The sequence below is a fragment of the Zea mays genome, chromosome 4 (assembly GCF_902167145.1).
Source record: "Zea mays cultivar B73 chromosome 4, Zm-B73-REFERENCE-NAM-5.0, whole genome shotgun sequence".
Lineage (NCBI taxonomy): Eukaryota > Viridiplantae > Streptophyta > Magnoliopsida > Poales > Poaceae > Zea > Zea mays.
Window position 1 is genome coordinate 51831780 of NC_050099.1, and position 71786 is coordinate 51903565.

The window sequence follows — 71786 nt, forward strand, 5'->3', positions numbered from 1 at the left end:
CGGACTGTCCGGTGCACCATACGACAGACAGCCTCCACCAACGGTCATGTTTGGTGGTTGGGGCTATAAATACCCCAACCAACCCACCATTCATTGCATCCAAGTTTTCCAGCTTCCAACCACTATACAAGAGCTAGCATTCATTGCAAAGCACACCAAAAGAGATCAAATCCTCTCCCAACTCCACACAAAGCTTTAGTGACTAGAGAGAGTGATTTGTAGTGTTCATTTGAGCTCTTGCGCTTGGATCGCTTCTTTTCTTTGGCATTCTTTCTTGAGATCAAACACTCACTTGTAATTAAGGCAAGAGACACCAATTGTGTGGTGGTCCTTGCGGGAAGTTTGATTCCCAAGTGATTTGAAAAGAGAAGCTCACTCGGTCCGAGGGACCGTTTGAGAGAGGGAAGGGTTGAAAGAGACCCGGCCTTTGTGGCCTCCTCAACAGGGAGTAGGTTTGCGAGAACCGAACCTCGGTAAAACAAATCCACGTGTCACACTCTTCATTTGCTTGCGATTTGTTTTGCACCATCTCTCGCGGACTCGTTTTTATTTCTAACGCTAACCCGGCTTGTAGTTGTGTTTATATTTGTAAATTTCAGTTTCGCCCTATTCACCCCCCCTCTAGGCGACTATCATTTGGTATCAGAGCCCAGTGCTTCATTAGAGCCTAACCGCTCGAAGTGATGTCGGGAGATCACGCCAAGAAGGAGATGGAGACCGGCGAAAAGCCCACTACAAGCCACGGGAGCACTTCATCGGAAGAGTCCCGCACCAAGAGGAAGGAGAAGAAAGACTCCTCCAAAGGGAAGGAGAAGAAGAAGGACTCCTCCAAAGGGAAGGAGAAGAAATCTTCTTCACACAAAGAGAAGAAGGAGAAGTCTTCCTCCCACAAGCCACAACGGAGTGGTGACAAGAAAAAGAGGATGAGGAAAGTGGTCTACTACGAGACCGATTCTTCATCGACATCCACCTCCGGCTCCGACGCGGCGTCCGTCACTTCTAAACGCCAAGAGCGTAAGAAGTATAGTAAGATTCCCCTACGCTACCCTCGCATTTCTAAACATACACCTTTACTTTCCGTCCCATTAGGCAAACCACCAACATTTGATGGTGAAGATTACGCTAGGTGGAGTGATTTAATGCGATTTCATCTAACCTCACTCCACAAAAGTATATGGGATGTTGTTGAGTTTGGTGCACAGGTACCATCCGTAGGGGATGAAGATTATGATGAGGACGAGGTTGCCCAAATCGAGCACTTCAACTCTCAAGCAACAACAATACTCCTCGCTTCTCTAAGTAGAGAGGAGTATAACAAAGTACAAGGGTTGAAGAGCGCCAAGGAGGTTTGGGATGTGCTCAAAACCGCACACGAAGGAGATGAGCTTACAAAGATCACCAAGCGGGAGATGATCGGGGGGGAGCTCGGTCGGTTCCGGCTTCGCAAAGGGGAGGAGCCACAAAATATGTACAACCGGCTCAAGACCTTGGTGAATCAAGTGCGCAACCTCGGGAGCAAGAAATGGGATGACCACGAAATGGTTAAGGTTATTTTAAGATCACTTATTTTTCTTAACCCTACTTAAGTTCAATTAATTCGTGGCAACCCTAGATACACACTAATGACTCCCGAGGAAGTAATCGGGAATTTTGTAAGTTTTGAGTGCATGATCGAAGGCTCGAGGAAGATCAACGAGCTTGATGATCCCTCCACGTCCGAAGCTCAACCCGTCGCATTCAAGGCGACGGAGGAAAAGAAGGAGGAGCCTACATCAAGTAGAACACCCATCGACGCCTCCAAGCTCGACAACGAGGAAATGGCGCTTGTCATCAAAAGCTTTCACCAAATCCTCAAGCAAAGGAGGGGGAAAGACTATAAGTCCCGCTCCAAGAAGGTTTGCTACAAGTGTGGTAAGCCCGGTCACTTTATAGCTAAATGTCCATTATCAAGTGATAGTGACAGGGGCGATGACAAGAAGGGGAGAAGAAAGGAGAAGAAGAGGTACTACAAGAAGAAGGGCGGCGATGCCCATGTTTATCGGGAGTGGGACTCCGACGAAAGCTCTAGCGACTCCTCCGACGACGAGGACGCCGCCAACATCGCCGTCACCAAGGGACTTCTCTTCCCCAACGTCGGCCACAAGTGCCTCATGGCAAAGGACGGCAAAAAGAAGAAGGTTAAATCTAAATCCTCCACTAGATATGAATCCTCTAGTGATGAAAATGTTAGTGATGAGGAAGATAACTTGTGATCTCTTTTTGCCAACCTCAACATGCAACAAAAAGAGAAACTTAATGAATTGATTAGTGCCATTCATGAAAAGGATGATCTCTTGGACACCCAAGAGGACTTCCTTATTAAAGAAAATAAGAAGCATGTTAAGGTTAAAAATGCTTATGCTCTAGAAGTAGAAAAATGTGAAAAATTGTCTAGTGAGCTAAGCACTTTCCATGAGACTATAGACAACCTTAGAAATGAGAATGCTAATTTGTTAGCTAAGGTTGATTCTCATATTTGTAATGTTTAAAGTTCCAATCCTAGAGATAATAATGATGATTTACTTGCTAGGATTAAAGATTTGAACATTTCACTTGCTAGCCTTAGAAATGAAAATGAAAAATTGCTTGCTAAGGCTAAAGATTTTGATGTTTGACATATTACTATTTCTAACCTTAGAAGTGAAAACGACATATTACATGCTAAGGTTGTAGAATTAAAATCTTGCAAACCTCCTACATCTATAGTTAAGCATGTATCTATTTGTACTAGATGTAGAGATATTGATGTTGATGCTATTCATGATCACATGACTTTAATTAAACAACAAAATGATCATATAGCAAAACTAGATGCTAAAATTGCCGAGCATAACTTAGAAAATGAAAAATTTAAATTTGCTAGAAGTATGCTCTATAGTGGGAGACGCCCTGGCATCAAGGATGGCATTGGCTTCCAAAGGGGAGACAATGTTAAACTTAATGCACCTCCTAAAAGATTGTCTAATTTTGTAAAGGGCAAGGCTCCCATGCCTCAGGATAACGAGGGTTACATTTTATACCCTGTCGGTTATCCTGAGGACAAAATTAGGAGAATTCATTCTAGGAAGTCTCACTCTGGCCCTAACCATGCTTTTATGTATAAGGGTGAGACATCTAGCTCTAGGCAACCAACCCGTGCTAAGTTGCCTAAGAAGAAAACTCCTAGTGCATCAAATGAACATAGTCTTTCATTTAAAACTTTTGATGCATCTTATGTGTTGACTAACAAATCCGGCAAAGTAGTTGCCAAATATGTTGGGGGCAAGCACAAGGGGTCAAAGACTTGTGTTTGGGTACCCAAAGTTCTTGTATCTAATGCCAAAGGACCCAAAACCATTTGGGTACCTAAAGTCAAGAACTAAACTTGTTTTGTAGGTTTATGCATTCGGGGGCTCAAGTTGGATCATCGACAGCGGGTGCACAAACCACATGACAGGGGAGAAGAAGATGTTCTCCTCCTACGAGAAAAACCAAGATCCCCAACGAGCGATCACATTCGAGGATGGAAACCAAGGTTTGGTCAAAGGATTGGGTAAAATTGCTATATCCCCTGACCATTCTATTTCCAATGTTTTTCTTGTAGATTCTTTAGATTACAATTTGCTTTCTGTATCTCAATTATGCAAAATGGGCTACAACTGTCTCTTTACTGATGTAGGTGTCACTGTCTTTAGAAGAAGTGATGATTCAATAGCATTTAAGGGAGTGTTAGAGGGTCAGCTATACTTGGTAGATTTTGATAGAGCTGAACTCGACACTTGCTTAATTGCTAAGACTAACATGGGCTGGCTCTGGCATCGCCGACTAGCACATGTTGGAATGAAGAATCTTCACAAGCTTCTAAAGGGAGAACACATTTTAGGACTAACAAATGTTCATTTTGAGAAAGACAGGATTTGTAGCGCATGCCAGGCAGGAAAGCAAGTTGGAGCCCATCATCCACACAAGAACATCATGACGACCGACAGGCCGCTTGAGCTACTCCATATGGATCTATTCGGCCCGATTGCTTACATAAGCATCGGCGGGAGTAAGTATTGTCTTGTAATAGTGGATGATTATTATCGCTTCACTTGGGTATTCTTTTTGCAGGAAAAATCTCAAACCCAAGAGACCTTAAAGGGATTCTTGAGACGGGCTCAAAATGAGGTCGGCTTAAGGATCAAGAAAATAAGAAGCGACAACGGGACGAAGTTCAAGAACTCTCAAATCGAAGGCTTCCTTGAGGAGGAGGGCATCAAGCATGAGTTCTCTTCTCCCTACACGCCACAACAAAATGGTGTAGTGGAGAGGAAGAATCGAACTCTATTGGACATGGCAAGGACCATGCTTGATGAGTACAAGACTTCGGATCGGTTTTGGGCCGAGGCGGTCAACACCGCCTGCTACGCCATCAACCGGCTATATCTACACTGAATCCTCAAGAAGACATCTTATGAGCTCCTAACCGGTAAAAAGCCCAATATTTCATATTTTAGAGTCTTTGGTAGCAAATGCTTTATTCTTGTTAAAAGAGGTAGAAAATCTAAATTTGCTCCTAAGACTGTAGAAGGCTTTTTACTAGGATATGATTCAAACACAACGGCATATAGAGTCTTTAACAAGTCCACTGGACAAGTTGAAGTTTCTTGTGACGTTGTGTTTGATGAGACTAACGGCTCTCAAGTAGAGCAAGTTGATCTTGATGAGATAGGTAATGAAGAGGCTCCATGCATCGCGCTAAGGAACATGTCCATTGGGGATGTGTGTCCTAAGGAATCCGAAGAGCCTCCAAATGCACAAGATCAACCATCCTCCTCCACGCAAGCATCTCCACCAACTCAAAATGAGGATGGGGCTCAAGTTGATGAAGTAGAAGATCAATCAAATGAGCCACCTCAAGATGACGGCAATAATCAAGGGGGAGATGCAAATGATCAAGACAAGGAGGATGAAGAACAAAGGCCGCCACACCCAAGAGTCCACCAAGCAATCCAACGAGATCACCCCGTCGACACCATCCTCGGTGACATTCATAAGGGGGTAACTACTAGATCTCATATTGCACATTTTTGTGAGCATTACTCTTTTGTTTCCTCTATTGAGCCACACAGGGTAGAGGAAGCACTACAAGATTCGGATTGGGTGGTGGCGATGCAAGAGGAGCTCAACAACTTCACTAGGAATGAGGTATGGCATTTAGTTCCACGTCCTAACCAAAATGTTGTAGGAACCAAATGGGTGTTCCGCAACAAGCAAGATGAGCATGGTGTGGTGACAAGGAACAAAGCTCGACTTGTGGCCAAGGGATACTCCCAAGTCGAAGGTTTGGATTTCGGTGAAACCTATGCACCCGTGGCTAGGCTTGAGTCAATTCGTATATTATTAGCCTATGCTACTTACCATGGCTTTAAGCTTTATCAAATGGACGTGAAAAGTGCCTTCCTCAATGGACCAATCAAGGAAGAGGTCTATGTTGAGCAACCTCCCGGCTTTGAAGATAGTGAGTACCCTAACCATGTCTATAAACTCTCTAAGGCGCTTTATGGGCTCAAGCAAGCCCCAAGAGCATGGTATGAATGCCTTAGAGATTTCCTTATCGCTAATGGCTTCAAAGTCGGAAAGGCCGATCCTACGTTATTCACTAAAACTCTTGATAAAGTCTTGTTCGTATGCCAAATTTATGTTGATGATATTATATTTGGGTCTACTAACGAGTCTACATGTGAAGAATTTAGTAGGATCATGACACAAAAGTTCGAGATGTCTATGATGGGGGAGTTGAAGTATTTCTTGGGATTTCAAGTGAAGCAACTCCAAGAGGGCACCTTCATTAGCCAAACGAAGTATACTCAAGACATTCTAAACAAGTTTGGGATGAAGGATGCCAAGCCCATCAAGACACCCATGGGAACTAATGGGCATCTCGACCTCGACACGGGAGGTAAGTCCGTGGATCAAAAGGTATACCGGTTGATGATAGGTTCCTTACTCTATTTATGTGCATCTCGACCGGATATTATGCTTTCCGTATGCATGTGTGCAAGATTTCAAGCCGACCCTAAGGAAGCTCACCTTACGGCCGTAAAACGAATCTTGAGATATTTGGCTTACACTCCTAAGTTTGGGCTTTGGTATCCCAGGGGATCCACCTTTGATTTGATTGGTTATTCGGATGCCGATTGGGCGGGGTGTAAAATCAATAGAAAGAGCACATCGGGGACTTGCCAGTTCTTGGGAAGATCCTTGGTGTCTTGGGCTTCAAAGAAGCAAAATTCGGTCGCTCTTTCCACCGCCGAAGCCGAGTACATTGCCGCAGGCCATTGTTGCGCGCAATTGCTTTGGATGAGGCAAACCCTGCGGGACTACGGTTACAACTTAACCAAAGTTCCTTTGCTATGTGATAATGAGAGAACAATCAAGATGGCGGATAATCCCGTCGAGCATAGCCGCACTAAACACATAGCCATTCGGTATCATTTTCTTAGGGATCACCAACAAAAGGGAGATATCGAGATTTCTTACATTAACACTAAAGATCAATTAGCCGATATCTTTACCAAGTCTCTTGATGAACAAACTTTTAACAAACTTAGGCATGAGCTAAATATTCTTGATTCTAGGAACTTCTTTTGTTGATATGCACACATAGCTCATTTATATACCTTTGATCATGTCTCTTTCATATGCTATGACTAATGTGTTTTCAAGTCCATTTCAAACCAAGTCATAGGTTTATTGAAAGGGAATTGGAGTCTTCGGCGAAGACAAAGGCTTCCACTCCGTAACTCATCTTTCGCCGTCACTCCAAGCCACTCTCCATCCTTGGGGGAGAGAGCAAAAGGACTTCGTCTTTGGTATAATCTTAACTCATTTATTTATGACCAAAGGGGAAGAACGCACTTAAAAGGGCTCTAATGATTCCGTTTTTGGCGATTCATGCCAAAGGGGGAGTAAGTATGAGCCCAAAGCAAAAGGACTGCACCACCACCTAATTTTAAAAATTGGAGATTTTCAATTGGTAAATTTCAAATTAGTATCTTATTGTGTTCAAAAGGGGGAGAAAGTAGTATTTCAAAAATGATATATCAAAACCCTCTTGAACACTAAGAGGAGGATCTCTTTTAGGGGGAGTTTTGTTTAGTCAAAGGAAAAGCATTTGAAACAGGGGGAGAAAATTTCAAAACTTGAAAATGCTTTGCAAAATCTTATTCATTTACCTTTGACTATTTGCAAAAGAACTTTGAAAAGGATTTACAAAAGAGTTTGCAAAAACAAAACATGTGGTGCAAGCGTGGTCCAAAATGCTAAAAATAAAGAAACAATCCATGCATATCTTGTAAGTATTTACATTGGCTCAATTCCAAGCAACCTTTGCACTTACATTATGCAAACTAGTTCAATTATGCACTTCTATATTTGCTTTGGTTTGTGTTGGCATCAATCACCAAAAAGGGGAAATTGAAAGGGAATTAGGCTTACACCTAGTCCCTAATTAATTTTGGTGGTTGAATTGCCCAACACAAACAATTGGACTAACTAGTTTGCTCTAGTGTATAAGTTATATAGGTGTCAAAAGGTTCACAACAAGCCAATTAAAAAGACCAAAGTTGGGTTCAAAATAGAGAGCTAAAGGCATCCCGAAGTGCTCCTTGGTCTGGCGCACCGGACTGTCCGGTGGCGCACCGGACAGTGTCCGGTGCACCAAGGAACCACGCGCAGAACTCCTCAGCCTCGGGAATTTTCAGAAGCCGGCGCGCTATAATTCACCGGACTGTCCGGTGTACACCGGACAGTGTCCGGTGCTCCAAGAAGACGCGGCTCTGGAACTTGGCAGCCTCGGGAAATCATAAACGGCTGCTCCGCTATAATTCACCGGACATGTCCGGTGTACACCGGACTGTCCGGTGCAACTCCGGAGCAACGGCTACTTCGCGCCAACGGCTACCTGCAACACATTTAATGCGCGCCAGAAGCGCGCAGAAGTTAGGCACGCGTGTGCTGGCACACCGGACATTGAACAGTACATGTCCGGTGTGCACCGGACATCCAGGCGGGCCCAGAAGACAGAAGCTCTAACGGTCGAATCCCAACGGCATTGGTGACGTGGCTGGCGCACCGGACATGTCCGGTGTACACCGGACTGTCCGGTGCACCATACGACAGGTAGCCTCCACCAACGGTCATGTTTGGTGGTTGGGGCTATAAATACCCCAACCACCCCACCATTCATTGCATCCAAGTTTTCCAGCTTCCAACCACTATACAAGAGCTAGCATTCATTGCAAAGCACACCAAAAGAGATCAAATCCTCTCCCAACTCCACACAAAGCTTTAGTGACTAGAGAGAGTGATTTGTAGTGTTCATTTGAGCTCTTGCGCTTGGATCGCTTCTTTTCTTTGGCATTCTTTCTTGAGATCAAACACTCACTTGTAATTAAGGCAAGAGACACCAATTGTGTGGTGGTCCTTGTGGGAAGTTTGATTCCCAAGTGATTTGAAAAGAGAAGCTCACTCGGTCCGAGGGACCGTTTGAGAGAGGGAAGGGTTGAAAGAGACCCGGCCTTTGTGGCCTCCTCAACGGGGAGTAGGTTTGCGAGAACCGAACCCCGGTAAAAGAAATCCACGTGTCACACTCTTCATTTGCTTGCGATTTGTTTTGCACCCTCTCTCGCGGACTCGTTTTTATTTCTAACGCTAACCCGGCTTGTAGTTGTGTTTATATTTGTAAATTTCAGTTTCGCCCTATTCACCCCCCCTCTAGGCGACTATCACAATCCAAGCGCAAGAGCTCAAATGAACACAACAAATTTCTCTCTCTAATCACTAGAGCTTTGTGTGGAGTTGGGAGAGGATTTGATCTATTTGGTTGTGTCTAGAATTGAATTCTAGAGCTCTTGTAAGTAGTTGGAAGGTGGAAAACTTGGATGCCAATGAATGTGGGGTGGTTGGGGTATTAATAGCCCCAACCACCACAAAGTGGCCGTTGGAAGGCTGCAGTCGCATGGCGCACCGGACAGTCCGGTGCGCCATCGGACACTGTCCGGTGCGCCAGCCACGTCAGCAGACCGTTGGGGTTCGACCATTGGAGCTCTGTCTTGTGGGCCCGCCTGGCTGTCCGGTGGTGCACCGGACAGGCCCTGTAGGCTGTTCGGTGTGCCACCCGCGCGTGCTCTGCTCCTCTGCGCGCGCAGGCGCGCATTTAATGCGTTGTAGTCGACCGTTGCGTGCGAAGTAGCCGTTGCTCCGCTGTCACACCGGACAGTCTGTTGAATTATAGCAGAGCGGATTCCCGAAGTTGGCGAGTTCAGAGTCACTCTCCCTTGGGGCACCGAACACTGTCCGGTGGTGCACCGGACAGTCCGGTGAATTATAGCGAAGCGCCTCTGAAAATTCCCGAAGGTGTTGAGTTCAGCTTGGAGTTCCCTGGTGCACCGGACACTGTCCGGTGCGCCAGACCAGGGCACACTTCGGTTATCCCTTGCTCTTTTTTTTGAACCCTTTTCTTGGTCTTTTTATTGGCTTTTTGTGAACCTTTGGCACCTGTATAACTTATAGACTAGAGCAAACAAGTTAGTCCAATTATTTGTGTTAGGCAATTCAACCACCAAAATCAATTAGGAAAATAGGTGTAAGCCTAATTCCCTTTCACCTGCTCAGCCCATTGAGCTTGACTTCACCTAATCAACCGGAACGTCTTGATCGGTGTTCGGTATCCGCTGTCACCGTGGTCAGACACATCCTAGCCCGGATTGATCCAATTAAAGCTTGTTCTGGGGTCGCCTCGGGTCGTTAATGCTTACCCAGCAGCTGGTTTGGGCAGCCGCTGAAGTTCTTGGCCGGTCCGAGCAACGGGATGGTCGACGGTGAGTACGTCGTGGTCTAGGGGTCGGGTTAAAGAAGAAACAGAACTGGAGGGGGGTTTTTGTAAGGCGTCAGTGAGACATGGGAATAGCGTCGTGACCCTTTTCCAGTTAATCAAAACGATAGGGGTATTTCTGCAAAGCCGACAGCGCAGGCGCGCGCGGGCCCACTTCTGCCTGTAGATGGGCCGGCTCGGGCCAATTTCAGCCCAACACTGTAGAGTCTTTTTCTTTTTCCTTTTCTGCCAGAGCTAAAGAAATTCTAGAAAATTACAGAAAAATGCTAAAAATACCAGACCAATTTTGCTAGGCTTCTAATTTATTGTAGTGTTTAATAAAAATAGTTTCCTGATTTTTAGTTCCAATAGGGAATTTTGGGACATTTAAAATAGCCAAAATCCATACTTCTGGAATTTTAGAGAGTAATTAATAATCCTGAAATTCACCAAACTTTTTAAATAGACTTTAAGTAATATTTAGAAACCTTGGGTAAAATTTGGTATGCTTTGGACCATGTTTTATACTTAGAACCCAAAACCCTAGCCCCCTTGCCCTATGAACTTCACTATAAACTCCGAAAACCCTAATTTCTCGGAGATCCGTGAAGGGAAGTTATATTCAAGACATTAGATAATAAACTTTTATTATCTTAGCATTTTCATGAGCATTACATGAGCATTCATGATTATATATGGTTATATCTAGAAAACGAAGAGGAAATAGAAGTTGAAGAAGTGAGGACTTCACCACCACCACCTGAAGAACCTCACGCAGGAAACTGCTTTTACTTTGATATCTGCAGAACATAGCCTGATTCACCTATCACACAAGGCAAGCCCCGGTGCATTTTCCACCCCCTTGTTATTTTGAAATCTTTCTCACTTACTTGATGCATTAGGTGATAGGAGTTGTGTGCTAAACCAGTTGCTGCATTTCCTTCCTTGGATTTGATTACTTCCCCTTAATCCCTGATTTACTAAAAGGTTTTTCTTATGCTTAGCTTTGCTCTTGAAAACAAAAATGTTTTGTTTTCACAAAAGATGATGCTGCAAAGTGGGTGGGATGTTTTCAAAAACAAAACTTGATGATGGATCCATCATGGCCATGATGGGTTCAACATCGGAAAAGATGTACCTCTGCCAGGTACTAAACTTTGGGTTTGAAATGATAAAGCTGAGAACGGGCGGGTGACTTGCACGATAAGAGAGTCTCGGTGTAGTGTCTCTGTCTGAGTCGATTAAGGACCTTGTCGATGTAGGCTTGATGATCGAGGACCCTTTAACTGGTCACATGCCTCGTCATGGGTAAGCTTTGCCTCGGGCAGACTAATACCAGAATAAGATAACACGCAATGGTAGTGGAGAGATGGCGAGAGTAGCGTGTACCCTCCGTGGCAAGAGGCTGGACGGTGGTGTATCTGTGCTCTCGGTTGGCGTGAACCTGATTTGGTCTTAAGAACCCTGGTTGCAAGTTGACATATGCAAGGGTTAAGTGCTACATATGTCGTGTGATTGGAGATCCTCAGCTGAGTATAATCGATTCGGATCGCCGTAACTTCACGGATATGAAGACTTGGTCACGGCCCTACACGTAGCATTCCAGTGAATAAGAAGGGTTGTTAAGAAATTGGCTAGTATAGGTCAAGTGATTGAACTAGGGTAGCAAGAACCCTAGATATAGGTAACTTTACTTAACCTGACTAATAAAATGGATTTTTAAGGATCCACTATTAGTAAGCATTTATGCAAACAGAGTCTTTGATTATTGATAAGCCATACCTTGACTCCCAAAGGCCAGCATATCCTTGAGAGTCTTTTATTTTGATGAGTAAGACTTGCGAATGTACATTTCGTACTCAGGGCTTTGTCCTATGTTGTTTTAGGTGAAGAAGCAGCAAACTTTTGTTGCTTCTGTTCCAAGGTGGTACCAAAATAAGAAAATCAAGACTAAAGCTGCGAGAGGAAAGGTCCTCCGTTAAGAAAAACTTTTTACTGTTTATTCGGGAGAGGTTTTGCCTCCCAGGTTATGTAATAATAATGCTCAGCACTCATATATTTTGTTCTGGCCTGTAACTATATAACTCTGTCTTACTTTGAAATAAAGTAAGTTATTGTAATTGCTTCCGCATTTTCGTACCTCCGATGTATTGTAATGTCTGCGTGACGGGTGAAACGCTCTTGGGAAAGGTAAGGAATACTGATACCGAACTTGTCAAGTGATCAGGGGCACCTGCAGGGTTGTCTGAGGTCCGTTGGACAAGGACAAGTGTAGGTGGGGCTAATGACTTGGGAGGTTCTGTCATAAATGCCCTTCATCGCACATGTACTTGGGATGTTGTTCTGTTACCTGCTGGTGTTGTACCTATCACGTGCAAATGGGTCTTCAAAGTTAAAACCAAATCTGATGGGTCTATTGAGCGATATAAAGCTCGTCTTGTGGCCAGAGGTTTTCAACAGACTCAGGGTATTGACTATGATGAGACTTTTGCACCTGTGGCCCATCTGACTGCTGTCCGAGCTTTACTTGCTGTTGCAGCCTCATCTTCTTGGACTATCTCTCATATGGATGTCAAAAATGCTTTTCTTCATGGTGATCTACATGAAGAAGTCTATATGCATCCACCTCCTGGGATAGAGGTTCCCTTAGGGCATGTATGTCGTCTCCGTCGAGCCTTGTATGGTCTCAAACAAGCTCCTCGTGCTTGGTTTGAGAGATTTGTTTCTATCATCAAGGCTTGTGGTTTCTATTCTAGTGATCATGATCCTGCATTGTTCATTCATGTTTCTTCACGATGACGCACGTTGCTATTACTATATGTTGATGACATGTTGATTATAGGCGATGATCCAGACCATATTACTCATGTAAAGGCGTATCTGAGTACAGAATTTCAAATGTCTAACTTGGGGGCACTCAGTTATTTTTTGGGCATTGAGATTTTGCAGACTCAAAATGGTATTTATCTTTCTCAGGCCAAGTACATACAAGACCTTCTTGATCGTTCTGGTCTTAGTGATACTCGCATTGTTGCCACGCCTATGGATCTTCACTTATCTCTTCGTCTGACTGATGGGACACCTTTGGAGGATCCATCTCGATATAGACATCTTGTTGGTAGCTTAGTTTACCTTACTGTCACCAGGCCAGATATTGCTCATGCGATTTAGATCTTGAGTCAGTTTTTGTCTCTGCTCCTACATCAGTTCATTATGGGCACTTACTTCGTGTGCTTAGATATTTACGGGGGACAAAAACACAATGTTTATTTTATGACTCAAATTCCCCACTTCAGCTTCATGCTTACTCTGATGCTACCTGGGTCAGTGATCCTACAGATTGTCGCTTCATCACTGGTTACTGTATTCTTCTTGGATCATCCCCTGTTGCTTGGAAATCCAAGAAGCAAGCTGATGTATCTAGATCTAGTACTGAAGCAGAACTTCGAGCCCTGGCTACTACTACTGCTGAGATTATCTGGATTCGTTGGCTCTTGGCTGATCTAGGCGTTTCTTGTGACTCAGCTACACTTCTTCGCTATGACATCACTGGAGCTATAAAAAGTTGTCATGATCCAGTGAAGCGTGAACTCACAAAACACATTGGTGTTGATGTCTCATTCACTAGATCTCATTGTCATCAGAAGACCATTGATCTTCAATATGTGCCCTCAAAATTACAGCTTGCGGATTTCTTCACAAAAGCACAAACTAGGCACAACATCAGTTTCATCTAATCAAACTCAATGCTTCAAATCCTCCGCTTCCGCCTTGAGTTTGATAGGGGGTGTTAAGGCCCATAAGGCCCATATATTATTGTCTGCCTATATATATGCTACAGTACCCGAGGGGGCTATTATCTCGCCTAATCCAGGTTAGTCACAGATATAGCATGTTGGCTTTTTATAACCAAAGCTTGTAATAATAGGAGCCTGAATAATGCCTTTTATATCAGCCCGTTCATTCAAGTCATTCTTCATGTAAAACTACTCCTTCGCCCATTCATTCGACCACTTGATTTGGTATGCAAGAGCCGAAAACATCGAGCCCCTTCGATAAGCGAAGTTATAGCAACCAAAGTTGTTGTGAAGGCCTCTAGTCGCCTTCGTCTGAAAGTGTAACTCATGAATTTGACTGCAGTCTTCACAAAAAGCTTCGGCATCAAGTTCAACCCCTTGACTCCGAACAAACCAAATGAAAATTTCTAGACGCACTATAGCGTCTGGGGTGAGCTGATGAAGGTATATGTTCAAGCTTTTCAAAATCGCGACTACTGTCTTATGTAGAGGAAATCTAAGGTCAGCCTTCAGAAAGCTTCAAAACACGGCAACTTCATCCTCCTATGGATTCGGCACTAAGTCATCACCTCCTAACCGCACCCAATCAACATTGTCAATATAGCTAAAGCAGTTAAGTACCTCAATATGTCCTCCTTTGATCTTAGATTTTTCGAAGTTCACATGGCTTGATTTCGTAGGACATATGATAGTGCTATACTCCACAATGTCAATATTGTTGCTATCCTCGGACGGATTCATAGAGCCGATGTAACGCCCTGAATTTGGGGGTAGAATTTTTTCTTCTTTTCTCTCACCAAATTCGGGCGTTACTCTTTTTTCTCTTTCCCCGTTTGCTCCTTCTTCCCAGTTTCAAACCAGTATAGCGGCAAGTGTCCGTGTCATGTATAAACCAAAACCTAAGTCTCATGGGTGTTGCATCATGCCGAAGCACATTTCTTTGTCTGATGTTGAATGTTTGTCTCGTTCCGTTCCGGATTTCGGTTCGCGATTTATTTCCGTTTAGTGGTCGCGCTCGTCGTGGGTTTTCGATCCGCGAAGTGGCCCGGCCCATCCCAACCTAGCCCAGCCCAGCCTGGCTCGCCCCGGCCTGCGCGCCCCTGGCGCCCAAACCCCCCCATGCGCCCCCTCCTCTCTCTCTCTCATTTGGATCTCCCGTGCAACAACCTCTCCTCTCCCTCTTCCACCTCTCTCTCCCCGTGGTGCCCTAGGATTTGGAGACGGCGATCACCGGATTTTGGACCCCGAGGTGAGCTCCCCTCCCCTCCCCTTCTCTTCTCTCTCTCTCTCCCTCCTCTCCTTCCTCCCCACGCGCGCCCCTTTCTCCCCCTGCCCGCGCGCGACCCCGACCCCTCCCCGGCGGCGCGGCCTCCGCCCGGCCTCCTCGGCACGACGGCGCGGCCCCCGCCCGGCCTCCTCGACGCGGCGGCGCGGCCCCTGCCCGCCCGGCCCCCGCGCGGCCCCCTGCCCGCCCCTCCCCGCGGCGGCGCCCCGGCCCCCCGCTCGGCCCCCTGCCCGCCCCTCGGCGCGGCGGCGCGGCCCCCTGCCCGCCCCTTCCCGCGGCGGCGCTCGGCTCCCCGTCCCCGGCCTCCCTCCCCGGCGGCGCCCGCCCGGTCTCCCTCCCCGGCGGCGCTCGGCCCCTCCCCCCTCCCTCCCCGGCGGCCTCGCCCGCCCGGCCTCCCTCGGCGCGGCGGCGCTCGGCCCCTGCCCGCGCGGCCCCCTGCCCGCTCGGCCCCTCCCGCCCCCTCCCTGGCGGCGCTCGGCCGCTCGGCCCCTCGGCGCGGCAGCGCGGCCCCGCTCGGCCCCTCGGCGCGGCCCCCCCGCCCGGCCTCCCTCCCCCGGCGGTGCGGCCCCGCTCCGGCCCCCGGCGGCGCTCGGCCCCGTCCCCTGCCCGCGCGTCCCCGCTCGCCCGCGCCCCCCCCCCCCCCCCGGCCGGTTCAACCGCCCCCCTGGCCGGTTCAACCGCCCCGGCCCCGGCCCGGTCGCCCGTTCCCCCGTCCCGGCCTCGCCCGACCGTATCTTCGCTCGCCCGCGCTCGCGGTGATTATTCGTTAATTAGCGTGTTGCGTCGCGCGCTTCGCCGCGCGACGGATTTGTCTAAGTTCAGATTCTATCTTGTGTTGCGTCGTGCGCTTCGTCGCGCGACGATCCATTTTGTTTCAGGTTGTTTAAGGTGTGACGCCGCGTGTGTATTCGCGCGACGTTCCACTTTGGACTCAATTTAGTCGACGTATGCCGTCGTGCGCTTCGTCGCACGACGCTTAACGTCTCCTCTTAACTAAGGCGAAGTGTCCCGTTGCGTGCTCGGTCGCGCGACGAGTCATTAACTTCTTAATTTGTTTTAGAGAGCTTTGTCGCGCGTCTCGCCGCGCGACCATCCTTTTATTTATCTCCACCTGCTTATAACAATTAGACATGAAACATGACTTTACTTCACGCTAAACATAGTGTCTACATTAAATTTCTTTCCATTAAGTGAGTGGTTAATTTATAATCATGCAACGTGATCGTTTCTCGACTATCTTTTCCTCTTTTCTCTTAACCGTACTCGCGAGCCTGCGTAGAACGTCTGTTTACTTATTGCATTCTATTGTATGGTGTACTGTTCTTTGGTATTAAATATGTGGATGTATGTATGTTTGCACTCGTATAGAGAACGATCCAGTTGAAGAGCCCGAGGAACCCGCAGGAGAAGCCCCTGAGCAGCAGTCGGTTGGTGGAGGCAAGTGTCCCTTGACCTATCTATGTCCTATTCATTATTTAATTCACCTCCCGCTTTACACATTTATGCCTAAGGATTGACTAGCTTTTGTTATCCATGTCCTTGTTCACCTATTCGGGTTGGATTATTACTGTTTAGCTTTATGCTATTGCTTAACTCTAATCAATGAACATGATGAGAATATCTATGATACGCTGTTTTTCCCTTCTCTTACGATGATGTGATACTTGTGGTCTTCAAGGGGGCTCGAGCGGTTTCTCGAGTGCCTCTCCGTAAGGACCTGTTCTATGGATGACCGCCCGGGAAAACAGTGCAACCATGAGGGTGGAATGGGGTGCCCTTAGCTGAATAATTAGAGGATCCGGGGTGTAGTTCACTTAGCCGTTGTGCTGTCAATGGGGCTCGGTGTATGCGGCTCGCTCTGCCAAGTTTGGGTTCGCCCCTTGGGGAGGAGTGCGGTGCATTTAGGAAACCTAACGGGTGGCTACAGCCCCGGGGAATCTTCGTAAAGGCTACGTAGTGATGCCCTGCTGGGTCACCTTGGTAGTGATCAATGGAGAGTCATGATCTCCGGGCAGAATGGGAATCACGGCTTGTGGGTAAAGTGCACAACCTCTGCAGAGTGTTTGAAAACTGATATATCAGTCGTGCTCACGGTTATGAGCGGCCAAGGGAGCTCCAGTGATTAGTGGTACTTGATCAGAGATACTTTGGTACAGGTGGTTATGAGATCGATGATTCTGGTTATGACTATGGTGCTGGTAAGTGGTACTCTTTCCGTTTGGAAAGGAGTACGTTTGGGTTAATAACTTGGGTTAATGCTAAAACTTGGCTTTCTACTAGTAAGTAATAATCTGACCAACTAAAAGCAACTGCTTGACTTATCCCCACATACAGCTAGTCCACTACAGCCAAACAGGATACTTGCTGAGTATGTTGATGTGTACTCACCCTTGCTCTACACACCAAACCCCCCCCCCCCCATCCCCAGGTTGTCAGCATTGCAACCACTGCTCAGGCGAAGATGAAGCTGTGGAAGGAGACTTCCAGGAGTTCCAAGACTACGACGAGTTCTAGGTGTGGGTTAGCGGCAACCCCCAGTCGGCTGCCTGTGAAGGCCGCGGTTATCTACGTTTCTTTTCCGCACTTTGATTTATTGTAAGAACTATATGGACGTCTCGGACGTATGATGTAATCGACTATTTCCCTTCTTAATACTATTTTGAGCACTGTGTGATGATGTCCATATTATGTAACTGCTGTGTACGTGAATAACTGATCCTGGCACGTACATGGTTCGCATTCGGTTTGCCTTCCAAAACCGGGTGTGACATAAGTGGTATCAAAGCCGTGCTGACTGTAGGACCGCTAACCTAGAGTAGAATGGTCGTTCTAAGGACTATAGACCTCTGTCTCTGCCTTGACTTTGATATCCCTTCAAAAGTTGGTCATACCGACCAAACCTATGTTCTACTATATAATATACCTTGCTGAAAATCATGTTTTATTCTAATCCTTCATTTACTTATGATTCATTATTTGCTGGTCATATTAATTCTGTTCTCACCCTTTTGCTTGCGATGTCTTTTGTAGATGGCTCAACTTAGACACACTGCACGAAAGTCAGTCATCCCCTTCTTACCCTCCCGCCTTGCTGAGCGTCCGCTTCGCCGTCCCGTGGCCGGACAGTCCAGCCACTTGGAGAGACTGCACCACCGCCTGCATGAGGAGCAGGAACGTCGACGACAGGAGCAGCAGAGCTCTTCTTTCTCGCTCCACCAGGAGATAGAGTCTGTGAAGAGCTGCTCCCCTGTGCTTCCCCTGGAGGCGCCCCCTGCACCACCACTGGGCGCCCCAGCTTCTGGAGTAGCTGCTGGAGGAGACCCAAATGACGGAGATGGCGACGACAGCTCGAGCCACGACACCGACTTTTCTGCTAACCCTGAGCCGGAAGGATGGGTTGCTCGACCCATCACTCGCGACGCTGCTCGCGGGTGTCACTTCCACGATGCGCTCGACACCCTGCTACGTCGGGCATTTAACCGGCATACTTGGTCCGTCGAGTATCGCTGTGTGGTCTACCAGCACAGTCGCGGGGTCTACCCGGACCGCTGGGAGGCGACTTGCTTGGTGCGCTGCCCGGAGAACAGTCTCCAGGGTGTAGAGGCCTGTTCAGAGCACTATTCTATCTCTGAGCGGGACTCAGCTGAGGCAGCCATGCAAGATGCTGCACGGCGTGCGCTTTCGCACTACTGCTCGGTTTTCGGTGGGGCAGCTGATGGTCTTGACCTGAAGTATTACCCCCGCCGTCCATCCGGTAGCACAGGAGGCGTGATTGTCTCACCTGTCGGTGAGGGCAATCCTAGGTTGAGCAGCACAGTCAACCTAGCCGCCGTGCTAAACACGGAGCTGGACCATGCATTAGATGAGCTGAGTAGCTAGGGCTCGTGCTGAGATCGCCCTGCTGCGGGCTGAGCGCGCGGAACGTCGTCACTTGGATGGTGGTTCCCCCGCTCCCGTCGGGACTCAGCACCCGTACCGCTCACCTCAGCGTGGACACCAGTCTTATGGCAATCCCGACTGCAAGACCAAGATAACTCTAGAACCATAGCCCGTTAGAGTTGGATCTTGTAATTAATACGAAATATATACATAGAAGCTTCAGTCTTAGCGTTAGTCTCGGTCTTAGTTAGTCTTAGTTAGACAGGGTAGTTTGCTATATCCTGTGCATTTGTGTTTGTCATGATGAACTATGTTTGGTTTGGATCTTTGTAATGACTGTTACCAGAGTGTGGGTATCCCCTGCATTTTGGTTTATCTATTATGTTAATGGAGCTAGTTATATAGTTGGGAAACCCCTTTTATTCCACTTTCCTCTTTATCTGAGAAGTTGTGTGGTCTGTGTTGGAGATCAGTGAAGATGCTCACCTGTTCAGTGCTGTTGAAGAATTCTATTCTCTTTTCTTGTGCTGCAAGATTTGCCAGATCAGTTCTGATGTATGGTTGCATTCTGCAGATGTCAGAGAACAGGCGCAGAGGAGGAAGGCGTGCTCAGCAGGAGCGAGCCGCTCAACAGGATGAGGTGCCCCAGCAGCAGCACCTGCCGCCCCCGCCCCCGATGTCCATCGAGCAGATGTTTCTGATGCAAACTCAGGTAGTTCAAGCCATCGGTCAGACTTTGGCCGCCATTCAGCAGCAGCAGCAGCAGCAGCAGGCCCCACCTCAACCTCAGATGCCTCAGATGCCCAGAGACAAGCGTGCTGAATTCATGAGAGGTCATCCACCAACGTTCGCTCATTCTTCTGACCCCATGGATGCTGAAGATTGGCTGCGCACTGTGGAGCGGGAGTTGCATACCGCTCAGTGCGATGACAGGGAGAAAGTCCTGTATGGTCCCCGTCTGTTGAGAGGAGCAGCCCAGTCATGGTGGGAGTCTTACCTCGCCACCCATGCCCACCCTGACGCCATCACTTGGGAAGAGTTCAAAGGTAGCTTTCGTCAGTACCATGTTCCCGCAGGTCTGATGACAGTGAAGAAGGAGGAGTTCCTGGCCCTCAAGCAAGGGTCATCGTCCGTCAGTGAGTACCGGGACAAGTTTCTGCAATTGTCTCGCTATGCTCCTGAAGATGTCAACACCGACGCCAAGCGACAGTACCGTTTCCTGAGAGGCTTGGTTGACCCTCTGCAGTACCAACTGATGAATCACACCTTCCCGACATTCCAGCACCTGATTGACAGAGCAATCATGACAGAAAGGAAGCGTAAGGAGATGGAAGATCGTAAGCGCAAGATCAGTGGACCCCAGCCTGGGAGCAGCAATCGTCCTCGTTTCGCAGGCAATCAACCTCAGCAGTTCAGGCAGAACCAGCGTCCACCTCAGCAGCATCAGCAGTTCCAAAGGCAGTATCCTCAGCATCAGTACCAGAACCGCCAGAGCAATCAGTCAGGAGGTCAGTTTCAGAAGCAGAATCAGCAGGCACCTCGTCTTCCTGCCCCAGCAAATCATCAGAACAGTCAGGCAGCACCAGCTCAGGTTGGAAACAGAGCATGTTTCCACTGTGGAGAGCAAGGCCACTGGGTGATGCAATGTCCGAAGAAGGCAGCCCAGCAGCAGTCAGGCCCCAATGCCCCAGCGAAGCAGAATGTGCCTCAGCCTGGAGCAGGCAATCGCTCTCAGCCGCGTTATAATCATGGAAGGCTGAACCACTTGGAAGCTGAAGCAGTTCAGGAGACCCCCGGCATGATAGTAGGTATGTTCCCAGTCGACTCCCATATTGCAGAAGTGTTATTTGATACTGGAGCAACGCATTCTTTCATTACTGCATCATGGGTAGAAGCACATAATCTTCCAATTACCACCATGTCAACCCCCATTCAAATTGACTCAGCCGGTGGTAGAATTCGAGCCGATAGCATTTGTTTGAATATAAGTGTGAAAATAAGGGGGATAGCGTTTCCCGCCAACCTTATAGTAATGGGTACTCAGGGAATAGATGTCATCCTAGGGATGAATTGGCTAGATAAGTATCAGGCAGTTATCAGTTGTGATAAAAGGACAATCAAGTTGGTGTCCCCACTAGGAGAAGAAGTGGTGACCGAGTTAGTCCCGCCTGAGCCAAAGAAAGGAAGTTGTTATCAGATAGCTGTTGATAGCAGCGAAGCAGACCCAATTGAGAGGATCAAGGTTGTGTCCGAGTTCCCAGATGTGTTTCCAAAGGACCTACCGGGTATGCCACCAGAGCGGAAAGTTGAGTTTGCTATAGAGCTTCTTCCTGGAACCGCCCCTATCTTCAAGAGAGCTTACAGAATATCCGGACCAGAGTTGGTTGAGCTTAAGGAGCAAATTGATGAGCTGTCAGAGAAAGGTTACATCTGGCCAAGCACCTCGCCTTGGGCCGCCCCTGTCTTGTTTGTGGAAAAGAAAGATGGCACCAAGAGGATGTGTATTGATTATCGAGCTTTGAATGAGGTCACGATCAAGAACAAGTATCCTTTGCCCAGAATAGAAGATCTGTTCGACCAGTTGAGAGGAGCCAGTGTGTTCTCCAAGATTGATCTGAGGTCAGGTTATCATCAGCTCAGGATCCGACCTTCAGACATTCCGAAGACGGCATTCATTTCCAAGTATGGTTTGTACGAGTTCACAGTGATGTCTTTTGGTTTGACCAATGCGCCAGCATTCTTCATGAACTTGATGAACAGTGTATTCATGGATTACCTTGATAAGTTTGTGGTGGTATTCATTGATGACATTCTGGTTTATTCTCAAAGCGAAGAAGAGCACGCAGATCATTTGAGGATGGTATTGCAGAGATTGCGAGAGCACCAGTTGTATGCAAAGTTGAGCAAGTGTGAGTTCTGGATCAGTGAAGTCCTGTTCTTGGGTCACATAATCAACAAAGAAGGATTGGCTGTGGATCCGAAGAAAGTGGCAGACATTCTGAACTGGAAAGCGCCAACAGATGCTCGAGGAATCAAGAGTTTCATTGGAATGGCCGGATATTATCGGCGATTCATTGAAGGGTTTTCGAAGATTGCGAAACCAATGACAGCGTTGCTAGGCAACAAAGTTGAGTTCAAGTGGACCTAGAAATGCCAAGAGGCCTTTGAAGCGCTGAAAGAGAAGTTGACTACAGCGCCTGTCCTAGTCTTGCCTGATGTGCACAAGCCCTTCTCGGTGTATTGCGATGCTTGTTACACAGGTTTGGGATGTGTGTTGATGCAAGAGGGAAGAGTTGTGGCTTACTCGTCCCGACAGTTGAAGGTTCATGAGAAGAATTACCCAATCCATGATCTAGAGTTGGCAGCAGTGGTTCACGCACTGAAGACATGGAGGCATTACCTGTATGGACAGAAATGCGATGTTTACACAGACCACAAGAGTCTGAAGTACATATTCACTCAGTCAGAGTTGAACATGAGGCAACAAAGATGGTTAGAGTTGATTAAAGATTATGAATTGGAGATTCATTACCATCCAGGCAAAGCAAACATAGTGGCAGATGCTTTGAGCAGAAAGAGTCAAGTCAATCTGATGGTTGCTCGTCCGATGCCTTATGAGTTGGCCAAAGAGTTTGACAGGTTGAGTCTCGGATTTCTGAACAATTCGCGAGGAGTTACAGTTGAGTTGGAACCTACCTTGGAGCGCGAAATCAAAGAAGCGCAGAAGAATGATGAGAAAATCAGTGAGATCCGGCGACTGATTCTAGAAGGCAAAGGCAAAGATTTTCGAGAAGATGCAGAAGGCGTGATATGGTTCAGAGACCGCTTGTGTGTTCCCAATGTCCAGTCCATTCGGGAGTTGATTCTCAAGGAAGCTCATGAGACAGCTTATTCGATTCACCCTGGCAGTGAGAAGATGTATCAGGATCTGAAGAAGAAATTCTGGTGGTACGGAATGAAGAGGGAAATCGCAGAGCATGTGGCTATGTGCGATAGTTGCCGAAGAATTAAGGCAGAGCACCAGAGACCTGCTGGATTGTTGCAACCGTTGCAGATCCCTCAGTGGAAATGGGATGAAATTGGTATGGATTTCATAGTCGGATTGCCTCGCACTCGAGCCGGCTACGATTCCATTTGGGTAGTAGTGGACCGCTTGACCAAGTCAGCCCACTTCATACCTGTCAAGACCAACTACAGCAGTGCAGTATTGGCAGAATTGTATATGTCTCGGATCGTTTGTCTTCATGGTGTGCCAAAGAAGATAGTGTCAGACAGAGGAACGCAGTTCACCTCTCATTTCTGGCAGCAGTTGCATGAAGCCTTGGGCACGCATCTGAATTTCAGTTCAGCTTATCATCCGCAGACAGATGGCCAGACCGAAAGGACCAACCAAATTCTTGAAGATATGTTGAGAGCCTGTGCGTTGCAAGATCAGTCCGGATGGGATAAGAGATTGCCTTATGCAGAGTTTTCCTATAACAACAGTTACCAGGCCAGTTTAAAGATGTCACCATTTCAGGCGCTCTATGGAAGGAGTTGTAGAACTCCGTTGCAATGGGATCAGCCTGGAGAAAAGCAGGTGTTTGGGCCAGACATTTTGCTTGAAGCCGAAGAGAACATCAAGATGGTCCGAGAGAATCTGAAGATAGCGCAATCGAGGCAGCGAAGCTATGCAGACACAAGAAGAAGAGAGCTGAGTTTCGAAGTCGGAGACTTTGTCTATCTGAAAGTGTCACCGATCAGAGGAGTCAGAAGATTTGGAGTGAAAGGCAAGCTAGCACCCCGCTACATTGGTCCGTATCAGATTCTTGCTAGACGTGGAGAAGTGGCCTATCAGCTCAGTTTGCCCGAGAATTTGTCTGCTGTGCATGATGTCTTTCATGTGTCTCAGTTGAAGAAGTGCTTGCGTGTGCCAGAAGAGCAGTTGCCAGTGGAAGGTCTTGAAGTCCAGGAGGACTTGACCTACGTTGAGAAACCAGTGCAAATCCTTGAGGTTGCAGACAGAGTCACCCGAAGGAAGACCATCAGAATGTGCAAAGTCAGATGGGATCATCACTCTGAAGAAGAAGCAACCTGGGAGCGTGAAGATGATCTGATGGCTAAATACCCTGAGCTCTTTGCTAGCCAACCCTGAATCTCGAGGGCGAGATTCTTTTAAGGGGGATAGGTTTGTAACGCCCTAAATTTGGGGGTAGAATTTTTTCTTCTTTTCTCTCACCAAATTTGGGCGTTACTCTTTTTTCTCTTTCCCCGTTTGCTCCTTCTTCCCAGTTTCAAACCAGTATAGCGGCAAGTGTCCGTGTCATGTATAAACCAAAACCTAAGTCTCATGGGTGTTGCATCATGCCGAAGCACATTTCTTTGTCTGATGTTGAATGTTTGTCTCGTTCCGTTCCGGATTTCGGTTCGCGATTTATTTCCGTTTAGTGGTCGCGCTCGTCGTGGGTTTTCGATCCGCGAAGTGGCCCGGCCCAGCCCAACCTAGCCCAGCCCAGCCCGGCTCGCCCCGGTCTGCGCGCCCCTGGCGCCCAAACCCCCCCCCCCATGCGCCCCCTCCTCTCTCTCTCTCTCATTTGGATCTCCCGCGCAACAACCTCTCCTCTCCCTCTTCCACCTCTCTCTCCCCGTGGTGCCCTAGGATTTGGAGACGGCGATCACCGGATTTTGGACCCCGACGTGAGCTCCCCTCCCCTCCCCTTCTCTTCTCTCTCTCTCTCTCCCTCCTCTCCTTCCTCCCCACGCGCGCCCCTTTCTCCCCCTGCCCGCGCGCGACCCCGACCCCGACCCCTCCCCGGCGGCGCGGCCTCCGCCCGGCCTCCTCGGCGCGGCGGCGCGGCCCCCTGCCCGCCCCTCGGCGCGGCGGCGCGGCCCCTGCCCGCCCGGCCCCCGCGCGGCCCCCTGCCCGCCCCTCCCCGCGGCGGTGCCCCGGCCCCCCGCTCGGCCCCCTGCCCGCCCCTCGGCGCGGCGGCGCGGCCCCCTGCCCGCCCCTTCCCGCGGCGGCGCTCGGCTCCCCGTCCCCGGCCTCCCTCCCCGGCGGCGCTCGGCCCCTCCCCCCTCCCTCCCCGGCGGCCTCGCCCGCCCGGCCTCCCTCGGCGCGGCGGCGCTCGGCCCCGCTCGGCCCCGCTCGGCCCCTGCCCGCGCGGCCCCCTGCCCGCTCGGCCCCTCCCGCCCCCCTCCCCGGCGGCGCTCGGCCGCTCGGCCCCTCGGCGCGGCAGCGCGGCCCCGCTCGGCCCCTCGGCGCCCCCCCCCCCCCCCCCGCCCGGCCTCCCTCCCCCGGCGGTGCGGCCCCGCTCCGGCCCCCGGCGGCGCTCGGCCCCGTCCCCTGCCCGCGCGTCCCCGCTCGCCCGCGCGCCCCCTCGGCCGGTTCAACCGCCCCGGCCCCGGCCCCGGCCCGGTCGCCCGTTCCCCCGTCCCGGCCTCGCCCGACCGTATCTTCGCTCGCCCGCGCTCGCGGTGATTATTCGTTAATTAGCGTGTTGCGTCGCGCGCTTCGCCGCGCGACGGATTTGTCTAAGTTCAGATTCTATCTTGTGTTGCGTCGTGCGCTTCGTCGCGCGACGATCCATTTTGTTTCAGGTTGGTTAAGGTGTGACGCCGCGTGTGTATTCGCGCGACGTTCCACTTTGGACTCAATTTAGTCGACGTATGCCGTCGTGCGCTTCGTCGCGCGACGCTTAACGTCTCCTCTTAACTAAGGCGAAGTGTCCCGTTGCGTGCTCGGTCGCGCGACGAGTCATTAACTTCTTAATTTGTTTTAGAGAGCTTTGTCGCGCGTCTCGCCGCGCGACCATCCTTTTATTTATCTCCACCTGCTTATAACAATTAGACATGAAACATGACTTTACTTCACGCTAAACATAGTGTCTACATTAAATTTCTTTCCATTAAGTGAGTGGTTAATTTATAATCATGCAACGTGATCGTTTCTCGACTATCTTTTCCTCTTTTCTCTTAACCGTACTCGCGAGCCTGCGTAGAACGTTTGTTTACTTATTGCATTCTATTGTATGGTGTACTGTTCTTTGGTATTAAATATGTGGATGTATGTATGTTTGCGCTCGTATAGAGAACGATCCAGTTGAAGAGCCAGAGGAACCCGCAGGAGAAGCCCCTAAGCAGCAGTCGGTTGGTGGAGGCAAGTGTCCCTTGACCTATCTATGTCCTATTCATTATTTAATTCACCTCCCGCTTTACACATTTATGCCTAAGGATTGACTAGCTTTTGTTATCCATGTCCTTGTTCACCTATTCGGGTTGGATTATTACTGTTTAGCTTTATGCTATTGCTTAACTCTAATCAATGAACATGATGAGAATATCTATGATACGCTGTTTTTCCCTTCTCTTACGATGATGTGATACTTGTGGTCTTCAAGGGGGCTCGAGCGGTTTCTCGAGTGCCTCTCCGTAAGGACCTGTTCTATGGATGACCGCCCGGGAAAACAGTGCAACCATGAGGGTGGAATGGGGTGCCCTTAGCTGAATAATTAGAGGATCCGGGGTGTAGTTCACTTAGCCGTCGTGCCGTCAATGGGGCTCGGTGTATGCGGCTCGCTCTGCCAAGTTTGGGTTCGCCCCTTGGGGAGGAGTGCGGTGCATTTAGGAAACCTAACGGGTGGCTACAGCCCCGGGGAATCTTCGTAAAGGCTACGTAGTGATGCCCTGCTGGGTCACCTTGGTAGTGATCAATGGAGAGTCATGATCTCCGGGCAGAATGGGAATCACGGCTTGTGGGTAAAGTGCACAACCTCTGCAGAGTGTTTGAAAACTGATATATCAGCCGTGCTCACGGGTATGAGCGGCCAAGGGAGCTCCAGTGATTAGTGGTACTTGATCAGAGATACTTTGGTACAGGTGGTTATGAGATCGATGATTCTGGTTATGACTATGGTGCTGGTAAGTGGTACTCTTTCTGTTTGGAAAGGAGTACGTTTGGGTTAATAACTTGGGTTAATGCTAAAACTTGGCTTTCTACTAGTAAGTAATAATCTGACCAACTAAAAGCAACTGCTTGACTTATCCCCACATACAGCTAGTCCACTACAGCCAAACAGGATACTTGCTGAGTATGTTGATGTGTACTCACCCTTGCTCTACACACCAAACCCCCCCCATCCCCAGGTTGTCAGCATTGCAACCACTGCTCAGGCGAAGATGAAGCTGTGGAAGGAGACTTCCAGGAGTTCCAAGACTACGACGAGTTCTAGGTGTGGGTTAGCGGCAACCCCCAGTCGGCTGCCTGTGAAGGCCGCGGTTATCTACGTTTCTTTTCCGCACTTTGATTTATTGTAAGAACTATATGGACGTCTCGGACGTATGATGTAATCGACTATTTCCCTTCTTAATACTATTTTGAGCACTGTGTGATGATGTCCATATTATGTAACTGCTGTGTACGTGAATAACTGATCCTGGCACGTACATGGTTCGCATTCGGTTTGCCTTCCAAAACCGGGTGTGACAGCCGACCTCGGCCTGGAAGGCGGTAGACCCACTGTTCAAGCAAATTCTTCAACCCTCACTAGTAGAGATCTTATCATCGATGACGTTCGTATTGCATCACGGAATATGCAGGTATCGTCACAGATAAAGATTTGTGACGAATTTGTGACGATTCCGATTTGGTCATAGGGGTCGCGTCACATTTGTTGTGTTGTGATGGACTGCCCATTTTCATCATCGATGTGTATCCATTCTGTGACGAAATACGTGTTGTCATGGAAGTGATTTCATTCTATGACGATCAGGTTTGGTCATGGAGGAAGGCACTTTTCCGTCATAATCCGTCGTCTGCCCGGGCAAGCTGACGGCGTCGTTAACATCCTTTGCTTTATGTGACGGTACGGTATCGTCATAGATAGAGCCGTGTTTTGGTCATTAACAGCCGTTTGGAAGGGTCCCGATGGCGTATGACGTCAGCCCTGACGTGGCAGCTGACGTCAGCGCTGACATGGCATATGTTTTATTATATGCCACCAGTTTGATCACAGATATGCAGAGAATAATTTTATTGGAAATTGCAAAAGATACTAGAACAGAGGAACGAGCACACAATTCCATATTCCGTAGATGAATAAAACTAGTATTCCAGTGAGCATACAAACTAAGTGGACAACACTGAACTCAGTTCACAGCATCACCACTTGTCTTCACATTTCAGTTGAGTTTGCACAAACATATATAACAGCATATAATAAAAAGTTGACACCCACGAGCAACTTGAGTTTTTGGGTACCCTCATGTCAAAGAACAGGCCAAACACAGCAGCTCTGACCAGCGGCCCTCATGTCGAAGAAGAAGCATTACCATGCAAGGACAAGAGCTTCTTGATGAGCACATTGGTCTCCTCCATCTCCTTGTTGTTCTTCTCTGTTATCTTCTTGTACTCCTCCAACTCCCTTTGTGTCCTCTCTTGTTGTTCCTCAGCTTCTTCACATTTCTTCCTGAGTTGGTCGAGTTCACCTTGAACAGTAGTCGTCGCTTTAGCTGCAAGTTGTTCCTGAAGCTCACTTTGATTTGATGATGATGACTTGGAGGATGCCGATGTTTTGATGCCAACGCTCTTCAGGGATTGGTGTGAGCTGCTCTGAAAATTAAAAACTGATAAGATGTGACATCTAGTGATGACAAATTATAGCAGATTTGGAGCTGACAATAATGTGAAACTCATCAATGGTGGAAGGATACTAGAGAGTAGCAAAACTCTTCCTAAATCTTTCTTAGTTAGAGATATTGTCCTGCAAAATGTGTTTGTTCTCTACCCAATATTTCAAGTGAATGATTAACTGTGTTGCCTCATATGATCTCATAAAAATACACTAAACAAAGCAAATAAATAAACTTACAAGTGCTTCTCTTGCCGATTCACTCAAGCCACGTTTGGAGCTAGTATGGCAGGTCTTGAAGGCGTCCACCGCATCTAGTTCTTCAGTCTGATCTAAGCTGGGTTCTTCTCTGTTTCTCTTCTGCTTCTGTTTCGTGGATAAACAATCACAGCGAAGTTTCCTCAGATCAAATGCAATAGAAGTTGTTGAGTGCAAAAGTGCAGGTAGTAGTACAATGCAATAGAATTTGCTCAGATCAAATTCGCTGTGAAAATTTAAAACGTTCAGAATAACTAGATCGACAATTAATATAAATTGTTTCCCCACAGGTAGATAATTCGAAATACATCCTACAAACAATAATTCAAGCTAATTTAATAGACTGTAATATAAAATTAGCAAAAAAACACTACATGCATCAGACAGGCAATAGAGTGAAGACAAATCACAACAACCATTTAGAAGATACTACAAGGAGACATTAACCACATAATCAGATCTTCAAAGCTCAGATCACAGACACACAGGTTCACATTATGTTCCAAAACTCTCATCCAGGCACAGAGCAGTTTTCAAATAACATAAAACCTCTATCGCATAATCATTGGTAGCAAAAACTAAAGAGATGAGGAAAAGGTGGTACGACAACCATCAGATGACCGTGAAGAGCCTAGTCGATCTCCTGGAGAGAGGCGCCGGTGGCGGCGGTGCCAGCGGCGGCCGCGGCGACGTCGTCGGCAGTAAACTTGCCCTTAGCTTTGTCGGCGGCGCGGCCCCGGCCTTGCGGTCGAGGAGCGCCTTATGGTCCTTGTCGAGCTTCAGCTTGGTGACGATCACCTTGGAGGGGTGGATACCCACGTTCACGGTGGAGCCGTTCACCTTCTCACGGGTGATCCGCTCGACGTGGATGATCCAGCAGCGGCGGTACACCTGCACAACCTTCCCCTCACGGCCCTTGAAGGTTCCGCGCACGACCTGCACCTCGTCGTCCTTGCGGATCGGGATGGAGCGCATGTTGTACTTGTGGCGGAGCTCCGTCGACAGCCCGGCGGACATGAGAACGCGGCGGACGGAGGACGGGGCCGTGAAGTGCGCCTTGCGGCACTTCCGGCGGGAGCTCGTGACGCGGGGATTGCGCTTCATGGCGGCGGCAGGATGGACGCTCCTGCTTACCTGGGAGGCCACTTTGGTGGCGGCGGCTAGGGTTTTCTGTGTGGGAGAGCTAGTGGAGGCGGCTGGTGGTAGTCGACGGAAAGACAATATAGCTGGTGTGCTGCTAGGGTTTTGTGTAGTCGCTATGGGGACGTTCGATTCGCGTCGGACGGCGTCGATCTTTTGGATGGAATGGGTGGTTGGGTTGTGCTTTTTTTGTTTGCTATGGGACATGGGCTATATCGATTTAGGTGACATTTGGATAGTCACTGGGACAGAGAAATAAAAATAGAATGAGATAGTAGAAAGGTTCTGGTTATGGATTAGGAAACCAGACCTAATTCATTGTTTGTCAATAGTTAGTTAGAGTAACTCCAATAGTTTTTTCTAAAAAAAACTTCATAAACTCGGGCTCAACAAGTTGTTAAATAGCTATTAGGAAAAAAATAGCTTGGTCTTCTATATTTCCTAATATTTAGATAGTAGTTCAATTTTTAATCTAGTTTTGGTGAACCAATTTATTTAATGGAGTTACATGTGCTAGTGAAGGATCACATCAAGATTTGTCTCTCTTGGGGCCTACCTCTCGTTAGCAACCTCGTGAGTGCCTGCAACATCACTGTATGTGAAAGGGAAATAGGGTCAAACATTTTCCTAAATGATTTTGGTGGTTGAAATGCCCAACACAAATAATTGGACTAACTAGTTTGCTCTAGATTATATATCCTACAGGTACTAGTTTGCTCTAGTTTGCTCGTGAGTGCTCAAAACTTATGGACTTACTCAATGCATCAATGGATCAAGCGACAAGATTGCTCGTTCGCTGCGATGCTATCCAGTTGTCGATCAAGCGGACGACCGACGCCGGCGTCGTTGTGTGCCGTAACCTGAGGGCCGAGACTGAGATCGTCAATCGTAGAACGTAGAAGCGCAGATCGCAAAAAGCAGAAGCAGAACAGCCATGCAAATCACAGAATGGCGGTTGAGAACACCTTAACAGAACGACAGATGGGAACAGGTACTACGCTAACGATTCTGTTCTGATTAGGCCCAACTGACCAACTTATGCACTCTAACGTTCTTTATTTATAAGAACAAGCGAGTAGTTAGTGGTAACACTGATTCGAAGCAAGGCGCAGGTCTCTGGTTCGAAGCTCCACGGGAGCAATTTTTTGCCAAATAAATCTTAGCACATGCGTCGCCGGGCCGCGCGTCGCCACTTCCAGTTGGTGGACCGGGGCCGCGTCGCCAGGCGGGGGTTGTGTCCCACTTTACCAAAAAAATGCGGCCCATGTAGGCCAAGATCCCACGCCGTCAAGTGCTGTACACGTGGGGCGTTTTTTACTAAAACTCATATGTGACCAATTTATTTCATCATTACGTCAGCCAAACATGGCAAATTAGCGATGACGATATCAAATCTAATCTGTGACAAAATTGTTGTGTCCAAAATTTGTGTCTATGACGTTCCTTTCATTTTCGTCATTAATATTCAAGTCTAATCTTCGTCACTTGTAATTGTTGACGAAGATGTAAATTTGGTCATAGAAATGTATCAATCTGTGACTGAAGTCACTAGCATCATGAGAAAATCGTCACTGATGATCACATTCTTACTAGTGCCTTGTCTCTTGCACATCTAACGAAGGTGTCAGCGACACCTCAGCAACACGTTGCTCTCCGGCCATTTCTAATGAAAAGCAAGTGATTTTGAACTGGCTAAGGCTAATTCGAAAGTGGCAAAGATGTTCGAAACAAGCTTTGAAGGTGGAGCAGGCTCTAGTTGCAGCAATTCCAAACAGCGAAAGTCGTGCCAATGATGTTGGGTGTCGCCCCCTTTTATATGCGTGATTCTTTAATTTTAATCGCAACACTCACTGATTGTCAGGTCCCACTAATACTTCATAACGAGCTTCAGGAAGGTGTTTTTTGGACCTTCGGCATAAGGCCTCCCAGTTTACAATTTTTGCGATCTAAGCTCGTTATGAAGAAACGAACTCATCCCGTAAGGGGCTGGTGTTGGGGGCCTATATTGCCGAAGGTCCTCATAACACTTGTATTGCATAATCAAATGTGTTCCATGTGTATAATGAAAGCCGGACGAAGTCAGCCTCTAGCTATTTCAGGTGTATAATACCGGCCGAATGAAGTTGGCCTTCGACCGAAGCAACGTGAAGAAAAGCTTCGTCTGCACGCACAAGCAACGAAGATGCAAGTCAAGATAGTCAGCCTCGGCATGAAAGAAGGCCTCGAATGAAAAACGACAAAGAGGGCGCAACGAATGTGAAGAAAGGGAAAAGGTAGCAATATACCTATTTGTGAACAATGAGTGTGTTGGGGACTTGTTCTCAAATGCTATGAATTAAGAACAAGGCAACATAAAATGTTAAATATTAATGCCCTTCGTCCGCTGAAGCATTATCTCCCCAAGGATTTAATGAACTTCGGACGAAGACCACGAATAGAATATCACGAAGGTCGCACCTTCGTGATTAGACTTACAAAATAATATGAAGTAATATATAAAACATGAAACATTAAAGATAGATATATCAGAAATAGATGACATTATTCACATACTTTATTATATGAACTTAAAGTGTCAGAATATAATGTTTAGGTACCTTTATACCTTTTCCTTGACAGATAATAATTCCCGAGCAATGTGTTTGCAATTACAGGAATGCGTGAACAGTAAAGGAATATTGTTCACTATTTATAGACACAGGACACAGCCTGTAAGGAATTACAATCATGCCCCTTATAAAAGTTTACAACAATGACTCAGACCCTTATGGACTAAAAGGTCATTCTATCTTTAAGTCGGTTCGATCCTTCATCTTCGGATATGATATAACACCGAAGCTTCATGAGTGGTAGCTTCGGTCATCATGTATAAGCAGCTTTAGCCGAAGCTGTTTCTTCCTGCAGGACCTTCGGCGACGAAGCATGGTCCCAACAGAGTGTAAAGCCTTAAGGGACGTGATTGTAATTTTGTGCACAAGTGGTTCATCTTCACTATAAATAGATGAACAGTGATCTGTATAAAGTACCCTTTTTCGAGGGACTCAGCTTCGTGTTACTTGGCCTTCGAAAAACCTTCGACTCTCTTTATGTTAAGGAGTCGAGGGTACGTTTGTAAACTCATGCATCTAATAAAAAGGGAGATGGAATAAAATGCTAAGACAAAGAAGATGAGATTCATCCCCTAGTATGCAATGTTGTTTCATTCAACATCATTTCTTTTACATTTCCTTTTTGAAGACCTTCGTCCTTTACATTAACACTTTGTCAAGAACGAAGGTTCTCGTACTTAACTTGTGTTGCCTTGATTTTTAACGCCTTCAGGGGGATTGAGATCAAATATTCAATAGGCCGGATGTGTTCTTGTTTATTTGGGAGTCGAGCATCAATCCTTTTACAAGGTTGGACATAGATCCATCACATGTGTAATTCGTCGTCGCTTGCATAAAGTTAACACAACTTGGAGCGTCTAATTATATTATATCTGTATGAAAAGTATGAGCTTTATTAATACCCAGAGCTCTCGCCTTTAATAGACCTGGAAGAAGGCTGAACTTTGAATGCTTGGTCCCCGTCCTCCCAAATAATGTTGTTTATCCAACAATAATCTCCTTTACATCTTATGTAGGCAGGGCCATGCCTGACGCAGGGCGTGAGAGGCGGCCGACCTGGGCCCCTATCTCCCAGGGGCCCCACCCCATACAATATCCAATAGGATAGTAACTAGGGCACGCCGCACTACCGCACGTCTTGTTGCATGCTGCCGCTGCCTGCCTGCTCTGCCTCTGTCCTTTAGTCCTTGCCGCCGCGGCGCCGCCTGCAGCCTGCTGCGGTGATGCCTGGCTGCCTCAGAACACTGCTACCGTAGTGGACGAGGCTGCTGCCTGCTGCCTCAGAACATTGCTGCCGTAGTGGACGAGGAGTACAGGAACCACCGAACTAGGCAACCAGCGTGCGGCCAACACCTTGGGCTCCAAGGGCATATTCATTTGATTTTGAGGAAAATAATCTGACATCAGAGTTAAGAATATTGCAAATGACACTGCCAGATAGATTAATATCTGCTATGGAAATTTTTGAATTTGTTAGGAGAATGGATTGCTATCCCAATATATTTGTTGCTTATCGGATATTATTTACTATATCAATAACTGTGGCATCAGCTGAAAGGAGCTTCTCAAAGCTTACGTTATTGAAGAATTATTTAAGGTCTACAATGTCTAAGAAAGGTTAAACGGGCTAACAAATTTATGTATTGAGAAGAAATTATTAGATGATGTCAATATTGAAGCCATAATTGATGATTTTGCATCTAGAAATGTTAGAAGACATTTTTAAGTTGATCTCTACAATATATTTGAGGTAATAATCTTGCTTCTATTTTTTACTGCTCAAGTCTTTTTATGGTACATCAAGTATAATTAGTTGATATATATATATATAATAGTAAAAAACAGTTTTTATGGTGTTGGGGCCTCTGATCATAATTTTGTTTCGGGCCCCTCAAAAGTCAGGAACGGCCCTGTCTGTAGGGACAGTAGTAGTTACCAACAGGGCCACTGTTTGAGTTCAGTGGATGGCTGGATGCACTGGTTCTAGCTAGCTAGCTGCTTGCTACTGCTAGTATATATGACCATGCATGTTAAAGGTAGCTGGAGCCTGGAGATATAGTAGTATTATTAGGTAATGAGCAAGTGGTGCATATTATGCACTGGCTCAAGTCGTGCATGCTTCTTTTTGCTTAATGCTGATGACGCTGTCAAGAAGTAGCACGCATACGTAATCGAAATTACGTAAGATGAGGCGTAGGTGTTTAAACTAGTGTATAATTAAAGTGGAGGGGGTAACGGCTTGAATTGATTCAGAGATAATTATAAGTTGGAAACAGTTAATGGCTATATGCATGGCCTCTCTACCAGGAGAGAGAATTAATTAACTGATGAAGCATGTAGGCACGGGTAGCAGAGACTTTTCTTGCCCTGAATAACTAAGCAGCAGTAGGCATGGTTTCATAAAATGAGTAACCAGTACTCTAGAATCAGATTCATTTTTAGCGCTAACTAGATGGTCCTTGGGTTGAGTAGAGGCTAGAGCTAGATTTTTTTTTGGGTGCTTTTGTTGGATTTGCAGATCAAACCTCTTTTCTAATCAGCCGGGAGCTGAGAGTGAGTAAGCAATCTTCTAGAAGCTAATGAATTATTAGCTGCCGGAGACATGGATCCTCTTCCTGACATCGAAATTTTTGTTTGACGACATAAGCACAAAAAGAAGGTCGTCTCAGTGTGGCGTGTCGTCTGGGCATAAACTAAAGTTAAATCCTACATATCTAAAGAAATAAAAGTAGTGTATATATACACTATGTAGGAGGAGAGAGCATGTGGAAGTATGGCTTTTTATATATATCATTATAAATACAGGTATGCTATATATATGCTATCATACTTGGTGAGATCGAATTTGATGCTCGACCGGGGCAAGTTGAAGCCAGTCAACAATCATGGATGGATGCATGCATGCAGCGGACTAGTCATGGGTGTACGACGTAGGGCATTTGTCTCTTCTCTGAATTATTATAACAAAGGAGACAATTCTATCTCAAAAGTTGACGTGCATGCACGTTGATACACACTTAGCTTAGTGTGTTGCAATACTAAATTAAGAGTGGTACAACAATGATATCTCAAAAGTTGAGCACGTTGATACACACTTAGCGTGCTGCCGTACTAAATTAAATATATAATGGGATCAACAGGTACAAGTACTATACATATATATAATCACTGTATATGATACGATAATATTGTGCATATACGCCGATCACACGCTCCCGCGGCGGTCCTGTCTTCCGCCTCCTATGTTTGCGGCCCGTACTGCCACACGCGTAATTGTAAACATCAACAAGGCGTAGCTACAAACGAATTGTACCTCTGGTGTAGTTACAAACCTTCAAACGGCTTACCGGTACTTGCAAAATTGACGAGCTGAGCCTTTGCAAACATGAGCTCGATTCAGTTATAACATTTTGGCCACGGTGCAAGATGCAATCATGCAAATAAGGGGGTGTTTGTTTAGTTTGGGATTGTAATGTGGACAGGTTATATAATCCAACAAATTTTGAACTAAGTGTTAGTTAAAAATTTATTGAATCATATAATCTGGACAGATTATAATCCTAAACAAACACCCCTAAGTTGCATCGACAATGATCGGTTGGCCAGCGAATATTCCATAAGGTCAACCAATAATCTCTCATGCTACAGTGAATATAGTAAAGACAGTTGCAACACTACACGACGGTTCACTTACAGCGACCTACGGTTGGTTGCTAAAGCGGCTTTTAGCGACCTACGGTCGGTCGCTAAAAACCTTTAGCGACCCATAAGGATGGTCGCTGTAGGTGCCGTCGCTAAAGGCTTTAGCGACCGACATCTTTTTAGCGACCGACCGTCCGTTGCTAATATTGTATTTTTAGCGACCAACCGTGGGTTGCTGTAGTACAGATTTAGCAACCAACCGTAAGTCGTCATACTATATATTTAGCAACCAACAGAAAGTCGCCCTTGTTACAGTTGTTGTTAATAATAATATACATTTAATTAAGCACCACAAATCACAGATTTTTATACACAAATCATAAAGACATACACATTTTATCACAGTCATAGATCCATCACATAAACACAAAAGCACCACAATTATATGATCACAAAAGTATCACAATTATAATATCATTCACAATTCGATCATTTACAAATAGCTAGATCATTCACAAAAGCTCCAGAGATGATCAGTCACAAAAGCACCACAGCGACATCACTCCAGCTTGAAGCAGTTCAAAAGCCCACAACTACATCACTAATGTTTCATATCACTCCAGCTATTGTTCAAAAGCCCACAACTACATCACTCTAGCTGCTCCAGAGCTGATCAGTCACAAAAGCACTAAAGCTACACTAATGCTTCAAGCAGTTCAAAAGCCTTCAGGCAACCACTCCAGCTTCTTGTATCCTCCTGTTTTAAGGTACAAGCTTTCTTTGTCCAGAACACCCTAGAAAAAAGTACATCAAATTAGTATATTGTTGCTACATTTGCAAATAAAAATACAGTTTTGATGCTACCTCCACTAGACGGTGTTGCAGCCTTATGCACCAACTTCAGCTGGTGCAATCAAGATCATCATTAAGTTGATGGCTCATATAAATCTAAATATAAACAAGATAAGATATAGAATATTACTTTCTTGTACGGCCATGCAACTGACATCATGTAAGCATCAGCCATAGTTTCCACATTTGCACAAGGGCGAGGCAAAACTGTATCTCGTTTTATCACACAAGTTACAATAACTTCACAATATTGCCTTCCAAGGATCTGGCCTCCAACTGTGGTGCTTGGTTTAGTAGAAACAATTGTCCCTTTAGCCACAGGCAAATCAGATCTCAACATAGCATATAATATGACATCTTTTCCAACCTGGTGCAAATGATTAAGAATAATTTACTTCAATGTTTTTGAGGGTTTATGAAAATAAAGGTTAGAAAATGTATGAAATGAATGAGAGCATTACAAGATCATCATGTTTAGAGTGTGAAGCTTCAGCAAAGTGCCTTGTAGATCTTGGTGAGTTAGCACCTTGCATCTGATGAAATATTTGATCATCCTCATCATCTAATTCCTCATCTTCAGAAGCACAATATTCTTCATTGTCTTCCTCATCCTCAGCAGCAAACTTGTTCCTCATCACCTTAAGAAACACAATTTCATAGCATAGTACAAGGAATCTAGAAAATTAGGATAAAGCAGCATGAATGAAAATATTGAATACCTTATGTTGAAATGAAGTAGAGCCGCGATGTGACATGGGCTCTTCACTTGCCCGGTCTGGTTGAGCCCTTTGCTCAATTTGAGTCTGTAGCTCAAGTACACGCTCTTCTAAAGCAGCCTTCTCACTTTGAACCTTTGTACGAGCAAGAATCTCCATTTGTAGTCTTGTTGCAGTATAAGACTTCAACTCTGGAGTGCCAATATCTTGAGGAGTAGGACCTAAACCCAAAACACGAACATATCCTTTTGGCTCTTTCGGTCCACAAACAATAGAGAATGCATCACCCTCTTGAATTGATCGGTCCTTTAACTCTGGATATACTCCAAGAACATCATTAAGTGGTCCTATAGAGAATTAAAGATGATTCACATCATAAAAGGTAATTCAGATAGAAATGTACTAAAAATTAACAACAAAGCCTTACAATTATTGGTTTTGCCTGTTCTGTAGGAACACCATTTTTTCTTGTATGGGTTTGGATAAAGTTTTCATCTCTTCGTGGAGGACGTCCTAGTTTCACAGCCTGCAAACATACTTTGTTCATTGAAAACAGCAAGCAGCAGCAGCAGCACAGCAGCACAGCAGCACAAGCAGCAATCTATTTTGTGTCATTGAAAACAGCAAGCAGCAGCAGCAGCACAGCAGCACAGCAGCACAAGCAGCAATCTATTTTGTGTCAATCTATTTTAGCAGCACAGCAGCACAAGCAGCAATCTATTTTGTGTCAATCTATTTTAGCAGCACAGCAGCACAAGCACAGCAGCACAAGCAGCAATCTATTTTCAGACTGGACAATAGAGCTTATATCAAATGTGGAGCAGCAGGATGTAATCATGAATAGAGATAGTAAAATACAAAGAACATTACCAAATCATATTCTGAACATGCATAGCTCACACTGCCGGCTGTATGGTGCATCTTTAGCTTTTGTCGATTTATTTTAGCTTTTTCTGAGCGATCCTAAAAATAGAATAAAAAATATGTGTTACAGGATTGAAGTATGGTTGCTTTATTAGAACTAAAGTGTAGAGCTTACCTGAAATTCAGAAGACATCCAATAGTTGTACATAGAGTGCCAATCATCATCATTAACCCTCTTATCAGGACATTCTGGAATTTCTTTTATAGACAATTCAGGATTGAAGTATCGTTGCTTTATGGATGCTTTAAATTGCTTCCACTTCTTTCCAGCTGTGCGCATAACCCAGTTTAAGGCAGCAGCATCTACATCATAATATGTCTTTATATCCTCCCACAACTCATACTTCTTGTTTATATCAACAAGCCTCCAGTCCGTGGTAGCAATAGACAATTTCTTTCTAACTTGACACCCAATAGCACTTGAAAGTTGTCTAGCACTTTTACCAATAAAAGATGTTTTTCCCTATAGTATGGTTGTCATCATTTCCTCTTTCGAAATGAGTTGTCTCAGCAGCTAACGCTACCCCACTACTTTGGACAGACCTATTCTCATCATATGACTGTGTACGGAAGTTGAATCCATTTATTGAGTAGCTGTTATACTGATGTGCAATCATCATTGGTCCCTTAGCTAAAATTTTGATCTCTTCTGAGGCCTCCTCACATGTTTCCTCAACCTGTGGTACCAATACTATTGTTAAAGTGAAAGACTTTATGAGATTGTAAATTCACTTCTCCTTTTATACTTACATGTAACCTGAACCACTCATGGAAGGTTTTATGTTGCATGTGGTTGGTCTCACGCTGATTTCGAACACCAATTGAGGAGAGGTATTGAGCATGTTTGCTGAAATGGCCAACATGAATTTTCTTTGAAATGGCCAACGAAGAGTAAATAATCACATGATACTCGCTGAGTTAGATAGCTTACTTTAAATATGGTTCTATGTTGGAATAGTTGAAAAGGACATATCTATGTGCTTGAAGCCATGTCTTGTGATCTAAATTGACAACACACTTTCCAGCCAATGCTCGACCAATTTTGTGAAAGAATGGAGTTGTAACACAAATTTGTGTTGGTAAGCGATTTCTAACTCTATGGTTGAAGTGGGTCTCATCTTGTAAATACCGAGAACAAAGCGTGAGAGCCTCATCAAACAAAGAACCCTCCATAATTGATCCTTCCGGGTGACTTTTTGTACGCACATAGCCCTTGCATTTTTTTAGAAACCTATACATGTAAACAACGACACTCATCATATTATTGAAAAATTATATCGTTATTTGTTTGCTATGTAATATACCAAAGAAAAATACCTCTCCACCGGCCACATGCTTCGAAAATGGATTGGGCCTGCCACTCTTGCTTGGGTAGGAAGATGTACCATCAAATGTACATTAATGGTAAAAAATGATGGAGGGAAAATAATCTCTAAAAGGCTCAAGATTTCAGCTATCTCAGATTCTAACCTTTGCATGTCACTTATTCGAATAACAGGAGAGTACAATTTTCTAAAGAACGTGCTTAAACGAATCAGCACAGCACTAACTTCTTGAGGGAGAACTCTCCGGACAGCAAGTGGCAGTAAATCTTGTAGAAGAATGTGGTTGCCATGAGTATTAAGATTAACTATCTTTTTTTCATTGACAAGAACATTATGTCGTATATCAGCGGCATATCCATCAGGAAACTTGACCCCTTTTAATACTTGACAAAACAATTTCTTCTCAACAGAGCTCATTGAGTAGGGTGCAGGAGGCAAATAAAATTGATTAGCTTCTAGTTCAATAGGATGAAGGTCGCTTCTAATACCTAAAGCTTGAAGATCCAAGCGAGCATTCAGATTATCCTTAGATTTTCCAGCAATGTCCAACAAAGTATTAATTATATTTTCACACACATTCTTCTCTATGTGCATGACATCAAAATTATATCGAATTTTCAAGTCCTTCCAATATGGAAGAGTGAACCAAATAGGTCTCCTTTTCAAAAAGACTAATGGTTTCCCATCCTTGCGTTTCTGATTCCTTATTGGCTTACCTGATGGCTTCTTGCCATAAATTGTTTTCAAATTTTTTGTACAATCCAAAATTTCCTCTCCTGAAAGAGGAGTAGGTGCTGGCCTCAACTCACTTTCACCAAATGAATCAACATCAGACCTAAATGGGTGGTTTGGATGTAAGAACCTACGATGTCCCATGTAGCAAGACTTGCTACCATTTCCAAGTCTGAGAGAACAAATCAATGAGTGGCAATCAGGACACGCTGCTTGACCAGAGGTGACAAATCCGGATACACTGCCTAGACCAGGGAAATCAGTGATGGTCCAAATTATTGCAGCACGCAACTGAAAGTATTCACCCTTTGAGGCATCATAGGTCTTCACACCATTAATAAACATATCAAGCAGATCATAGACAAGGGGCTGAAAATAAACGTCCATATCACTACCCGCAGAAGATCGACCAGGAATTAAGACAGACAAGATAAAATTTGAATCTTTCATGCACATCGATGGTGGAAAGTTGAGTGGAATCAATATGCCAGGCCAAATACTGTAACTAACATTCATTGTCCTATATGGATTGAAACCATCTGTAGCAAATGCTAGGCGGATATTACGACTATCCATAGCAAATTCTGGATACTTTTGATCAATATCTTTCCACAAGGGTGAATCGGCAGGATGCCTAAGCAAACCATCTTTTACTCTTTGTTCATCATGCCACCTTGTGAGACTTGCAAATTTAGAAGAAACAAACAATCTTTGGAGTCTTTTTTTAATAGGGAAATAACGAAGCACCTTCCTAGGAACTTTGTACTCACGTTTCCCATCTAGACTCTTCTTTTCTGATTTCCAACGTGAGACACTACATACCGAGCATGAATCAAGTTTTTTATGCTCCTTCCAAAATAGAATGCAATCATTTTCACATGCATGAATTGTAGTGTACCCGACTCCTACAGATTTGACCACTTTCTTTGCTTCATGAAAGTTTCTAGGAAGTGCTGAACCCTTAGGAAGCGCATCAACAAGTAAATCTACCAACAAATCAAAACTTCTATCTGTCCATCCTCCAAGAAGTTTGATGTGAAGCAAACGAACTAGGAAACGTAGCTTTGAGTAGTTTTGACAACCCGGATATAATTCTTGACTATTGTCTTCTGCTAGCTTACGAATGGCTATTGTGTCTTCATTAGGTTCCTCAAAAGACCCATCATCCTCCATATCCCCTCCATCATCTAAACCACAAGCTAAATCCTTTAACAACTCAGATATTGCATCATCTTCTGTAGGATGCTCGCTAAACTCATCATCATTGTTACCATGATTCACAAAAGAGGACGAAGCTTCTCCATGTAAGGTCCATGTTGTGTACCCTTTTAGAAAACCATCACATATCAAGTGTTCTCGCACTTCACCGGCCTCTCTCCAAAACGAGTTAACACACTTCTTGCAAGGGCATAGTATCTTGTTTCCTATTGCTGAATGTCTAAATGCAAAAGCTAGAAAACCATTCACCCCTTGTTTATAAACCTTTGTCTCCCTACATACAGTTCCTATGTTACATATCAATATAACTATAGAAAAACATAAGAGTTGCTATGAAAAGTTGCTTTGTACCTAGCCTCACTTGTGATCCATGATTTATCCATACTCTTTATGTAGGATTTATCCATACCTAGGTGTGCCTGCACAACCTTCACTAACTCAGGCTAACACGACCGTAGTATATGATGCATTCTGCAAGAGCTAGCAAAGCAATGAGGGCAGCACTTATGTACCATTAACCTGCCCTTCTACTAGCTGATCGATCGACCCTCTCACACAATCCAATAGTAACAGAAATTTATAATAATTTAACATTCCAACAACCTCAAATAATAATTTTAGCACCAAATAATAATGTGCCTAGTGTGGGCAGCAAACAAAAAAAAGCAATGTGTCTAGTGTGGGCAGCAAACAATAGTCAAGAATACAGATCTGGCTAAGTGACATTGATATGGAGCACTTACACAGCACGAAGAAACCGATGTAGCCGTCTTTGGAAGCCGATGTCGTGGGAGTTCAATCCGATGTAGCGGTGGTGCCTGGTGCCTGCCGGCTGGTGCTGGTGGCCTGATGGAGTGGTGGGGGGCGGCGGGGCGCCTGGGGCTGGGGCAGTCCGGCAGTGGGTGGGCGCGCTGGACGGTGCCGTGGAGCGGCGGCCGGCGGAGGCGCGGACTGGAGGGGCCTGGAGGCGGCCGGAGGCGGAGGTGCAGTGGGGCAGTCCGGCAGTGGGTGGGGCCTGGAGGCGGCCGGCCGCGGGGCTGGGGCCTGGGGCTGGGCGGCTGCCGGCGGCCAGCGAGGGTGGGGTTGGGCGGCTGGGGGAGACGGGTGGGGCTGGGCGGCTGCCGGCGGCTGGGGCTAGGGGCGAGCGAGCGAGAGTGGGGTTGGGCGGCTGGGGGAGACAGGTCACGACCACGTGCACGGTGATGTGCTCAAGCCGTGAAGACTTTGGACAGAAGGGTACGTGCTGGATTGCTATTAGGGATTTAGGGTTCATCTGCTGCCTGACACGTGGGCCAGGCTGTATTTCAGTTTTTTTCTGGTTTTTCGGTTCTTTAGAGTGGAGTAAATAAGAAACACAAAAATCACGTACCCTTATAGCGACCCACCATCAGTCCCAAACTTACCTCTATAGCGACCGACCATAAGTCGATGAATTTCTAGACTTTTAGCGACCCACAGACCGTCGTTATAAAACAATTTAGCGACCAACCGTCGGTCCATAACTTTTAGCGACCAACCGTCGGTCCCTAATAAGGGTCGCTAAAGATCAACCGTCGTGTAGTGCAAATAGCCCCAATGAACGTTGAACATGCTACATGTTGAAAGTAAGCCAGTTGCAACTTAGTTCAAACTCACACTTGTTGATATGTCCTCTATAGTCGGTCAACAGGAACTGGATTGGGTTTAACCTAACTAATTCTCCCTAACCTCGTGCCCTTGATGGGAGGGGGGGAAACCTAACCATGGTTGTAGCCTCCGGTGACACAAGTGCCATATAAAAGAATTAAGTGGACCGACGGGTTAGCCAACACTAACACAGGTCGACCAAAAATATCTGTAACACCCTGATTTTGGGGTATAAAATTTCTTTCTAATTATCACCCAAAATCATGTGTTACTCTTCCTTTTCTCACTCTAGGCTTTCTCTCTCTCTCTAGATTTTTTCTCTCTTTTCCTTTTTGATTAGAAATAGCTTAAGCTAGTGGAGGTTAATTATTTATTTTTGCCAAAACCCTATGAGTCATGACATGTTGCATCATGCTGAGCTTAAATATTCTTTGAATTATTGCACTTGTTCGAATTAGTTTGAATTTGAAACCTAATTTGAATTTGGAATTGAAAACCCTATAGAAAAAGAAATAGAAAAGGAATTAGAAAATCCAGAGAAAAAGGAAAACGCAAAGCAGCCCAGTCGGCCCACTAAGCCCAGCCAGGCCGCGCGCCCGCACCGCCTGACAGGCGGACCCCCGCCTGTCAGCAGCGGTTCTCCCTCGTGTGTGCCCTCCCTCGCTCACTCGCTGCCCAGTGGGGCCGACCCGTCGGCGCCAGTTTCCTTCGCCCGTTCGCTCTCTCTCTCTGTCTCGTGGGCCCGGTTCGCCAGTGCCGAGCCAGGGATGAAAACGGTCGGGAACGGTCGGGAAAATACCTCTACCGTTTTCATTTTCATATCTACCTTGCGGGACGAAAACGAAAACGGGATATATCGGTAACGAAAACGAACGGGATAAATACGGGAATCAAAAAACGATACGATCCGGTCGGGTTAAAGCCGAAATCGGACGGGAACCGGTATTTTTCTTCGGTAAATCAACACTATGAAACCATATATTCAAAACTTAACAACAAATAAAAAATTGTAAACACAAGTCTTAATTAAACACAAATAAAACTATAAAAGCCATGTAAATCCGGAGCACACAAAGTTTAATGTAGCACATAAGTCTTGGGCTCTTGGCTAACATAAGAAGTCATATAAGTCTACTAGCACACATGACACAATACAAAGTTTAAAACACATATTCATAATCACTTGCTCACATTTAGATCACTTAGCACACATAGACTATTACAATCAAGGCTCATTTGCCCACATCTCTCAACAAACATAAGACACATTGCTCATGGAGGAGCCACTTGCTGTATCTTCATTCCGTGGACAGCAGGTGGTCTGTGGTCAGCAGTGGAGAGCAGAGCCGTGGACAGCAGAGCTGTAGCCGTGGCCAGCAATGGAGACTGGAGAGCAGAGGGAGCAAGCTTTTCTCGGCAAGCTTCTTCTCGGACTGCGGCGTGGTCAGCAGTGTTCAACGCAGCAAGCTTCTTCTCGGGCTGGTCTCGGACGGCGGCGTGTGGAGGCTGGCCGTCTGGGAGGGAGCCGCCGAGCCGTGGCCTCTGGACTCTGGAGGCTGGACCGGCACCGCTACCCGCTGGAGAGAGCAGTTGAGCAGAGAGTAGGAGAGGACGGCGGCGTTTGCTACGGCTCACGGCTAGGAGACCAGAGAGCAGGAGGACGGCGACGTTTGCTACTTTGCTACGGCTCACGCGCGGCTGAGAGAGAGCAGGAGGACGACGGCGTTTGCTACGACTAGGAGAGAGCAGAGAGAGGAGCGGACGACGCTAGGTAACCTAGGTTTGGTTTTTGTTTAGATGGGATGGGCCTCAGAGTGATATCTGGATTGAAGCAGGCCGTATTGAAGTGATCCCGAATTATAAAATACGGTAACAAAACGGGATCATCCCGATTAGAAACGGGATCCCGGTTAAACGATCGGGAAAACAACTATACCGTTTCCGTTTCCGTTTACCGTTTTGTATATCCCGTTTTCGTTCCGTTTTTGTTTTTTACATCGGGTTCGAAATCGATCGGGACAAAACTAACCAAATCGGTTATACGATAACGGTCGGTTCGGGATTTTCCCATCCTACTTTCATCCCTACGAGCCATTGCCCCCCTGCGTCCTCTTTTCTCTCTCTGCGCCGTGGGCCTGTCTTGTCAGTTCCGCCTTCTTCGCGCTCGCCGTGGACCGGCGCGTGCGCACGTCGCCGGGTTTCTCGGCCACGACGCCCGCCCACGCGCCCCAACTCCCTTTTTAGAGCCCCGCCAGTGCCCCGCACTCGCCCCTTGCCTCATTTCGCACACGCTCGCCCTCTCTCGCGCTCTGCCCTCGCCGTCAGATGCCGCCGGAGACCCGAGCCCGCGTTCCCGGCCATCCAGCTCGCCGGAGACCGCCCCAATCCTCCCCGTGCTCCGCCCCGAGGTGAGACACCTTTGCCCGTGCCCAATTTCCCTTATTGCGCCCTGTGTTCGTCCAATTTCTCCATCGCCGGTGCTCGACCGCGGCGGTCCGCCGTGCTCGCGCGGTGACCGGCCGATTTAGCCCGGTCTAGTTCACTGGAGTAGTTCCCTGTGTCACCCCTGCCTCTGCTGAAGCCAGCCCAGGCCTTAGCGCGCCTTAAGTCCCCTCCCCATGGCCGGAATCGCTCACCGAAGTTGCTCCGGCCCGACCGAGACTCTCTCACCGTCGTTCTCCCCTCTCTGCCCGTGAATTCATGGCCTCTTCCCCGCCATTGAGTTCGCTGTGGCGCCCTCTTCCCCTCTACCCAACTCCGGCGACCCCGGAGCCACCCTAGTTTGCGCCAGCCTCAACTCCGGCGACTTCACCGCCGCGGAGAGGAGCGGCGCCGCCCGCAGCCGTCTGTTTCCCCGGTCTGATCCCCTCCGTCCGATTCAGATCGAACGGCCTGGACCGCGGGTATCGCTTCGCACCCGCTTGCCTGACGCCTTGGCCCGCCTGTCAGTGCCATTCGCAGCCGCTCATCATTCCCGGTCCGATTTCCCCCGTCCGATCTTGATCGAACGGCTCGGACCTCCTCGGACCCCCTCGGACCCGCTCGGATCCCTGTAGCCGTCTGTTTCCCCCTGGCACTGGGCCCGCTCGGTCAGCGCACTCTCCCCCTCTGTCGCTGACACTCCCTGTCCCGCCTGTCAGCACTCGCCCGCCCGCCCGCGCGCCCTCGGTCGTAGATCTAATCTCAGCTGTTAGTTTTAGATTTGACGGTTAGATTCACCCGATACCCCTTCGCGCGGTAATTTTCTTAAAGAGACCCTTGCATGAGTTCATCTCTGTTATAAATTATAGGTCACAATAAAATAAATTGATCTATGATTATGTACTTGTAAATAACACTTAGGGAAATAATAATCTATTTTCAAATAAAGTTAATGTAGTTTATGTTATACTTTCAATTCATTATCCCTTATGTAGTATTGTGTCTTATTAAGATGTGTTCCAATGTTTGTACATGTTTGGTGTGATGTTCATTTGTACTTTCCAAATGTATTGAATGCATGCTCGCTTTATTTAGACAACGAGCAGTCAGAGGTTCCTGAGTGTGTTGTTGGAAACCTCTTTGAGCAGCAACCTGGTGAAGGCAAGTGTCCTCTAACCCATTATGTCCTACATAGTTTATGATTCACTGTCCCGCAGTACTTTATGAAGCCTAAGGATTGACTAGTCTGTATTCACTTATCCTTGTTTACCTTTTGGGTTACCATGGTTAGCATGTTGCTAGAGCCTTAACTTAATCAATGAACATGATGTGACCATTTATGATACGACTGTTATCCTGATATTGTGGATGATCTTGTGATACCTTAGGGGACTCGGGCCTTTTTCCTGAGTACCTCTCCGTAAGGACCTATTCGTGGAGTGACCACCCGGGATAACAGTACAATCATGAGGGTGGAACGGGATGCCCTTAGCTGATTAATTAGATGAACCTGGGGGTGTAGTTGGCTTTGCCGGAGGGCCATCAATGGGGGCCAGGGCGTAGTGCTCGCTCTGCCAAGGTTGGGGTGCAGAGGTTCTTTCGATTTGGTTTTGTTAGTCACCCACCTTGGGGAGGTGTACTGCGTTTGTACGACTGGCGAAACCTAACGAGCAGCTATGCACCAGGGGAGTCTTTGTAAAGGCTACGTAGTGAAACCTTGCCCACTCATCTTGGTAGTGTTTGAGGGTTTGATCGACCCGAGGCATAAAGGGATCACGACTTGTGGGTAAAGTGTACAACCTCTGTAGAGTGTTAAAAACTGGTATATCGGCCGAGCTCACGGTTAAGAGCAGCCTTAGGATCCTCCTTGATTAGAAGAACTTTGGATACTTTTATGATGATGATTAACAATGATGCTATAAAATCTGATCGTTGGTATTTCCTCATTTGAGGAAGTACTTTTGGGTAATAACTGGGTTTATTACTAAAAGTTGGCTCTACTAATAATAATAAATACTTGACTAACTTAAAAGCAACTGCTTGCCCTCAGCTCCATATACAGCTAGTCCACTTTAGCCAAACGGGACATTTGCTGAGTACGTTGATGTGTACTCACCCTTGCTTTACACACCACCCCACCCCAGGTTGTCCCCACTGTACTCAGTGCTCATTAGGTGATGCTGGCAATATGGATGATTTCGAGGAGTTCTAGGAATATGACGAGTTCTAGTTCTTTCTTAGTGGCAAACCCCCAGTCAGCTGTCTGTGTAGGCTTAGCATCTACGTTTCTTATTTCCGCACTTTGATAATTATGTTGAACAATGGTTATGTATTAGACTCCATGGATTTCTTGGACATCTTGATGTAATAAAGTACCTTTCCGCTATTTATTTCGAGCATTGTGTGATGATGTCCAATTATGTAATCGTTGTGTACGTGAGTTTCTGATCCTGGCACATACATGGTTCGCATTCGGTTTGCCTTCTAAAACCGGGTGTGACATAAGTGGTATCAAAGCCTTGTTGACAGTAGGACCGCTAACCTAGACTAGAATGGTCGCCCTAAGGACTATAGACCTCTACTCTTACCTTGACCTTAGTGTCTTTTCAAAAGTTGGTCATCTTGACCAACTCTATGTTATTTACTTATCTCAAAAAGTTTCGTCTCACTTTCCTTTCTGTTTACTTCCTGGTCTCATAGTTCTACTCTTACTCTTGTGCTTACGATGTCTTCTGTAGATGGCTCGTATCAGGTGCACTGCACGTAAGTCTGTGATCCCCTTTTGCCTTCTCGACTGGCAGAGCGTCCCCTGTGTCGCACGGTGTCAGGTCAGTCCAGCCACCTCGAGAGACTGCAGCGTCGCCTGCACGAGGAGCAGGAGCAACAGGACTCTTCCCCCTTGCCTCAGTAGGAGGTGGAGTCTGAGAGGCCGCCTTCCCGTGCACCTCAGCCAGAGATGCCCCCTGCACCACCTCAGGGCATCCCAGCTGCTGGAGGAATCCCTGACGGAGACAGAGACGACGACAACGCCGGTGGCAGTTCGAGCCACGACACGGAGCTCTCGGAGGAGCCAGAGCCGGATGGATGGATTGTGAGACCCATCACTCATGATGCTGCTCGCGGGTGTCACTTCCACGACGCTCTCGATACCCTGTTGCGTTAGGATTTCGACCGACACACTTGGTCTATCGAGTACCGTTGTGTAGTCTACCAGCATCGTTGTGGGTTATACCCGGACCAGTGGGAGGCTACTTGCTTGGTGCACCGTCCGGATGATGATCTCTGGGGTGCAGAGGCTTTCTCAGAGCACTATTCTATTACTGATAGGGATACTACCGAGGCAGCCATGCAAGATGCAGCACGACGTGCACTTTCTTAGTATTGCTCGTTGTTCAGCGGGGTAGCTAATGGCCTTGATCTAAAATACTACCCTCGTCGTTTGATCGGCAGTGCTGGAGGTGTGATTATCTCGCCAGTTGGTGAGGGCAATCCCAGGCTGAGCAGCATGGTCAACTTGGTCGTCGTGCTCAACACAGAGTTGGACCACGCCCTTGATGAGTTGGGCAAAGTTCGGGCGGAGGTTGCGGAATTGCTTGCTGAGTGCGCAGCACGCCACTATCTTGATGGTGGTTCTCCCGCCCCTATCGGGATTCAGCACCCTTACCGTTCACCGCCCCGTGGTCGCTTCGACTATGGTACCCTAGACTGCAGGACCCGGATAGATTTGGATCCCTAGATCGACAGAGTCGGAGTCTGTAATAATGCTTAGTTCAGTGTCTCAGTCTAGTCAGTCTAGTTAGAGTTAGTTTGCTTATTTTATGTTGGGTGCTTGTTATGATGGACATGTACTGAAGTTGGATCTTTGTAATGATTGTCACCAAGTTGTGGGTATCCCCTGCAACTTGGTGTAGTTATTAATAAAAATCAGTTATTTAGTTGGGTAATCAATTTATTTCCACTTCCCTCTTTATCTGAGAAGCTGTCAGTGAAGATGGTCAATTGTCCAGTGCTATGAAGATCTTATATACATCTTTTCTTATGCTGAAAGACTGCAGAGTCAGATTTGATATATGTGTGTGATTTCTACAGATGTCTGAGAACAGGCGTAGAGGTGCGAGGCGTGCTCAGCCTGAACAGCAGGCACCCCAAGAGGAAGCAGCCCTGCAGCAGCAGTTGCCACCGCCACCCCCGATGACTATCGAGCAAATGTTCTTGATGCAAACTCAAGCAGTCCAGGCAATTGGTCAGACCTTAGCAGCTATGCAGCAGGCGTAGCAGCAGCCACCACCGCCTCAGCCTCCAGTGCAAGTCCAGATGCCTCAAGTGCCTAGAGACAAGCGGGCAGAGTTCATGAGGGGTCATCCCCCAGTCTTTGCCCACTCTGCTGATCCCATGAACGCTGAAGATTGGTTGTGTACCGTGGAGCGTGAGTTGCACACTGCCCAGTGCAACGATCGTGAGAAGGTGTTGTATGGTCCCCGACAGCTGAGGGGAGCAGCACACTCTTGGTGAGAGTCCTACCTTGCCACCCATGCCAACCCTAAAGCCATCACTTGGGAGGAGTTCATGGATAACTTCCGTCGCTACCATGTGCTCGAGGGACTGATGATAGTGAGGAAGGAGGAGTTTCTCGCCCTAAAGCAAGGTCCCTTGTCCGTCAGTGAGTACAGGGACAAGTTTCTGTAGCTATTGTGTTATGCCCTAGAGGATGTCAACACGAATGCCAAGAGACAGTACCGCTTCTTGAGAGGATTAGTCGATCCCCTCCATTATCAGCTAATGAACCACACCTTCCCCACCTTCCAACATCTGATAGACAGAGCAATCATGACTGAAAGGAAGCGTCGGGAAATGGAGGACAGGAAACGCGAGATTGGTGGACCTCAGGTTGGGAGTAGCAGCTGTCCCCGCTACTCAGGCAACCCACCTTAACAATTCAAGCAAGGTCACCAGCACCAGCACCAGCAGCAGCAGTACCAGAGGCAGTTTCCTCAGCAATAGCAGTACCGTCAGAACAACCAGCAAGGAGGAAATCAATACCAGCGTTAGAGCAACTAGGCAGCCCGTCTTCCTGCCCCAGCAACCAACCAGAACAATCTAGCAGCGCCAGCTCAAGGAGGAAGTCGTGCATGTTTCCACTGTGGTGAACAAGGCCATTGGGCGAATCATTGCCCAAAGAAAGCAGCTCAGCAGCAGCCAGCTCCCAATGCCCCAGTCAGGTAGAATGCAATGCAGCCAGGAGGCAACAACCATGGGCAACCTCGTGCCCAGTATGGAAAGGTGAACCACTTGGAGGCCTACACAGTCTAGGAAACTCCAGGAGTGGCACTAGGTACGTTTTCAGTCGAGTACCATTCTGCAAATGTCTTATTTGATACTGAAGCCACACATTCTTTTGTGACTGCATCATGGGTAGAATCACATAATATACTAGTAGCACCCATGTATCCACCTATGAGAGTTAGTTCAGTTGGTGGAAGGACCCAAACTGATAGATTTTGCCCTAGTGCAAAGGTTCAAATAAGGGGGATAGAGTTCCCCGCCGATTTGATAGTTATGGGTAACCAGGATACAACTATAGATGTCATCCTAGGGATGAATTGGCTAACCAAGTATCAAGCCTGTCTTAGTTGTGATAAGAGAACAGTGAAGTTAGTGTCCCTATCAGGAGAAGAAGTGTTAGTGGAATTGGTCTTGTCAGGACCAAGGAAAGGGAGTTGTCACCAAGTCACCGCTCATAGTGAGGTGATTAAACCATCAGAGGCTATCAGTGTAGTATCAGATTTCCCAGATGTGTTTCCCGAGGAGTTACTAGGGATGCCACCTGAAAGGAAGGTTGAATTTGCCATAGAGCTTATTCCAGGCACCGCCCCTATTTCCAAGAGAGCCTATCGAGTGTCCGGACTAGAGTTGGTGGAACTCAAGAAGCAGATTGATGAATTGTTAGAGAAAGGTTATATCAGACCGAGTACCTCGCCTTGGGCAGCCCCAGTGTTATTTGTGGAGAAGAAGGATGGCACGAAGAGGATGTGCATCGATTACAGAGCTTTGAATGAAGTCACTATCAAGAATAAGTATCCCCTGCCCAGTATTGAAGATTTATTCGATCAGTTGAGAGGAGCCAGTGTGTTCTCAAAGATAGATCTGAGGTCAGGTTACCATCAGCTCAGAATCCGACCTGCCGATATACCGAAGACAGCATTCATCACTAAGTATGGACTATATGAGTTCATGGTTATGTCATTCGGATTGACGAATGCGCCAGCTTACTTCATGTACCTAATGAACAGTGTGTTCATGGACTACCTCGACAAATTCGTAGTGGTGTTCATTGATGATATTCTTGTATATTCCCAGAATGAGCAAGAGCACGAGGAGCATTTGAGGAAAGTACTTCAGAGGCTACGAGATTTTCAGCTGTATGCCAAGCTTAGCAAGTGTGAGTTCTGGATCAGTGAAGTCCTATTCTTGGGTCATATTATAAACCGAGAAGGATTGGCAGTAGATCCGAAGAAGGTAACGGCTATCTTGGACTGGAAAGCACCAAAAGATGTCCGAGGAATCAAGAGTTTCATTGGAATGGCCGGTTATTATCGACGTTTCATTGAAGGTTTCTCCAAGATTTCCAGACCAATGACAAGCTTGCTAGCAAAGAAAGTTGAGTTCAAGTGGACCCCAGCGTGCCAAGAATCATTTGAGATGTTGAAGCAGAAGTTGACAACGGCGCCAGTACTGATTCTGCCAGATGTTCACAAGACATTCTCAGTTTATTGCAATGATGCGTACACCGGACTAGGATGTGTGTTGATGCAGGAAGGCAGAGTAGTGGCATACTCGTCCCGACAGTTTAAGATTCATGAGAAGAATTATCCTACTCATGATCTGGAATTAGCAGTCGTGGTTCATGCATTAAAGACCTGGAGGCATTATCTTTATGGGCAGAAGTGTGATATCTACACGGACCACAAGAGTCTCAAATACATATTCACTCAGTCAGAGTTAAACATGAGACATCGAAGATGGCTAGAATTGATCAAAGATTATGAACTGGAGATTCATTATCACCCCGACAAAGCAAATGTGGTTGCAGATGCTCTTAGTAGAAAGAGTCAAGTCAATATGTTGGCCGCTCACCCGATGCCGTATGAGCTAGCGAAGGAGTTCGACAGATTGAGTCTCGGATTTCTGAACAACACCCAAGGAGTGACAATTGAGTTGGAACCCACTCTAGAGAAAGATATCAGAAAAGGTCAGAAGGATGATGAGAAGATCAACGAGATCCGGCAGTTGATCATAGATGGAAAAGGCAAGGATTTCCATGAAGATGCAGAAGGAGTGGTATTGTTCAAGGACAGATTGTGTGGTCCCGATATCAAATCGATCCGGGAACTGATTCTCAAGGAAGCTCATGAGACAACATACTCTATACACCCTGGTAGTGAGAAGATGTACCAAGACCTGAAGAAAAGATTCTGGTGGTACGGTATGAAAAGAGAAATAGCAGAGTATGTGGTTGTATGTGACAGTTGTCAGAGGATTAAAGCAGAACATTAGAGACCTGCAGGTTTGTTGCAACAGGTGCAGATTCCTCAGTGGAAATGGGATGAGATCGGAATGGATTTCATAATCGGTTTGCCCCGCACTCGTACTGGTTATGGTTCCATCTGGGTAGTAGTGGACCGTTTGACAAAGGCGGCCCATTTCATACCAGTCAAGACCACCTACAACAGTGCGGTGTTATCCGAACTATACATGTCTCGGATTATGTGTTTGCATGGCGTTCCAAATAAGATAGTATCAGATAGAGGCACCCAGTTCACCTCTCATTTTTGGCAGCAGTTGCATGAAGCTTTGGGCACACACTTGAAGTTTAGCTCAGCTTATCACCCACAGACAGATGGTCAAACAGAGAGAACAAATTAGATTCTACAGAATTTTCTTACAACAACAGCTACCAAGCCAGCCTAAAGATGTCACCATTTGAAGCGCTCTATGGGAGGAATTGCATGACTCCATTGCATTGGGACCAACCTGGTGAAAGGCAGGTGTTCGGTCCAGATATTTTGCTTGAAGCTGAAGAGAACATCAGAATGGTCCGAGAGAATCTAAAGGCAGCGCAGTCCAGACATGAGAGCACCTAGAGAGGGGGTGAATAGGTGATCCTGTAAAAATCAACACTAATAGCCACAAAACTTTAGTTATGAAAGTTAGAATGGTTAAGTGGCTTGAAACGAGCTCTTGTGGACACAGACAATCAAAGGGAAACCAATCACAAGAGACATGCGATTTTATCCCGTGGTTCGGCCAAGTAACACTTGCCTACTTCCACGTTGTGGCGTCCCAATGGACGAGGGTTGCACTCAACCCCTTTCAAGTGATCCAATGATCAACTTGAATACCACGGCTTTCTTCCTTATCTCTTTTTCCCGTTTGCGAGGAATCTCCACAAGTTGGAGTCTCTCGCCCTTACACAAAGATCACAATGAAAACACAAGAGTAAGGTTGGGGAGCAACACACACAAATCCGCAGCACACACACGCACACAAGCCAAGACTTGAGCTCAAAATGAAGCACAAAGAGTTCACAACTAGAACGGAGCTCAAATCACTAACACGATCGATCAAGTGCGTGGAGACGGAGTGTGGCAGTCGTAGAATGATTAGTGAATGCTTGGGTGACTCCTCCATGCGCCTAGGGTCCCTTTTATAGCCCCAAGGCAGCTAGGAGCCGTTGGAGGCCAACAAGGAAGGCAATTCTTGCCTTCTATCGGGTGGCGCACCGGACAGTCCGGTGCACCACCGGACAGCCACTGTTCATGTCCGGTGCGTGATCTCCTTCCTATTCTAGCACAGACGAGCATTGCAGATTCGTGGCAGTTGGCGCACCGGACACTGTCTGGTGCACACCAGACAGTCCGGTGCCCCCTGCCGACTGTTGGCGCGGGCCACGCGTCGCCCGCGGATTGCGCGGTCGACCGTTGCGCTGGCGACCGTTGGCTCACCGGACAGTCCGGTGCACCACCAGACAGTCCGGTGAATTATAGTCGTATGCCGCCAAACTTTACCGAGAGTGGCCTGTTCACCGGAGACTGGCCTGGCGCACGGACAGTCCGGTGTGCCAAGCCGAGCTGGACTTTGGCTGTACCAAGCCAAATCTTTTGCATTTCTTTCTTTTCCTGTTTCTAGCACTTAGACAATATATGTTAGTACTCAAAACAATGTACCAAGTCTAGAAACATACCTCATGTCTTGATTTGCACTTTTCTCTTCATTTAACACATAAGAACTTAATTATATGTGTTGGGCACTTAATCACCAAAACATTATAGAAATGGCCCAAGGGCACATTTCCCTTTCAATCTCCCCCTTTTTGGTGATTTATGCCAACACATCAAAAAGCAATCAAAACAAGTGCAACAACAATGCAAATGAGGACCAAATTGTATTTGACTCTAATTTGGCATATTTGGATCATTCTTTGCCACCACTTGGTTTGTTTTTGCAAATTAAATTCATTTTCCTATCTCTAATTCAAACTCACTTGTTTGGGCATAGAGATATTCCAAAAGTGAAATTGAACAAGATCCAAAAACTCCCCCTTTTCCCATAATCATAAATTCTCCCCACAAGAGACCAAATTTTGCAATAAGAGTATTTTGGCAAATCAAAAATTCTAACTCTACTATTTTCAAAATTCTCAAGTGGTAGCTGATCCATTTGATTTGGCCTTAATTTCTCCCCCTTTGGCATCAAGCACTAAAACGGGATCATTCTTGGCCCTTTAACCCCATTGCCTCACCAAAATTGTCAATAAAGAGCAAAAAGGCAATAAGAGCATTAGAATGAACTTGGAGGTGAGTACACTAATACCGGAGTGCAGTGGAAGTCTTTGCATGGTCAAAGTTCACCTTTCCCTTTCAATTCACCTTTGAGACTACATCAAGTACACTTAAACACAAAGGTTAGTCTAAAGGGTCAAGTTGTAGCTTTTCTCCCCCTAAATATGTGCATCATTCACACATGGACTTGTGAGGTCCGGGGATCCCTTGCACAACTTGAGCACCATAAATAGGCAACAAAATGCATAAATGTATGAGTAACATGATCAAAGGCATAAAACACATGTATGCTATAGATCAATCCAAGTTACGCGAATATAAGACATTTAGCTCACTATGCAGCCTGCAAAAGGTTTTCTCATCTAAAGGCTTGGTAAAGATATCGGCTAGCTGGTTCTCAGTGCTAATATGGAACACCTTCATATCTCCCTTTTGCTGGTGGTCTCTCAGAAAGTGATGTCGGATGTCTATGTGCTTAGTGCGGCTGTGTTCAACAGGATTTTTCGCCATGCGGATTGCACTCTCATTGTCACATAGGAGTGGGACTTTGCTCAGATTGTAGCCAAAGTCCCAGAGGGTTTGCCTCATCTAAAGTAGTTGCACGCAACATTGTCCTGTGGCAACATAATCGGCCTCAGCGGTGGATAGGGCAACGGAGGTTTGTTTCTTTGAACTCCAAGACACCAGGGACCTTCCTAGGAATTGGCACGTCCCTGATGTACTCTTCCTATCAACCTTGCATCCAGCATAATCGGAGTCTGAATATCCAATCAAGTCAAAGGTAGACCCCTTTGGATACCAGATCCCGAAGCAAGGCGTAGAAACTAAATATCTAAGAATCCGCTTAACAGCCACAAGGTGACATTCCCTTGGGTCGGATTGATATCTAGCACACATGCATGCTAAGCATAATATCTGGTCTACTAGCACATAAATAAAGCAATGACCCTATCATAGACCGGTATGTCTTTTGATCAACGGACTTACCTCCTTTGTTGAGGTCGACATGCCCATCGGTTCCCATAGGTGTCTTTGCGGGCTTGGCGTCCATCATCCCAAACCGCTTGAGAAGATCTTGAGTGTACTTCGTTTGGGAGATGAAGGTGTCGACCTTGAGTTGCTTCACTTGGAATCCAAGGAAGTAGTTCAACTCGCCCATCATTGACATCTCAAACTTCTGAGTCATCACCCTGCTAAACTCCTCACAAGACTTTTGATTAGTAGAACCAAATATTATGTCATCGACATAAATTTGGCACACAAAAAGGTCACCATTACAAGTCTTAGTGAAAAGAGTGGGATCGGCTTTCCCAACCTTGAAAGCATTAGCAATTAAGAAATCTCTAAGGCATTCATACCATGCTCTTGGGGCTTGCTTAAGTCCATAGAGTGCCTTAGAGAGTTTGAACACGTGGTCGGGATACCTGTCATCCTCAAAGCCAGGGGGTTGTTCCACGTACACCTCCTCCTTGATTGGCCCGTTGAGGAAAGCGCTCTTCACATCCATTTGAAACAACCTGAAAGAGTGGTGAGCGGCATAGGCTAATAATATTCTAATAGACTCTAGCCTAGCCACAGGAGCAAAAGTCTCCTCGAAATCCAAACCTGCGACTTGGGCATAACCTTTTGCCACAAGTCGAGCCTTGTTTCTTGTCACCACCCCATGCTCGTCTTGCTTGTTGCGGAACAACCACTTGGTTCCCACAACCTTTTGCTTTGGACGTGGCACCAGGCTCCAAACTTCATTCCTTTTGAAGTTATTGAGCTCTTCCTGCATGGCCAACACCCAGTCCGGATCCTGTAAGGCCTCTTCTACCATGAAAGGCTCAATAGAAGAGACAAATGAGTAATGCTCATAAAAATTAGCTAAATGTGAGCGAGTTGTTACTCCCTTGCTTATGTCACCCAGAATCTAATCGACAGGGTGATTTCTTTGGATCGTTGCTCGGACTTGAGTTGGAGGGGCCAGTGGTGCTTCTTCCTCCAAAACTTGTTCTCCTTGTGCTCCCCCTTGATCACACGCCTCTTCTTGAGGAACCTGTCCATCATCTTGTGTGGGGGTTGCACCATTGTTGAGGCAGAAGGTTGATCTTGCTCTTGTTGTTCCTGTGGTCGCACATCTCCAATCGCCATCGTGCGCATTGCGGCCGTTGGAACATCATCTGCATCTATATCATCAAGATCAACTTGCTCTCTTGGAGAGCCATTAGTCTCATCAAATACAACGTCGCTAGAGACTTCAACCAAACCCGATGATTTGTTGAAGACTCTATACGCCTTTGTATTTGAGTCATACCCTAGTAAAAACCCTTCTACAACTTTGGGAGCAAATTTGGAATGTCTACCTTTCTTCACCAAAATGTAGCATTTGCTCCCAAATACACGAAAATAAGAGATGTTGGGTTTGTTACCGGTAAGGAGTCCGTAGGAGGTATTCTTGAAGAGACGATGCAGATAGAGTCGGTTTATGGCATGGCAAGTTGTGTTCACAGCTTCCGACCAAAACCGCTCGGGCGTCTTGAACTCTCCAAGCATCGTCCTCGCCATGTCGATAAGCTTCATGTTCTTCCTCTCTACCACACCATTTTGCTGTGGTGTGTAGGGAGCGGAGAACTCATGCTTGCACCTTCCTCCTCAAGGTACTCCTCAACTTGTAAGTTCTTGAACTCGGACCGGTTGTCGCTCCTTATCTTTTTCACCTTGAGCTCAAATTCGTTTTGAGCCCTCCTTAGAAAGCGCTTTAGGGTCCCTTTGGTTTCTGATTTATCCTGTAAAAAGAACACCCAAGTGAAGCGGGAAAAAGTCATCTACAATAACAAGACCATACTTACTTCCCCCGATGCTAAGATAGGCGACGGGTCCGAAGAGGTCCATGTGAAGAAGCTCCAGTGGTCTTGATGTAGTCATCACATTCTTGCTGTGATGAGTGCTTCCCACCTGTTTCCCTGCCTGACAAGCTGCACAAGGTCTATCTTTTTCGAAGCAGACATTGGTTAGTCCTAACACATGTTCTCCCTTTAGAAGTTTATGAAGGTTCTTCATCCCAACATGTGCTAGATGGCGATGCCACAGCCAGCCCATGCTAATCTTAGCTATTAAGCATGCATCTAGATCGGCCTCCTCTTTCGAAAAATCAACTAGGTAGAATTTGCCGTCTAATACACCCTTAAATGCTAATGAACTGTCACTCCTTCTAAAGACAGAAACATCAACATTTGTAAACAAACAATTTTAGCCCATGTGGCACAATGGACTTACAGACAGGAGGTTGTAACCAAGCGACTCTACTAGAAATACATTTGATGTAGAGTGCTCGTTGGTGATGGCTATCTTGCCCAAGCCTTTGACCTTGCCTTGGTTCCCATCTCCAAAGATGATCGTATCCTAGGAATCCTTGTTCTTGACGTAGGAGGTGAACATCTTCTTCTCCCCCGTCATATGGTTTGTGCATCCGCTGTCGATAATCCAGCTTGAGCCCCCGAATGCATAAACCTGCAAGGCAATTTACACTTGGGTTTTAGGTACCCAACTCTTGTTGGGTCCTACAAGGTTAGTTACAATAGCTTTTGGAATCCAAATACAAGTCTTATCTCCCTTGCATTTGGATCCCAACTTCCTAGCAACTACTTTTTCATTCTTATAAAAAATTGCAAAAGAAGTATTGCAAGCATGGTAAATAGTAGAAGATTCATTACATACTCTCCTAGGCACATGATGCACAACATGATTCTTCCTAGGCTTATTCCTACCATGCACAAAAGTAGAGCTAGAAGCAAACATAGCATGTGAATTAAAGGCATCATGATCATAACTCCTATTATAATGAGCATTTCTAGAAAATTTTCTATTATTATAGATGAAAGCATGATTCCTTTGAGCACTATTAGCCATAGGGGCCTTCCCTTTTTCCTTGTTGGAAATGGGAGCCCTTTGGCTTATTAAGTTCTTGGCTTCCTTTCGAAAGCCAAGTCCATCCTTAATTGAGGGGTGTCTACCAACGGTGTAGGCATCCCTAGCAAATTTTAATTTATCAAAATCAACCTTGCAAGTCTTAAGTTGAGCATTAAGACTTGCCACCTTATCATTTAATTTAGCAATGGATGCAAGATGTTCATCACAAGCATTGATATCAAAATCCTTGCATCTATTGCAAATTACAACATGTTCTACACATGAACTAGATTTATTAGCTACTTCTAGCTTAGCATTTACACTCTTTAAACTTGACACAGTTTCATGGCAAGTAGGTAATTCAGAAGAGAACATTTCATTCCTTTTAATTTCTAAAGCAAGAGATTTTTGCACACTAACAAATTTATCATGCTCTTCATATAAAATATCCTCTTGCTTTTCTAACAATCTATCATTTTCATTTAGAGCATCAATCAACTCATTGATTTTATCTACTTTAGCTCTATCTAAGCCCTTAAATAAATCAGTATAATCTACTTCATCATCACTAGAATCATCATCGCTAGAAGTAGTGTATTTAGGGGAATCACGAACACTTACCTTCTTTTCCTTGGCCATGAGGCAAGTGTGTCGTTCGTTGGGGTAGAACGAAGATTTGTTGAAGGCCGAGGCTGCCAATCCTTCATCGTCGGAGTCGGCTGAAGAGCAGCCTGAATACCACTCTTTGCCAAGGTGAGCCTCGCCTTTCGCCTTCCTATAGCTTTTCTTCTTCTCCTTCTTCCCATGTCTTTCTTCCCCTGGTCATTTTCATTATCGGGACATTGAGCAATAAAATGACCAGTCTTACCGCATTTGAAGCAAGAGTGCTTTACCCTTGTCTTATTCTTGTTGGGGTACTCCTTGCGTCCTTTTAGTGCGGTCTTGAAGCGCTTGATGATAAGCGCCATCTCATCTTCGTTGAGGCCAGCGGCCTCCACTTGTGCCACCTTGCTTGGTAGCGTCTCCCTACTGTTGGTTGCTTTGAGGGCAACGGTTTGAGGCTCATGGATGGGGAGTGGACCGTTTAGAGCGTCGTCCACATATCGAGCCTCCTTCACCATCATGCACCTGCTCACAAACTTCCCAAGAATCTCCTCAGGCGTCATCTTGGTGTACCTGGGATTCTCACGAATAAGGTTGACAAGATGGGGGTCAATAACGGTAAATGACCTTAGCATTAGTCGAACGACGTCGTGGTCCGTCCATCTTGTGCTTCCACAGCTCCTAATCTTGTTGACCAGGGTCTTGAGCCTGTTGTATGTTTGAGTTGGCTCTTCTCCCCTGATCATGGCAAACCTCCCCAGCTCGCCTTCCACTAGTTCCATCTTGGTGATCATAGTGGCATCATTTCCCTCATGCGAGATCTCGAGGGTATCCCAGATTTGCTTGGCGTTGTCCAAGCCGCAAACCTTGTTATATTCATACCTGCACAAAGATGCTAGCAAAACAGTGGTAGCTTGTGCATTCTTATGAATTTGTTCATTAATCATCACAGGATTATCCGTACTATCAAAATGCATTCCATTCTCCACGATTTCCCAAATGCTAGGATGGAGAGAAAATAGATGACTACGCATTTTATGACTCCAAAATGAGTAATCCTCTCCATCAAAGTGTGGGGGTTTTCCAAGAGGAATAGAAAGTAAATGGGCATTTGAATTGTACGGAATGCAGGAATAATCAAAGGAATAGTTTTGATTAACCGTCTTTTTCTTTGACGAAGAGTCGTCATCGTCGTCGTCTCTCGGTAAAGAAGAAGATTCATCGATGTCGTAGTAGACGATCTTCTTGATGCGCCTCTTCTTCTTCCCGTCCTTCTTCTTATGACTCGAGCCAGAGTCAGTGGGCGTGTCGTCCCTTGGCTCGTTGAAGAGGGACTCCTTCTCCTTGTTGTTGATCACCATCCCCTTTCCCTTAGGATCCATCTCTTCGGGCGATTAGTCCCTTAGATGAAGAGAATGGCTCTGATACCAATTGAGAGCACCTAGAGGTGGGGTGAATAGGTGATCCTGTAAAAAACAACACTAATAGCCACAAAACTTTAGTTATGAAAGTTAGAACGGTTAAGTGGCTTGAAACGAGCTCTTGTGGACACAGACAGTCAAAGAGAAACCAATAACAAGAGACACGCGATTTTATCCCGTAGTTCGGCCAAGTAACACTTGCCTACTTCCACGTTGTAGTGTCCCAATGGACGAGGGTTGCACTCAACCCCTTTCAAGTGATCCAATGATCAATTTGAATACCACGGCTTTCTTCCTTATCTCTTTTCCCGTTTGCGAGGAATCTCCACAAGTTGGAGTCTCTTGCCCTTACAACAAAGATCACAATGAAAACACAAGAGTAAGGTTGGGGAGCAACACACACAAATCCGCAGCACACACACGCACACAAGCCAAGACTTGAGCTCAAAATGAAGCACAAAGAGTTCACAACTAGAACGGAGCTCAAATCACTAACACAATCGATCAAGTGTGTGGAGATGGAGTGTGGGAGTCGTAGAATGATTAGTGAATGCTTGGGTGACTCCTCCATGCGCCTAGGGGTCCCTTTTATAGCCCCAAGGCAGCTAGGAGCCGTTGGAGGCCAACAAGGAAGGCAATTCTTGCCTTCTGTCGGGTGGCGCACCGGACAGTCCGGTGCACCACCGGACAGCCACTGTTCATGTCCGGTGCGCGATCTCCTTCCTATTCTGGCGCAGACGATCGTTGCAGATTCATGGCAGTTGGCGCACCAGACAGTCCGGTGCCCCTGCCGACCGTTGCGCTGGCGACCGTTGGCTCACCGGACAGTCCAGTGAGTTATAGTCGTACGCCGCCAAACTTTCTCGAGAGTGGCCTATTCACCAGAGACTGGCCTGGCGCACCAGACATTGTCCGGTGTGCCAAGTCGAGCTGGACTTTGGTTGTACCAAGCCAAGTCTTTTGCATTTCTTTCTTTTCCTGTTTCTAGCACTTAGACAATATATGTTAGTACTCAAAACTATGTACCAAGTCTAGAAACATACCTCATGTCTTGATTTGCACTTTTCTCTTCATTTAACACATAAGAACTTAATTATATGTGTTGGGCACTTAATCACCAAAACATTATAGAAATGGCCCAAGGGCACATTTCCCTTTCAAGACAGCGAAGCTATGCTAACACCCAAAGAAGAGAACTCATTTTTGAAGTGGGAGACTATGTCTATTTGAAGGTGTCACCCATCAGAGGAACCAAAAGGTTTGGAGTCAAAGGCAAGCTAGCACCCCGATATATTGGGTCGTATCATATTCAAGCAAGACGTGGAGAAGTGGCTTATCAACTCAGCTTACCGGAGAATCTGTCAGCTGTGCACGATGTGTTCCATGTGTCTCAATTGAAGAAATGCTTAAGAGTGCCAGAAGAGCAGTTGCCAGCAGAGGATCTTGAAGTTCAAGAAGATCTGACTTATATTGAGAAGCCAACCCAAATTCTGGAGACAGTAGATCCGGTCACCTGGAGAAGTACCATCAGGATGTGCAAAGTCAAATGGGGTCATCACTTAGAAGAAGAAGCAACCTGGGAAATAGAAGATGATTTGAAAGCCAAGGACCCTGAGCTCTTTTCTAGCCAGCCCTGAATCTCGAGGGCGAGATTCTTTTAAGGGGGATAGGTGAGAGCACCTAGAGGGGGGGTGAATAGGTGATCCTGTGAAACTTGAAAACTTAAGCCACAAAAACTTGACTAATCGTTAGCACAATAATTGCCAAGTGGCTAGAGAGGAGTCAAAACACAATAACCACAAGAAAACAATCACAGAGATGGCACGGTGGTTATCCCGTGGTTCGGCCAAGTACAAAACTTGCCTACTCCACGTTGTGGCGTCCCAACGGACGAGAGTTGCACTCAACTCCTCTCAAGTGATCCAATGATCAACTTGAATACCACGGTGTTCTTCTTTACTTTAATCCTTTCCCGTTTGCGAGGAATCTCCACAACTTGGAGTCTCTCGCCCTTACAATTGAAGTTCACAAAGAAGTACGGAGTAAGGGAGGGAAGCAACACACACAAATCCACAGCAAAATACGCACACACACGGCCAAGAATCGAGCTCAAATGACTATCTCAAAGTTCTCACTAGAACGGAGCTCGAATCACTGAGAATGACAAACGAATGCGCAAAGACTGAGTGTGGATGATCAAGAATGCTCTTAGGTTGCTTCATTCTCCTCCATGCGCCTAGGGGTCCATTTTATAGCCCCAAGGCAGCAAGGAGCCGTTGAGAGCAAACAGGGAAGGCAATTCTTGCCTTCTGTCGCGTGGCGCACCGGACAGTCCGGTGCACACCGGACACTGTCCGGTGCCCGATTTCCTTCCTTAAATGGCGAAGCCGACCGTTGGATGACTTCGAGCCGTTGGCGCACCGGACATGTCCGGTGCACACCGGACAGTCCGGTGCCCCCTTCTAGCCGTTGGATTGGCCACGTGTCCCGCGCAGATCGCGCGGCCGACCGTTGGCTCACCGGACAGTCCGGTGCACACCGGACAGTCCGGTGAATTATAGTCGTACGTCGCCGGTGAATTCCCGAGAGCGGCCAGTTCGCTCGAGCAAGCCTGGCGCACCGGACACTGTCCGGTGCACCACCGGACAGTCCGATGCTCCCAGACTGAGCAGACTTGGCTGAACAAAGCCATCTCATTTCCAATTCGATTTTTCCTGTTTCCAGCACTTAGACACAATACATTAGTCCATAAAATAATGTACTAAGTCTAGAAACATACCTTTTGACATGATTTTCACTTTGTCCACCACATTGCATAGATCAACACAAAAGCACTTGTGTTGGCACTCAATCACCAAAAATACTTAGATATGGCCCAAGGGCACATTTCCCTTTCAATCTCCCCCTTTTTGGTGATTTATGCCTACATAACATAAAGCAAGTAGAACAAGTGCAAAATCACTTCAAATAAAACTCAAATTTGTTTTGAATCAGATTTGGCATATATGGATCATTCTTTGCCACCACTTGGTTTGTTTTTGCAAATCAAACTCAAATTTCTATCTCTAAGTTAAACACACATGTTAAGACATAAAGAGAGTCATTCCAAGAGAAATTGATTCAAGATTTCAAAAACTCCCCTTTTTCCCATAATCAACATTTCTCCCCACAAGAAGCCAACTTTTGACAAGATATGCAACAAAAGAGTTTTGACAAACCAAAAGCTCTATTCTACTATTTTCAAAATCTCTCAAGTGGTAGCTGAACTATTTTCAAAATCTCTCAAGTGGTAGCTGATCCATTTATCGCTTTGGCCTTTATTTTCTCCCCCTTTGGCATCAAGCACCAAAACGAGATCAATTTTGGCCCTTTAACCCCATTGCCTCACCAAAATCTTCAACAAGAATATAAAGGCAATAAGAGTACATGAGATGAACTTGAAATAAGTTACCCTCTCATCGGAGTGCAGTGGAAGTCTTTCATGGTCCAAGTCCACCTTTTCCCTTTCAAACCACCCTTTGAGACTAGAACAAGCAAACTCAAGCACATGGTTAGTCTCAAGGGGTCAAGTTGTAGCACAGCTCCCCCTAAATATGTGCATCACTTTGCAATGGACTTGTGAGGTCCGGGGAGTGTTTGTACAACTTGATCACCATAAATAAGCAACAAAATGCATAAGGAACATGATCAAAGGCATAAACACATGTATGCTATAAATCAATCCAGGTTCCGCGAATCTAAGACATTTAGCTCACTTCGCAACCTGCAAAAGGTCTTCTCATCTAGAGGCTTGGTAAAGATATCGGCTAGCTGGTTTTCGGTGCTAACATGAAACACTTCGATATCTCCCTTTTGCTGGTGATCTCTCAAAAAGTGATGCCGGATGTCTATGTGCTTTGTGCGGCTGTGCTCAACAGGATTTTCTGCCATGCGGATAGCACTCTCATTATCACATAGGAGTGGGACTTTGCTCAGATTGTAGCCAAAGTCCCTGAGGGTTTGCCTCATCCAAAGTAGTTGCGCGCAACACTGTCCTACGGCAACATACTCGGCCTCAGCGGTGGATAGGGCAACAGAAGTTTGTTTCTTAGAGTTCCATGACACCAGGGACCTTCCTAAGAATTGGCACGTCCCCGATGTACTCTTCCTATCGACCTTACATCCAGCATAGTCGGAGTCTGAATATCCAATCAAGTCAAAGGTAGACCCCTTTGGATACCAGAGCCCGAAGCAAGGCGTAGCAACTAAATATCTAAGGATTCGCTTCACTGCCACTAAGTGACACTCCTTAGGATCGGATTGAAATCTAGCACACATGCATACGCTAAGCATAATATTCGGTCTACTAGCACATAAGTAAAGTAATGGCCCTATCATTGACCGGTATGCCTTTTGATCAACGGACTTACCTCCTTTGTTGAGATCAGTGTGTCCGTCAGTCCCCATCGGAGTCTTTGCGGGCTTGGCGTCCTTCATCCCAAACCGCTTCAGCAGGTCTTGCGTGTACTTTGTTTGAGAGATGAAGGTGTCGTCCTTGAGTTGCTTCACTTGGAACCCAAGGAAGTAGTTCAACTCGCCCATCATTGACATCTCGAATTTCTGTGTCATCACCCTGCTAAACTCTTCACAAGACTTTTTATTAGTAGAACCAAATATTATGTCATCGACATAAATTTGGCACACAAATAAATCACCATCACATGTCTTAGTGAAAAGAGTTGGATCGGCTTTCCCAACCTTGAAAGCATTAGCAATTAAGAAATCTCTAAGTCATTCATACCATGCTCTTGGGGCTTGCTTAAGTCCATAGAGCGCCTTAGAGAGCTTACACACGTGGTCGGGGTACCGTTCATCCTCGAAGCCAGGGGGTTGCTCCACGTATACCTCCTCCTTTATTGGCCCATTGAGGAAAGCGCTCTTCACATCCATTTGGAACAACCTGAAAGAATGGTGAGCGGCATATGCTAGCAAGATACGAATGGACTCTAGCCTAGCCACAGGAGCAAAAGTCTCCTCAAAGTCCAAACCTGCGACTTGGGCATAACCTTTTGCCACAAGTCGAGCCTTGTTCCTTGTCACCACTCCGTGCTCGTCTTGTTTGTTGCGGAACACCCACTTGGTTCCCACAACATTTTGCTTAGGACGAGGCACCAGCGTCCAAACTTCATTCCTCTTGAAGTTGTTGAGCTCCTCTTGCATGGCCAACACCCAGTCTGGATCTAGCAAGGCCTCTTCTACCCTGAAAGGCTCAATAGAAGAGACAAAGGAGTAATGTTCACAAAAATTAACTAATCGAGACCGAGTAGTTACTCCCTTGCTAATATCACCCAGAATTTGGTCGACGGGATGATCCCTTTGAATCATCGCTCGAACTTGGGTTGGAGGTGCCGGTTGCGCTTCTTCCTCCATCACATGATCATCTTGTGCTCCCCCTTGATCACACGCCTCCTGTTGATGAACCTGTTCATCGTCTTGAGTTGGGGGTAGCACCATAGTTGAGGAAGAAGGTTGATCTTGCTCCTTTTGTTCCTGTGGCCGCACATCTCCAATCGCCATGGTGCGTATAGCGGCCGTCGGAACATCTTCTTCATCTACATCATCACAATCAACAACTTTCTCCCTTGGAGAGCCATTAGTCTCATCAAATACAACGTCGCTAGAGACTTCAACCAAACTCGATGATTTGTTGAAGACCCTATACGCCTTTGTATTTGAGTCATAACCTAACAAAAACCCTTCTACAGCTTTGGGAGCAAACTTAGAATTTCTACCCTTCTTCACTAGAATGTAGCATTTACTCCCAAATACACAAAAGTACGATACATTGGGTTTGTTACCGGTTAGTAGCTCATACGACGTCTTCTTGAGGAGGCGATGAAGATAGACCCTGTTGATGGCGTGGCAAGCCGTGTTCACAGCTTCCGACCAAAAGCATTCGGGGGTCTTGAACTCTCCTAGCATCGTCCTCGCCATATCGATGAGCGTCCTGTTCTTCCTCTCTACCACACAATTTTGTTGTGGTGTGTAGGGAGCGGAGAACTCGTGCTTGATCCCTTCCTCCTCAAGGAACTCCTCCACTTGAAGGTTCTTGAACTCGGACCCGTTGTCGCTTCTTATCTTCTTCACTTTGAGCTCAAACTCATTTTGTGCTCTCCTTAGGAAGCGCTTGAGGGTCCCTTGGGTTTCAGACTTATCCTGCAAAAAGAACACCCAAGTGAAGCGGGAAAAGTCATCAACAATAACTAGACCATACTTACTTCCTCCTATGCTTAGATAGGCGACGGGTCCGAAGAGGTCCATATGTAGCAGCTCCAAGGGTCTTGATGTGGTCATCACATTCTTGCTGTGATGTGCTCCTCCCACTTGTTTACCTGCCTGACAAGCTGCACAAGGTCTATCCTTTTCGAATTGCACATTAGTTAATCCTATCACGTGTTCTCCCTTTAGAAGCTTGTGAAGGTTCTTCATCCCCACATGTGCTAAGCGGCGATGCCACAGCCAGCCCATGCTAGTCTTAGCAATTAAGCATGCATCTAGACCGGCCTCTTCTTTTGCAAAATCAACTAAGTAAAGCTTGCCGTCAAATACACCCTTAAAAGCTAGTGAACCATCACTTCTTCTAAAGACAGACACATCTATGTTTGTGAATAAACAGTTATATCCCATATTGCATAATTGACTAACATATAGTAAATTATATCCTAGAGACTCAACTAAAAACACATTGGAAATAGAGTGCTCATTTGAGATTGCAATTTTACCTAACCCTTTTACCTTGCCTTGGTTCCCATCACCGAATATTATTGAATCTTGGGAATCCTTATTCTTGACGTAGGAGGTGAACATCTTCTTCTCCCCCGTCATATGGTTTGTGCATCCGCTGTCGATAATCCAGCTTGAGCCCCCGGATGCATAAACCTGCAAGGCAAATTTAGGCTTGGGTCTTAGGTACCCAACTCTTGTTGGGTCCTACAAGGTTAGTCACAATTTCCTTAGGGACCCAAATGCAAGCTTTATCACCCTTGCATTTTGCCCCTAATTTCCTAGCAACTATCTTCCTATCCTTTCTACAAATAGCAAAGGAAGCATTTAAAGCATGATAAATTGTAGAGGGACCATTCATAACTTTTCTAGTCACATGAACAATATTCTTCCTAGGCACATGATTAATAGCATTTCTCCTAGCTACGTTTCTGCCATGCATATAGGAAGAACTAGAAGCAAACATAGCATAAGAGTCAAAAGCATCATTACAACTCCTATAAGTATTTCTAGGTTGTCTCCTATCATGGTACATAAAAGCATGGTTCTTTTGCACACTACTAGCCATAGGAGCCTTCCCTTTCTCCTTGGCGGAGATGGGAGTCTTATGACTTGTTAAGTTCTTGGCTTCCCTCTTGAAGCCAAGACCATCCTTAATTGAGGGATGTCTACCAATCGTGTAGGCATCCCTAGCAAATTTTAGTTTATCAAATTCACTCTTGCTAGCCTTAAGTTGAGCATTAAGACTAGTCAATTCATCATTAAGCTTGGCAATTTTAACTAAGTGTTCATTGCAAGCATCAATGTCAAAAATTTTACATCTATTGCAAATAACAACATTTTCTGCACTAGTTGTTGATTTACTAGCTATTTTTAACTTAGCATTCAAATCATCATTTATGCTCTTTAAGTTAGAAATAGAATCATGACATGTAGACAACTCACAAGAAAGCATTTCATTTCTCTTAATTTCTAAAGCAAGAGATTTTTGTGCTTCTACAAACTTATCATGTTCTTCATATAAGTGGTCCTCTTGCTTTTCTAGTAGCTATTCTTATCATTTAGGGCATCAATCAATTCATTTATTTTATCTATCTTAGATCTATCTAAGCCCTTGAATAAGCATGAATAGTCTATGTCATCATCATCACTAGACTCATCATCACTAGAAGAAGCATAAGTGGAGTCTCGAGTACTCACTTTCTTCTCCCTTGCCATAAGGCATGTGTGACGCTCGTTGGGGAAGAGGGATGACTTGTTGAAGGCGGTGGCGGCGAGTCCTTCATTGTCGGAGTCGGAAGAGGAGCAGTCCGAGTCCCACTCCTTGCCTAGATGTGCCTCGCCCTTTGCCTTCTTATAGTTCTTCTTCTTCTCCCTCTTGTTCCCTTGATCCTGATCACTATCATTGTCGGGACAGTTAGCAATAAAATGACCAAGCTTACCACATTTGAAGCATGAGCGCTTCCCCTTTGTCTTGGTCTTGCTTGGCTGCCCCTTGCGACCTTTTAGCGCCGTCTTGAATCTCTTGATGATGAGAGCCATCTCTTCATCATTAAGTCTGGCCGCCTCAATTTGTGCCACCTTGCTAGGTAGCATCTCCTTGCTTCTTGTTGCCTTGAGAGCAAGAGGTTGAGGCTCATTGATTGGACCGTTTAGAGCGTCGTCGACGTATCTTGCCTCCTTGATCATCATTCGCCCGCTTACAAATTTTCCGAGTACCTCCTCGGGCGTCATCGTCGTGTACCTGGGACTCTCACGAATATTGTTTACGAGATGAGAATCAAGAACGGTAAAGGACCTTAGCATTAGGCGGACGACGTCGTGGTCCGTCCATCGCGTGCTTCCGTAGCTCCTTATTTTGTTGATAAGGGTCTTGAGCCGGTTGTAAGTTTGGGTTGGCTCCTCTCCCCTTATCATTGCGAATCGTCCAAGTTCGCCCTCCACCAACTCCATTTTAGTGAGCATGGTGATGTCGTTCCCCTCGTGAGAGATCTTGACGGTGTCCCATATCTGCTTGGCATTGTCCAAGCCGCTTACCTTATTGTACTCTTCCCTGCACAAAGATGCTAATAGAACAGTAGTAGCTTGTGCATTTCTATGGATTTGTTCATTTATAAGCATAGGGCTATCCGAGCTATCAAATTTCATTCCATTCTCTACAATCTCCCATATGCTTGGATGGAGAGAGAATAAGTGACTACGCATTTTGTGACTCCAAAATCCGTAGTCCTCCCCATCGAAGTGTGGAGGTTTGCCAAGAGGAATGGAAAGCAAATGCGAATTCGAACTATGTGGAATACGAGAATAATCAAATGAGAAGTTCGAATTGACCGTCTTCCTGTAGTCGTTGTCGTCGTCCTTTTGGGAAGAAGTAGACTCATCGCTATCGTCGTAGTAGACGATCTCCTTGATGCGCCTTGTCTTCTTCTTCTTCCCATCTTTGCGCTTGTGGCCCGAGCCCGAGTCAGTAGGCTTGTCATCCTTCGGCTCGTTGACGAAGGACTCCTTCTCCTTGTCGTTGATCACAATTCCCTTCCCCTTAGGATCCATCTCTTCGGGCGATTAGTCCCTTCTTGAAGAGAACGGCTCTGATACCAATTGAGAGCACCTAGAGGGGGGGTGAATAGGTGATCCTGTGAAACTTGAAAACTTAAGCCACAAAAACTTGACTAATCGTTAGCACAATAATTGCCAAGTGGCTAGAGAGGAGTCAAAACACAATAACCACAAGAAAACAATCACAGAGATGGCACGGTGGTTATCCCGTGGTTCGGCCAAGTACAAAACTTGCCTACTCCACGTTGTGGCGTCCCAACGGACGAGAGTTGCACTCAACTCCTCTCAAGTGATCCAATGATCAACTTGAATACCACGGTGTTCTTCTTTACTTTAATCCTTTCCCGTTTGCGAGGAATCTCCACAACTTGGAGTCTCTCGCCCTTACAATTGAAGTTCACAAAGAAGTACGGAGTAAGGGAGGGAAGCAACACACACAAATCCACAGCAAAATACGCACACACACGGCCAAGAATCGAGCTCAAATGACTATCTCAAAGTTCTCACTAGAACGGAGCTCGAATCACTGAGAATGACAAACGAATGCGCAAAGACTGAGTGTGGATGATCAAGAATGCTCTTAGGTTGCTTCATTCTCCTCCATGCGCCTAGGGGTCCCTTTTATAGCCCCAAGGCAGCAAGGAGCCGTTGAGAGCAAACAGGGAAGGCAATTCTTGCCTTCTGTCACGTGGCGCACCGGACAGTCCGGTGCACACCGGACACTGTCCGGTGCCCGATTTCCTTCCTTAAATGGCGAAGCCGACCGTTGGCTGACTTGGAGCCGTTGGCGCACCGGACATGTCCGGTG

The 71786-nt window shown here is 46.3% G+C and overlaps 2 protein-coding genes and 1 pseudogene across 2 annotated transcripts; all 3 read right to left on the reverse strand.

Moving 5' to 3' along the window:
• Positions 1-29128: 29128 nt before the first annotated feature.
• Positions 29129-29839, reverse strand: LOC103653250 (60S ribosomal protein L26-1-like; annotated as a pseudogene).
• Positions 29840-36538: 6699 nt separating this feature from the next.
• On the reverse strand, positions 36539-38005 carry LOC118476904 (uncharacterized). Its single transcript, XM_035967272.1, has 5 exons — positions 37664-38005; positions 37406-37582; positions 37075-37311; positions 36957-36996; positions 36539-36886 (listed from the first exon to the last, which is right to left on the reverse strand). The coding sequence occupies exons 1-5, from the start codon at positions 37817-37819 to the stop codon at positions 36855-36857; spliced, it is 642 nt and encodes a 213-aa protein (XP_035823165.1). The 5' UTR covers positions 37820-38005; the 3' UTR covers positions 36539-36854.
• Positions 38006-38053: 48 nt separating this feature from the next.
• Positions 38054-41028, reverse strand: LOC103653252 (uncharacterized). Its single transcript, XM_020552063.1, has 7 exons — positions 39902-41028; positions 39516-39815; positions 39335-39431; positions 39124-39261; positions 38700-39047; positions 38531-38623; positions 38054-38186 (listed from the first exon to the last, which is right to left on the reverse strand). The coding sequence occupies exons 1-7, from the start codon at positions 41026-41028 to the stop codon at positions 38070-38072; spliced, it is 2220 nt and encodes a 739-aa protein (XP_020407652.1). The 3' UTR covers positions 38054-38069.
• Positions 41029-71786: the final 30758 nt, after the last annotated feature.

What these genes read in the sequence shown, in the direction of transcription:
- LOC118476904 (XM_035967272.1), bottom strand. Translation starts at nt 37,819, where the DNA reads ATGGAGATTCTTGCTCGTACAAAGGTTCAAAGTGAGAAGGCTGCTTTA. An exon ending in CTACTTCATTTCAACATAAG is followed by an intron (nt 37,583 to 37,663) that starts GTATTCAATATT and finishes GTGTTTCTTAAG; the next exon opens with GTGATGAGGAACAAGTTTGC. An exon ending in TGCAACACCGTCTAGTGGAG is followed by an intron (nt 36,887 to 36,956) that starts GTAGCATCAAAA and finishes ACTTTTTTCTAG; the next exon opens with GGTGTTCTGGACAAAGAAAG.
- LOC103653252 (XM_020552063.1), bottom strand. Translation starts at nt 41,028, where the DNA reads ATGGACGTTTATTTTCAGCCCCTTGTCTATGATCTGCTTGATATGTTT. An exon ending in AGCATGTGGCCGGTGGAGAG is followed by an intron (nt 39,816 to 39,901) that starts GTATTTTTCTTT and finishes TTACATGTATAG; the next exon opens with GTTTCTAAAAAAATGCAAGG. An exon ending in GGATGTCTTCTGAATTTCAG is followed by an intron (nt 38,624 to 38,699) that starts GTAAGCTCTACA and finishes TTCTATTTTTAG; the next exon opens with GATCGCTCAGAAAAAGCTAA.